Source organism: Bos mutus, chromosome 7, assembly GCF_027580195.1.
Source record: "Bos mutus isolate GX-2022 chromosome 7, NWIPB_WYAK_1.1, whole genome shotgun sequence".
Classification (NCBI taxonomy): domain Eukaryota; kingdom Metazoa; phylum Chordata; class Mammalia; order Artiodactyla; family Bovidae; genus Bos; species Bos mutus.
This window is the reverse complement of record NC_091623.1, coordinates 8,228,629-8,300,717: the sequence shown is the minus strand read 5'-3', so window position 1 is coordinate 8,300,717 and position 72,089 is coordinate 8,228,629. Positions and strand designations below refer to the sequence as shown.

Here is a 72,089-nt window from a genome sequence, read left to right as displayed (position 1 = left end):
GTTTTTACCATTGTACAAAATATTTGGTAAGTGTATACTAAATATTACTGAATGAACTGATTAACCTGGTACTTAGAGTGCTCTTTATATTTCTTAATAACGCATTTTTAACCCATGGGCTACAGAATGTCTCCCTCATCTTTGGGAAAGCTAACTAAACTGATTTCACAGTGTGATGATGTCTACAGATTTTCAACCTAGTTCAGTTAAGGTATGAGCAGGCATAAAGTTATATTCTCCCATACCCTTCAACCATAGGTCCCTATGTCTTTAAGTGACAGTGAATAGTTACCTTCCATTGTCCTGCATGCAACACTGGACCTTTTCACAAGCTAAGTTTACAAGAAAGGTTTTGGAATTGGTAGTCTGGATAGAATTAGGGCAATAGAAGGTATCACCAAAAGGTATCTTACTATTCCACTGACTCCTTGCCTTTCTCCTCTTCTCCTATCTGCTCCTCAGCTATCCTTCCAAGAAGATCTGGGAGTTCCATATTCTCTATCAGCTCCCCTCTAAAAAGTTTAAAATGTGAGCTATATATGCAATTTAACATTTTCTAGAAGCCGTGTTAAAAAAAAAAGTCTGATAAGGGGGTAAAATGATTTTAAAAATATATATTATTTAACCCAATATATCACAATGTTATTATTTCAACATTAACCAATCAGTATCAGTTCAGTCGCTCAGTCATGTCTGACTCTTTGCGACCCCATGAACCACAGCACACCAGGCCTCCCTGTTCATCACCAACTCCCAGAGTCCACCCAAACCCATATCCATTGAGTTGGTGATGCCATTCAACCACCTCATCCTCTGTTGTCCCCTTCTCCTCCTGCCCTCAATCTTTCCCAGCATCAGGGTCTTTTCCAATGAGTCAGCTCTTCGCATGAAGTGGCCAAAGTATTGGAGCTTCAGCTTCAACATCAGTCCTTTCAATGAACACCCAGGACTGATCTCCTTTAGGATGGACAGGTTGGATCTCCTTGCAGTCCAAGGGACTCTCAAGAGTCTTGTCCAACACCACAGTTCAAAAGCATCAGTTCTTCGGTGCTATAGTCCAACTCTCACATCCATACATGACCACTAGAAAAACCATAGCCTTGACTAGACGGACCTTTGTTGGCAAAGGGATGTTTCTGCTTTTTAATATGCTGTCTAGGTTGGACATAACTTTCCTTCCAAGGAGTAAGCATCTTTTAATTTCATGGCTGCAATCACCATCTGCAGTGATTTTGGACCACAAAAAAATAAAGTCTGACACTGTCTCCACTGTTTCCCCATCTATCTGCCATAAAGTGATGGGACCAGATGCCATGACCTTAGTTTTCTGAATGTTGAGCTTTAAGCCAACTTTTTCACTCTCCTCTTTCACTTTCATCAAGAGGTTCTTTACTTCTTCTTCTTCACTTTCTGCCATAAGGGTGGTGTCATCTGCATATCTGAGGTTATTGATATTTCTCCCAGAAATCTTGACTCCAGCTTGTGCTTCCTCCAGCCCAGCGTTTCTCATGACGTACTCTGCACATAAGTTAAATAAGCAGGGTGATAATATACAGCCTTGACGTACTCCTTTTCCTACTTGGAACCAGTCTGTTGTTCCATGTCCAGTTCTAACTGTTGCTTCCTGACCTGCATATAGGTTTCTCAAGAGGCAGGTCAGGTGGTCTGGTATTCCCATCTTTTTCAGAATTTTCCACAGTTTAACCAATATAAAATTTCCATATTAACCAATATAAAAGCTTAAAAAAGTATGTGGCATATTTCATACTAAGGCTTCGAAATCCTCTACACATTTAACATTTCATGGTACATCTCAATTTGCATTGGCCACATTTCAAGTGTTCAGCAGCCATGTGTGACTAGGGACTACTCTGTTAAGTAGCTGACTCAGTGTTATGCAAGTCAGTTTCTCTTCTCCAAGATCCTACTTCCAAAACTTTATGCCCAAACTTCTTGAATGATTTTTTTCTTGTGCTTAAATTTTCTCTTTAATTATATATGAATTATTTGAAAGCAAGCCTTCATCCTTATTTACTTATTCATTTAGTGTTCTATACCATGCATAATTCAGTGTATAATGTACATTTACCACTTGGCTAATATTTGCTGCGAGACATTTACCATGTGTGGTCAATCACTCAGTCATGTCCAATTCTGTAAGTCCATGGGCTGTGGCCTACCAGGCTCCTCTGTTCATGGAATTTTCCAGGCAAAAATACTGGAGTTGGTTGTCATTTCTTTCTCCAAGGGGTCTTTCTGACCCAGGGGTTGAACGCACGTCTCTTGCTTCTCTGCACTAGCAAGCAGATTCTTTACAACTGAGCCAATTTCAATCTTTTCATTGTATTGTCTAAACTTTCTTGAGATCTACTGTACATATTATCTGATCTCTCATGGTCATTATGAAACAGGTTAGCGCAACAGAAAAAGCAAATATATATCTCCAGGTCTTAGATCCACCGATGATAATCTATTGGATTTTCATCAGTAAATTAATTTCACTGTATCTACATTTCTTAATCTTGTAAAATGAAGAGAACTATTCACAAATTCTCTGCTAGAGGATTTTGTGAGCACATTTTAAAAATATACGTCAATGCATTTTCTAAGTTGCAAAGCACAGAAACAATACAACAAATATGCATTTATGATATTTTTGTTTTGGTTTCATTAAGCTAAGTTTTGGCCCTTGACTAAAGTAAAACCTTGTGCCAGTAGTTCACAATGGCTTTTAAAATCCCCTCATAGCTCGTAATTTATCGTTTTGAGTTCAGTAACTTGCAAGACCACTTGGGATTAATTTTTCTTAAGTATATTAATTTACTTGTCTACACTGAAGCTTAATTTTTCCATGTCTTACAGACTGGCAGGAGATTCTTGAAACTAGCTAAATACCTTTATAGTGTTACTAAGCATTTTAATCCTGGGTAGAAAGAAGCAAAAGGAATTTTTTTAAAAAAGAGAAAAGCACAATAAATGTACTTTTGAATAATTGGATTTATTACAAGTAGAGGAATAAGCTTTGCCAAGATTACCATTCATTGCAAATCAATATTGTCAGAGTTCTGAATTCACTTTAATATTTTGGTAAATTGATTAGCACTGTTGTCAAAATCACAATTTTTTTAAATCTCAAAGCAAAGGAAAAGTAAGGTTATGGATTGTTTTAAGATAAAGAAGCTTCTCTATATTTTCAGGTGAATAAGTAACAGAAACAGATTTTCATTTAAATACTACTGGGTTTACACGTTTTATGTTTATTTTTAAAGGAAAATAAATTTGTTTGAGAGTCATTTGGCAAATCTGAAATATGGATGCAAACATACATACACACACACACACACACACATACTAACATCCAATTTATGAACACCATTTAAACAGCACACCTGTTCAATTAGAAAGCACCACCAAAGAGGTCAGGTCACATTTCACTGCATTTGTACAATGAGTGAGCTGCTTAATCAACCCCAATGGTGTTTGTTCCAGTCTAATTGTGGTTTGTGCCAGTTATGAACAGGCTCTGGCTCTTGAGTAAAATTTTTTACCATGAGACTTTTGTACATTTTATGCAAATTACTTGCATTATCAGTACTATTTAAGATTTGATCTTAATGTATTATATTTCAAAAATTAGGTTAATGCTCTTGGGAATGATAGTTTTCTAAGCCATTCTGAAATATCAACATCATCCGTAATACTGCATTTTTATAATCAATAGTTTTTCAATTTTTGGTTTTTGCATTTGTTTATAATCTCTGTAATTTAAGAGTTTTTCTTATGCCTCCATAAATGCCTAGCTATATTTTCCACCTTCCAATTTCATTTGCATTCCTAGTTTTGGCCATCACTCCTTAGTTCAGTCTTTGGATGATATTATCTAGGTGCAAATTGGTCATAGCTTGGGTTTCTTTTTGTTTTCTCACAAATTTTTAAATATATAGATAAAAAGAGAAACTAACAAGATTCATAGTCTTTGACTTTTCTTTGATAATAGAACAATATGGTACTCCAGACTATGGCATTAGGGTCCTAAAGCCAAACTAGCAGTCAATAAATATCATGAACCATGACCAACGTGAATCTGATTACTCAGTGGTTATGGAGCTGAAACTGAAAGCCTCTGAAAAGAATCCTAAGCTTGTGACATTTACAAAGCTGTTGCTAAAGACAAAACAGGTATGAAAGGTCATGGCAGACTAAGGCTTTGGGGGCCAGGAGGAGGGGGCAATTCATCCACAGGAAGATTAAAGGATTCAAGTTTTGGGAACAAAGTTTGTAATTTTCCTGTGTACAAGACAAGATATTGTTTGTGATGCATATATCTGCCATGCATCTTAAGTCTGAAAATAAGATGAAGTGAATATAGAATAACTTGCCTTTACTTCAGTTCATTCTATCAGGTACTGTTTCCTTCATGCATTCTATCAATCACATGGTGAAAGCACATATTGGGGGAAAAAAATAGAGACAAAGACAGAGAAAATGAGGAAGTAGAGCTTGCAGAATAAACTTAAAAATGCTTATTGATAATTTCATGTAATGGATATTTGGGGGCTTCTTTGCTAGCATCTATTCCCCATTCGTCCCAGAGGTTGCTGATTGTCTTTAGAAAACAATATGATCCAAGGAAGCTGTCTTGGAATGAGGTCACTAACACAGATCAAGTCAATATGCATAGCTTAGGTCAGTTCCACATCTATTCTTTTCAGCTATTTGCACTAAAAACATTTCACTGTTCTGTATAAAATTGTCTGTGTTGTGTTTCTGCTTATATGCTGTAAACAAATGAATCCTAAATGATCTCTCAATGGAAACCTCTAACAATAGCTAAATTAGGGTTATGGGTGAATAAGCCTTTCCATTTTTGTAACTGTACTACGTAAAACGTGCCACATTCTAAAAATGTTAAGTTCTTGAAATCATCAAAGACTGACTTTAAATAAAGTTACCAATTTTTAGATTACAAAAGTCTTGACATCAATTATCACAAGCTTTTAATTAATGTCTCAAGGAAAGAATAACCATCAGCATATTAATTAACTGACATTTAAATATATTAGAATATCATAAATTTTAACATTTGTTTTAATTGAAGCCACCTATTTCCATTGTATTAATCAGCATCTGTCATAATTACGCTTTACTGACTTTCACTTTTGTGTTTTTTCAAAGTAATATACTCATCAATATTTTCACTTTCAATAGTATATACAGCCAATTTCAATTGTATATTATATACAGCCATATTTGTATATAACATACAATTTGTATTTACATATACATACGTGTACATGTGCATATGCATATATAATATACATATATATATGTATATGTAAATTAAGTACTTTATGCAATAAATGCAAAGTATCATTTACTTAATAATAAAGCATTGGTCATCACAATATAAAATTACGAAATAGGACTCAGTTTAATTGCTTTTGTAAAAAATAAATATATATGAAATCATTTCTTGTTTGTAAGAAAATTACTTAATCTTTTTGGATTCTCAATCTTTATCTACATAAAGAGTAAGGTGGACCATATTTTCTTTAGTTTGTCTCCAAATTTCAAACTGCATGAAGTAAGGAATAAAAAATCATTATTGTTCCAAAACTTTGTCACCAGAATGAATTCCTCAGGTCAAGGTAAATAATCAAAATACTTAAAAATATGATAGTTAAACATTTTTACTGGTACTAGTAGTATCTTAAGACTGTTAAATTACAATATGTTTATTTTATTAGAAATTGGTGACAATAAAATGTGTTAAGGCTATAGATATTTTTTCAGTAAGCATGTGTATTTTATCAACAGAATTTTAAGCTAAAGAAAGAGAGTTGAAAAACTATTTAAAAAAGAGTTATACTCTAAATAATAAAAGCTTACTTTGCTATTGGCCCATATGCAAAAGCTGTAGTAAAGATGATTAAAAAGGAGAAAAAGGAAACAGTATTTGCATTCATTCTGGTAATAGAATATGAAATTAAAGCATGAAGGGATTAATGTTTTAAAGCTTGACTTGCAGTGATAAAGCTAAGGTATTAGAACAGACAACATAACCGTTACAGGATAGACAAGCAAAGAAAAAGCAGCAAATGCCTTAAAGATGAGCAAGTCAACCTAGAATGGAATTACAAAATGATTAATCAATACAAATGAGAAACTGTACAAGGAAAGAGAGCTTGGTGAGACTTCTTATGGGACTCAACACTGCGGCCGCTTAAAGATAATGAAAGGAGCCGGGCAAAGCCAAAGAAATGCTTTCATTCCGTGGCAAAGTCATTTGTGAACAGTTTAAATTACCCTAATCACCTCCCCTCCAGCCGTCAGTAGGCTCTGACTCTTTAGTTATTTGAAAAAAGGAGTTTGGGGAAATGAGTTTTGTGAATCTAAGCTGCAAAATAATTATACACACACCGTTTTAGCATTTTAACAATGCAATCCCAAACATTTGTTCTCATTAGAATGCAAATCGACTCATTTAATAATCCCACAAGAGAATTCCACCACACTCAGCTTAAAAAGCGCAATGGTATTCAAAATATTATTAATAAATGCCAAGTATGGAAAAGCCAGTTTACTTTGCCAACAGCTCAGGCTAGATAAAAGAAATATACTTACATTTCCAATCTTTTTGTGTGTTGTTTTTCTGACCACATTTAGTTTAATTGAAATTTAACAGTTGAACTGGTCTGGGACAGACTTCAAAAAAGAAAAAAAATCAAGGTGACAATTCCTTCTGTCTGGCACATAAACTTTCACACTCATCACAGAGTTACAGCTTATCATGCAAACGAAAGGCATCCATTTATCCTGAGTAGTGTATAATTTCATTACTCTAAATTGTTGCTAATTGTCTTAGCCTGTGGCAGACAGGAGACAGTTTAGGATTCAGTTTGTCTTAAGTTGCAAGACTTTGGAACAAATCACCACAATGTATGAATGTGAATTTTCTTTAGCAAGAGTCTTTTTTTAAGAATAAAAACTCTTTCAGAAACACAGTTTTGACCCCAAACTTAATGATTTTTATACAGTCAGTACTGGAAATTGTGTTATACATAAGCTGCATTATGACATTAAAAAATTCTCCAGAATTATTATTCTCCAGAACTATTATTTTAAAAGAGACTTCTAGCCAACTTTTTTCAATTAAGAATATTGCTTCCACATTGAATGGACATAATTTTGGCAAAATTCAATCACCAATTCACTCATTTTTTCATTCATATTTTTATATGCAAGTCACAATCTTATTTTATTTCTGCTATTGACTATTTTTCTTTACCTAATTTAATACACTGTTTATATTTGAGCCTCCCTTTCATTGACTCTCAAGAAACTACTAAAACTATAATACTGATCGCTTTTCCTAACTCACCATGCATGCAGTAAGAAAAGAATTTAAAATTTATGTAGTGGTGGTAGTTTTGTTGCTAAGTCGGGATCAACTCTTGCAACCCCATGGACGGTAGCCCACCAGGCTCTTTTTTCCATGGGAATCTCCAGGCAAGAATACTGGAGTGGGTTGGTTGACATTTCCTTCTGCAGGGGATCTTCCTGATCTAGGAATCAAACTAGCGTCTCCTGCTTTGTAGATGGTCTTATGCATTGTAGGCAGATTATTTACTGTTGAGACACTGTGGATTTCCTCAAAATTTATACATGGGGGCAAGTAGCTAAAAAAGTGCTATCCTTCACAGGAGTAATGTCATTTAAAAAATAAAAGAGTGGATTTTCAAACATAAAGATGGATCCAGATATCTGTTGTGCTCATTCTTTGTGAGGGTGAGAGTAACAGTGTAGAGGGCATCCCTTTATTGAATCATCAAAACCAGAAATAATTAAATGACTATGTGTACAAACACACAAAAAACAGGATAAATCCTATAATTATTTCCCCAGTCAACTATAATCAAATGTAAATAGTATTCAGTTACAAACTATCAGGCAGAGAGCCAAGCCTGCTAACAAATATACATTCAGACTTTGGCAAGCATACTTGGAATGTAGAACCCACATAGTTTAAATGGTTTATTTTACATAAACAGTTACAGACCAGAAAAAGTACTCTCAAGGGCAGGTTATGAACTGAATTGTATTCTTCCAAATTCATACACTGAAGCCTCGACTCCCAGTGTAACAGTATTTTGGAAATAGGGCCCACCAAAGCTAAGTATGGAATGAGGTCATAAGGGTAGGATCTTAATCCAATATGACTGGTGCCCTTAAAGAAGAGAAAGAAATATCAGTGAAATGGCCACATGAGGTCACAGTAGAAATGTGGCCATCTGCAAACCAAGGATAGAGGCCTCAGGGAAAACCAGACCTGCTAACACTTTGATCTTGGACTTCCAGCATCCAGAACAATGGGAAAAATAAATTTACATTGCCTCAGCCACCTACTAATAGCATTTTGTTATGGCAGATCTAGCAAACCAATAGAGGGTGTCATCTCTTCTCATATCTCTTGGGCACCTTCTGTACCTTTCTCAGAATATACACATAGTTTAGCAGAAAGAATTTCTGAAAGATACACTCATGGACATGCAAAGAGAGAAGTCTTTTATTAAATATAGAGTTTATAGTTGTGTTCAAATTAGTAACTTAGGAATCAAAAGATGGAGAATTGAGAACAATTAGGAAAAATTTTATTCATCTAAAAGGCAGAGACATTATTTTGCCAACAAAGGTCCATCTAGTTAAGGCTATGGTTTTTCCAGTAGTCATGTATGGATGTGAGAGTTGGACTATAAAGAAAGCTGAGTGCCGAAGAATTGAAGCTTTTGAACTGCAGTGTTGGAGAAGACTCTTGAGAGTCCCTTGGACTGCAAGAAGATCCAACCTGTCCATCCTAAAGGAGATTAGTCTTGGGTGTTCATTGGAAGGACTCATGTTGAAGCTGAAGCTCCAATACTTTGGCCACCTAATGTGAAGAGCTGACTCATTTGAAAAGACCCTGATGCTGGGAAAGATTGAGGGCAGGAGAAGAAGGGGACAACAGAGGATGAGATGGTTGGATGGCATCACCGACTCAATGGACATGGGTTTAGGTAGATTCCAGCAGTTGGTGATGGTTAGGGAGGCCTGGTGTGCTGTGGTTCATGGGGTAGCAAAGAGTTGGACACGACTGAGCAACTGAACTGAACTGGTTTGAGGTAAAAGTCTAAAATAAATCTTCAAAAGCAGTTGTACTATAATTCCTAGGTTGAATGTGGATTAGCAGTAAAAGAATCTGCCCGCACTGCAGGAGACACACAGGAGATATGGGTCCAATCGCTGTGTCAAGAAGATACCGTGGAAAAGGAAATGGCAGCCCAGTATTCTTGCTTGGAAATCCTATGGACAGAGGATTCTGGGGGGTACAGTTTATGGGGTCTCAAAGAGTTGGGCATGACTTAGAGACTAAACAACAACAACAATATTACATTTGTTTCTTGGTTCTCAGACACGACTGAGCAACTTCACTTCTTCTGAACAACAGATATGGAGTAAGCTAAGACTAACCCCACTTAGGGAGAAGGCTAAGAATAGGGAATGAAAGAACATGCAACACATCCTTCTTTGTCAACCAATAGTAGAACATCATTGTAATGTAACCAACCTACAGCAAAAGCAAGAGCAGTGTTCTTCTAATCTAATGAAGCCAGAGGAATAAGATGGTCTCCAACAGGGATCACTAGGATAACTCTCCTCTATGGTAATTTATGGGTACCGATATTCAATCTCACTGCAAGCCACTGACAATCAGCTAGTATCTGAATATTAATATCAACCCAGCTGTTAAAACACTCAGATCCTTTTCCTCTTATTTTCTCTCCAATAGAGGATATTTAGATGAAAGTAAAAGGAAAGATGCTACCACAGTGTTTCCTGGGGGCTAGCAATTTTCAAAGTATAAGTAAATATAGATAAAGCTGATGGACAGGTACTGATTTATTTTGAGGAGCACAGTCGTTTAGAATTAAATTCTTTCTAGATGCATTTCTGTGTTACATATATACCTGAGACCCCTATTCGTTGGGAATGGAGAAAGACAATTTTCAAAGACTTTTAGAAGGGAGGATGAGAATAAGTCCTAGAAGAAAACTCTCAAAAAGCATTGAATGACAGATGGTCATAGTGAAAAAGGAAGGAATGATCAAAGGCAAACTGCCCACTGTGAATTTGCTTTGTTTGCCTGTGATTTCAAATAAAACACTCTCAGGGTTGTAAGAAAATAAAATGGTTGTTGGTAATTGGAGGATACCCTGAACTGCTGTGCCACAAAGATGAGAGCAATAAGATTGCTTTCAGAAAGCTAAACTGCACACAGCACCTCCTTGAAGTATTCTTACTAAACCCTGAACCCAACCATGTTTCTAGAGCTAACATCCATTAACAAGAAATACAAGGGAAAGAGAACACAGTAAAAAAAACACCACAAGAAAGCAAAGAGAAAAAAGCAGAACATGGAATGAATGAAATAGTGTTAACTTTGATAGATGGCCTAAAGGCACTGGGATAATCAATCTTATAAAATTATACTCCTTTTTAGAGATGTATATTGAAATATATAAGGTTTAAATATCATGATATTTGTAATTTTTTTGAAAATGTTTCAGTAAAAGTGAGAAAATATAATACATGAAGCTAATGTGATAAAATCTTGATAATTGTGAATCTGGGTAATGAGTACAGAAGAATCAATTGTTCTAGGGTTATTTCTTTAACATTTTAATTTTTTTCATAATAAAAAAGAAACACGTTAAGCTGAAAGAGTAATACAATGAATCAGTGTGAAGTTTTACAAATTCACTGGAAGAAGACTGAATAGTTTCCAGGCCAAGCAGAATTCTCTGTATGCTGATGGGATGGACTGTCAGAATAAACGAATATGGCACTCTTCTGTAAGGTCAGAGAGTTAAAAGGAGTCACAGAAGCAAATACTTATCTTTCCAATTATTAAGATAGCAGGAAATCTTCAACATTGGATTCTGAATATTTCTTGCCCCAAGGACAAGATGGTTTCTATACTGAAATAACTAAAGGACAGAGGCATCAAACTGGGTCTTATTTGATACAAAAATATTTTTTTAAATGTCCTAATTAGTTGGCAACATTTAAAAAGCTAGATTATTTCACATAAACATCCTTTGTTTTAAAAAAAAAAAATCATGTCGACTTGGTTCTATTGTCTGATGTGGTCATTCCATAAGACTAACGATCCACTGATCCTTCAGATATGGGCACGCATCCTCCAATCTCCACGAACGGGTAACGATTCAGGATAGTATCACTTCCATGTTAGGCACTATTATCCTGGCTCCTGTATGCATTCAGTTTTGTAACACCTGATGTGCCATGTTCAGTACTCTTCCGATAAGACCATTCATTACACATGGAATGAAATAACTGTCTAGGCTTTTTGCATCAAATACTACGTAACATTTGTTCGTTATGTTCCATGTTTTTGAATCCAAACTCACTAAGCAATCTAGACATTCTCATGGAGAACTGTCTGGAGGGTGTGAATGTGCAGTACATGTACATTCGTAGAGTTGAATCTCAGTTCTTTTGTTCCCTGACCTCAAACCCTTTGTGTCTAAGTTTACTAATCACTAACATGGGGTTAATAAATTTAGATGGTCATAAAGTTGTTTTAAATATTGAATAAAGCATTTACTTCAATGATTGGCATATCTTAAAAATAGTAGCTGTTGTTTCTTTTACTAGAAGTATAGTAGTAATTGTACTGGTATTTCATGGGATTTGAGTATTTTTTAGCCTATGACAGAGAGGTCTTGCGGCAAATGAGTAAAATGTTTCTAAGGTTTGATTCAACTTTCCATGCTATTTGACTGTAGAAGGAGAAGAGATTGATAAAGCAAAAATGATGTGTGTCAGTTATCAACTTATTTAGTTGCTTAGCTTAGTTCCACAACTACTCTTCTTTGCACAATTCAGTTCGATCCTGTAAACATTTCTCCCTTAGCAGCTGGCCCAATTTTTGACTAATAGTACTGGAGAGACACTGCAACATGAAGAGGCATCTCTTCTTTTAATGCACTTAACATGCTGCTTTTTTGCCCCCACAACAGATGGAGTTGAGCAGGACAGCCAAAGGCGTGCAGTCTCCAGTGAGTTGTTCCAGCGTACTGTCAGGAAGTCTCCCAGTAAGTTTCCGTGGCAGCCCAGAAGGCTGCTTCCCAGAAAACGTCAGTATCCTGGTGGGAGTCTTCATTGTTAGTGCTTCCAGCAGGTCAAAACTATCCTAGGGGCTCTAGTGTGGTTCTTTGGTTTTATCTGCTGCCAGTACTGGCCTACAGCACCTCAGGAACCATTTCTATCATCTAAAGGACCACAGTTACATCTCTTGGAACGAGGTTTGAACCTCAGCTTTGGGAGGATACAGAGCTCCTCCAGCATGATTCCTTCCTCAGCTGCTCCCTCTTAGCATTTGAGGTAATAGCTGATCCCTAATTTGCTATTCCTACATTCTTGGGACTTTAGACCTCTTAGAAAATAATACATTGTCACTGGTTAACAATTTTTATTTTTAGTAAATTTTCTCTTCATATTACTAGCTTGGTGCCTGTTACCTTACTGGACCCTAACTGACAGAGTACTTAATATTCACAGGAGTGTCTCGATAGATATATCAAGAACAATTTATACGTATATCTGTACCTATATATATAGTAATATCTCTATGTCTGTTGTTTAGATCCACCTAGCATCCCTGTTCAGTTACTCTGGTAATGTTTATTTCACATCCTTGGAGAACTAACTTCTTCCCAACATTTGTGGTCCTTGAGTAAATAAAAATCACAGTCCTTCAGTCCCATCTTCTCCTCCCAAGTCCCAGTCTTCCCTTCATGTGGTAAACATATGATGTAGACTAGATAAATCAAACTAGTTCATCTATATTGATTCATTCTGAGATGTCTTCTGATCCAATTTAGGGAAATCATAAGTAAAGTAAAGTCGCTCAGTCGTGTCCGACTCTTTGCGACCGCATGGACTGTAGCTTACAACGCTCCTCCGACCATGGGATTTTCCAGGCAAGAGTACCAGAGTGGGTTGCCATTTCCTTCTCCAGAGGATCTTCCCAACCCAGGGATCGAACCTGGGTCTCCTGCATTGTAGGCAGATGCTTTACCATCTGAGCCACCAGGGAAATCATAGTTTGGATTTATTTATTTATTTTTGGCTTAAAGGGAGAGACACATTTCTCTTTCCTCTTGGATTATCAAATCCAAAGATGTGAAATGCCTTCCTCCAGCCTCTCCAGAAGTAAAATAAGACCCAAATAGAGAGAACTAGAGGAAAGCAAAAAAGAGCAAGTGAATGTTAGACAGCTTGGGAGAAAAAAAGGAAAAGAAAAGAGCTAGACTCTAGGCCAATAGCATCATTAACAATCATGAATTTCCTGAGTCAGTTTTGACCTTAGGACTTACACTGGCATGAATCAACTTTTTGTTTTGTTTTATTTTGTATGGTATTTGTGTTGTTGCAATAAAGGAGTCAGAACCAGTCCCACTGTCAATAAATTGAGATCATATGCTATCTCAATATCATGGTGATGTTAGTTTTTCCTTGAGCCTATATTTCATGGCATGCCAACCAATGGTATTGAGAAAAAAAAAATCTGGGTATTCAATACAAAGAACTATATCCAAATGAATTTTTCATAGCCAAACATTTGTATTTCTAGGTGTTCTTTTAATTTGTTTACATTTATTGTGCAATATGAGAACCTTCTTGAAGGCATCTCTGAAAAACTAATGTCCACTTCTTGGTAGAATCCTTCCAGATAAAGGGAATTCTGGAGACCAAATAAATTATTGAAGTTAATTTTAAATACAGTTTTTTAAATAAATGAGGTCACTTTTCTCCAACTATTGTATCACTTACAATTATTCACTATTTCTACGCCCTGTGCTATATAGAAAAAGTATTATAAATAGCTTTTCAATTAAAAGTTGGATAGCTAAAGAACTCACTGAATGTCATCAAAGTTTATTCAAAAGTTATCTACTTTCTACCTACCCACATTCACCAACTTTTTATAGTTTTTCCAAAGCATTTTTAGTTAAAAAATTAAATTCTACACCATTTTTGAGTTATAATTAGTATATAATGAAATGCACAGATATAAAGCACAGAGCTTGAATCATTTTGACAAATAAATTCATCCTTGTCCTATACTCAATAAAGATAGAGGACATTTCTATAATCTCAGTTACTTAGTGCCTTTTGCAATTAATGTTTATCATACTCAGAAAATACTATTCTAAATACGAGCAGTGTAAGATATCAGTTTTCCCATATTTAAACACCACGTAATGCAATCATACTATTTAGATTCTGAATTCTTCCATTCAACATGATGTTTTGGAGATCCATCCATGTTATCACAAGCATGTATAATATTGCTAAACACTATTTGATTATATGAGTATATAACTCTTTTCTTATCCATTCTCCTATTTGTGGACATTTTTTTATGCTACAGCTGTTCACTATTAGGGATAAACCTGCCTTGAACACTTTTGTATGCAAGTTTTGGGGCATTTTAATTTCATTTATCTTGGATAAATCCTCACAAGTAAAAATTACTAGTTCATAGGAGAGAGGTAACTTTAACTACATAAGAAACATGCAAATATTAGATGAGAATTGTAGTTGCTCCATGTCCACGGAAACATTTGGCATTGGTCTTCTCAGTTTTATCCATTCTGTTAAATACGTAGCAATGTCTCATTGTAATTTTAATTTGCATTTCACTAATAAGTAAGGCTGTTGAGAGTCTTGTATGTGAATTTCCTCTTGTGCTAATTGTGTCTTCATATCTTTTGTCAAGTTTTATTTTTTATTGGGCTGTTACCTTTATTATTTTGTCATGAACTTCACTGTGTATTCTAAATATGCCTTTTGTCAGATACACGCATTGCCAATGTTTATCAGTATATAAATTGTATTTTCAGTGTCTTGTGTTTGTGAGAAAACTATTTAAATTCTGATAAATATTCATTTTAGGTTTTTTTTTAATGGCTAGTGCTTTTTGTGTACAATCTAAGAAATCTTTTTCAGTCTTAAACATGGTTTTCAAAAGAAAAGATATTTTATGTTTGGGTCTACAATATATCTCAAATTAATTATTGTTTATGGAGCAATACAGGTGTTGAAGTTACTTATGTTTCACACATCTACCTAGTTTCAGGATGGTATATTGAAAGGACTGTATTTTCCACCATTAAGCTGTTTTGGTGTCTTTCTCAAAAAACAGTTGAGCGCTATATTAGAGATTTGTTTCCAGACTTTGTATCCTACTTCATTTCATAAGCATGATAGACATCATTGTGTTTCCATAGAAAGGGTCCTGTGCCCTTACCTACTCCTTGTCTTCACCAACAAGATGGGACAAAAGCAGAAACCACAGGAAGTTTCAGGGGCATAACAGCAGAGAGAAATTGTTTTTCACTCAGCAGTTAAAAATTGGCATCAATATTTACAGTGGTGAATAGAGAGAGTGATGTGATACAGTGGAGATGGCTGTTGTAGGAGCATGTCCAGGTAAAGATAGTTTAAAGCATTTCTGTGCCTCCAGCGAAGAACATGAGTTTGAGCAATGAACATGAGTTTGAGCAAAACTCGATGGATGTAAGTTTGAGCAAGATCCAGGAGTTGGTGATGGACAGGGAAGCCTGGCATGCTGCAGTCCATGGTATCACAAAGAGTCGGACCTGACTGAGTGACTAAACTGACTGATGTGCCTCCAACAGAGCATTCAGGTGTTCCCATACTTCTCTAAGAGATCTGAGGCAGCAGCTGAGGAAAAAACCTGTAGTCCTGCAGAGTCCCCAGGATCACTAACTGGAGATTACAGTCATCACCACTGCTCATCAGACAAGGGTATAGATAGCTCAGAGGAAACAGCTTAACAGAAAATGCCCTGCAAGTACCACATACCCCTTTCAAATATTGCCATGGCAATAGATACGCCTTCTAGACCTGAGACTCAACCAGGTAGAAATGGAAAGGTAGAGCTTCCATCACGGCTGAGAAGACTCTGAATTCACTGGGTTATTCTTGAGTTCACAAAGATGATGGCATTTTCCTTTATGTTGATTTTCATTTTGCTTATAAAAAATATGTACTTGAGAGTTAAAAAAAAAGAGGAAGGAGATTCTCTTTTCTTTTAATAAAATTTACAATTTGAGAAATTCATGTTAGTTAAATAAAATTTCAATTTGTAAATCTGGCATCTTTCATATAAAAAGAGAAGTGCAGTATATAAGAAAAAAATCAATGTGGAGTCAAAATACTTTAACATAGTCTTAGTCTTGCTACTTTTTAGCTATGCACTGTCGGGAAAACATCTTTAAACTTTATTTTTTTTTTACATTGCTTTTTTTTAATATCAGAATTATTTATTAAATCTCTGGAATATACCAAGCACACTGATATGCTATTTATAATACATGTAAATTTTAATTTATAAAGCAATCCAGAGAGATAGGTATCATGTTATTTCCATTTTATGAAGAGGAACGAACATTAAACCTTTCATTGAAAGGCAAAACGGTAGTCACATTTCTGTCTCAGAAAGTTGTATGTGTCTCATTGTATGTGACAATGCATGTGAACATGTTCCACACATCAAAAAGCCAAATCCTTGCTATCTTTATTATTATTTATATTCTCAGGGTTCTTCAAATTGATTTCTATTTCTCTTTTCTGGATTCATTACTCTACAATGCCCCTTAGCAGCAACTCCAATTCATTTGCTATCCTTTATGCAAACTGTTTGACACACCTATATCCATACATATGAATACAGTTTTTCCTTCATCTGGAATTAGAGAAACTTAAGCCCATTCTGCTGGATCATGGAAAAAGCAAGAGAGTTCCAGAAAAACATCTATTTCTGCTTTATTGACTATGCCAAAGCCTTTGACTGTGTGGATCACAGTCAACTGTGGAAAATTCTGAAAGAGATGGGATTACCAGACCACCTGACCTGCCTCTTGAGAAACCTATATGCAGGTCTGGAAGCAGCAGTTAGAACTGGACATGGAACAACAGACTGGTTCCAGATGGGAAAAGGAGTACATCAAGGCTGTATATTGTCACCCTGCTTATTTAGCTTCTTTTTTTTTTAAATTTTATTTTATTTTTAAACTTTACATAATTGTATTAGTTTTGCCAAATATCAAAATGAATCTGCCACAGGTACACATGTGTTCCCCATCCTGAACCCTCCTCCCTCCTCCCTCCCCATACCATCCCTCTGAGTCGTCCCAGTGCACTAGTCCCAAGCATCCAGTATCGTGCATCAAACCTGAACTGGCATCTCGTTTCATACATGATATTTTACATGTTTCAATGCCATTCTCCAAAATCTTCCCACCCTCTCCCTCTCCCACAGAGTCCATAAGACTGTTCTATACATCAGTGTCTCTTTTGCTGTCTCGTACACCGGGTTATTGTTACCATCTTTCTAAATTCCATATATATGCATTATTATACTTCTATGCAGAGTACATCATGAGAAACGCTGGGCTGAAAGAAGCACAAGCTGGAATCAAGATTGCCGGGAGAAATCTCAATAACCTCAGATATGCAGATGACACCACCCTTATGACCGTGAAGAGGAATTAAAAAGCCTCTTGATGAAATTGAAAGAGAGAGTGAAAAAGTTGGCTTAAAGCTCAACATTCAGAAAACGAAGATCATGGCATCTGGTCCCATCACTTCATGGGAAATAGATGGGGAAACAGGGGAAACAGTGTCAGACTTTATTTTTTGGGGGGGGCTCCAAAATCATTGCAGATGGTGACTGCAGCCATGAAATTAAAAGACGCTTCCTCCTTGGAAGGAAAGTTATGACCAACCTAGATAGCATATTCAAAAGCAGAGACATTACTTTGTCAACAAAGTTTCGTCTAGTCAAGGCTATGGTTTTTCCAGTAGTCATGTATGGATGTGAGTTGGACTGTGAAGAAAACTGAACACCAAAGAATTGATGCTTTTGAACTGTGGTGTTGAGGACTCTTGAGAGTCCCTTGGACTGCAAGGAGATCCAACTACAAGGAGATCAGTCCTGGGTGTTCTTTGGAAGGACTGATGCTAAAGCTGAAACTCCAATACTTTGGCCACCTCATGCGAAGAGTTGACTCATTGGAAAAGACTGATGCTGGGAGAGATTGGGGGCAGGAGGAGAAGAGGATGACAGAGAATGAGATGGCTGGATGACATCACCGACTCGATGGACATGAGTTTGGGTGAACTCTGGGAGTTGGTGATGGACAGGGAGGCCAGGCATGCTGCAATTCATGGGGTCACAGAGTCGGACATGACTGAGCGACTGAACTGAACTGAAGCCCATTTGAACTCAGGTGGCCTCCTGTTTGAAAACACAGTTAAAAACCCACCATGTCTAGAATCTGTTCTGTTAAGACTTCTACCCATCTCCATTTGTATTTCCTGGTCTCTTTTGGCCTACGTGCATTTAGAATATACTCTATGTATGCATTTCTCTAATCATTAAAATAGAAGAGAGATGTTTTAAACATAGTTCAAACACCCTATTTTATCTTTGGACTTCAATTCTAAATATCTGTAGTGTTCCAAAAAGCTTATGCTCATATACGTATTTGTTTGGAAAGTTTCCCTTCCATTTTTAAAACACTTGATTGCTATAGTTTCTAAGCATTCAATCACAATAATACTTTTTAATTAGCTTAATGCAATACTCTGTTAATTTAAAAGCATTCATGTAATATTGAACAATAAGGTTGTATTTTTAATTAACTATAAACTCCTTGAAGTTAGAGATTATCTCTTAAATTTCTTTGTAGCACACATTTACAGAGCAGTGTTAAGATTTACTGATTGGCAAATTTGGGGTTTTAGTAAGGTGTCAATCATAATACTAGCTGAGAAGTAAAGCAAGCATATGTGCATTGTTTATTCTTTTTAATCTATGAAAAGTATGGGAGTATTCTAGTAGTATTCATTTACTGCTATTTAATTTCAATTTTTTCTGAGTATGACTGATTTGTGAAGTCTATTTTTGTTCTTTCCTTTTTGTACTACTTAAGCAATCAGACATGACAGAGTATGCAATTATTCTGAGGGGTGGGGCCATGCCCCTACTTGCATAGATTTTGTTTTACTCATGCTTTCAATTATGACAGATATGCAATTATTATACAACTATGTCTTGAAACCATCAAAATAGTCAGTTATTTATAAAAACAAGAAAGAACCTACACATATGCATTTCCAAATTAAACTGCTGAGATATTTTTATTCCAACTTAACATTTGTATTTCTAAGTAGTTATGAGCCTGCTCTTTGATAGAATAGATTTCTTAGACTATCCTACAGATAAGTATATTCATTATTGTTTTGTTCATATTTCTCATATATTTAAAAAATGTGGTTTATATTTTGTTTTTATTTAGTCACTAATTTGTGCCTATCTCTTTGCAATTCCATGGACTGCAGCATGCTAGGTTACTCTGTCCGTGGGATTTTCTAGGCCAAAATATTGGAGTGGGTTGCCATTTCCGTCTCCAAGAGATCTTTCTGACCCAGGGATAGAAACCAAGTCTCTTGCATTTGCAAATATTGGCAAGTGGATTCTTTACCACTGAGTCACCAGGGAAGCTGATATATATATATATATATATATATATATATATATATATATATAACTCATTGACTAATCAGAATCATTCTCCCTCTTGAGAGTCCCTTGGACTGCAAGGAGATCCAACCAGTCCATCCTAAAGATCAGTCCTGGGTGTTCATTGAAAAGACTGATGCTAAAGCTGAAATTCCAATACTTTGGCTACCTCATGCGAAGAGTTGACTCATTGGAAAATACTCTGATGCTGGGAGGGATTGGGGGCAGGAGGAGAAGGTGACGACAGACGATGAGATGGCTGGATGGCATCACTGACTCGATTGACACGAGTTTGAGTGAACTGTGGGAGTTGGTGATGAACAGGGAGGCCTGGCGTGCTGCGATTCATGGGGTCGCAAAGAGTCAGAACACGACTGAGTGACTGAACTGAACTGAACTCTAATTGAACTATATTCATTTTTAAAGAATAACTAATTGGATGAATATAGAAAACAAATTCAATGAATTTAACCTCAAAATGTAAAAAGCATGGATATTTTGCTGTGCATTTGGTCCCGAAATATCTGAATCTGAGTCGATAAATTGAACTTTTTGCTGAGCAAACACAAATTTAGGCTGATTCTATCTGAAGCATGCTAGACTATGAAGTAGTAAATATCTCATTCACGTGTACCTAATGATATGATAAAAATGTGGGCTCCCTACATGGCTTTACAACTAGTACACTAATGCTTTACTGCCTTTTAATTTGGTGAGCTTCATTGTTCTCTTTTCATCAATATTATAATAAAATTGAAACAAAATGGATAGCTCCATATTTCTATGGAATGCTAGTATGTTCAATTTGAACTCTTCAACATTTAATTTTAATAATTCAATCTTGAGATTATTATTCAATATCTGTTTCAATGATATGCAATGATGTATTAGAATACCATTAAAATATATAAATAGTAAGCACTTGAAAGTGATAGCTATTTTCTAATTTTTTAAAAAATTTTGGTATAGACTGACCCATAAATCTATGCTGAGAGTTTTCATGTAACATTAGACAATTCTTGATATCATGTGTATTAAAATTTTTCTGCTACATAGAATTAAAAGTAAAAATAAATGGGACCTAATCAAACTTAACAAGCTTTTGCATGGCAAAATAAATCATCAACAAAATGAAAAGACAACTTATAGAATTGGAAAAAATATTTGCAAATAATAAGAGTGACAAAAGTTTAACTTCCAAATTGTACAAATAGTACATGCAACTCAACAGCAACAACAAAAACACAACCCAAATAAAAAATCTTCTATTTAGAATATCTAAATAGACATTTCTCTAATGAAAACATAAAGATGGCCAACAGGTACACAAAAAGATGTTCCACATCACTAATTATTAGAGAAATGCAAGTCAAAACTACAATGAGGAATCACCTCACTATGGTCAGAATGGCCATGAGGGCCATGGAAAAAATGGGAACCCTCTTACACTGTTGGTGGGAATGTAAACAGTTGCACTATTATGGAGAAGAGTATGGAGGTTCTTTAAAGAAACTGAAAATAGAGTCATCATATGATCCAGCAAGTCTACTTCTGGCCATACATCCAGGAAAGACAAAGGCTCTGATTCAAAAGATACATGCATCCTGATGTTCAGAGCTGCACTATTTACAATAGCCAAGACTTGGAAGCAACCAAAGTGTCCATCCACAGATGTATAAATAAAGAAGATGTGGTACTTACACACAATGAAATGTTACTCAGTTATGTAAAATAATGAAATAATATTTGCAGAAACATGGATGGACTTAGAGATTATCATACTAAGTGAAGAAAGTCAGACAAAGACAAATATAATATGATATCATTTATATGTAGAATCTAAAAAACAGTACAAGTGAATTTATTTACAAAAGACAAACAACTTATAGACATACAAAACAAACATGGTTACTGGCAGGGGTGGGGGCAGGGAGATAAATTGGGAATATGGGACTAACAAATGCATACTCTTCTATATATAAAGTAGATAAACATAAGGATCTACTATATAACTGGTCCTTATAATAAACTATAGTGGAAAAGAGAATACAAATATATACGGATACATAGGCATAACCAAATCACTTTGCTGTACACCTGAAACTAACATAATATTGTAAATCAACTATGCTTCAACAAAAATTATTAATTCCATTACTAATTATCTGAGATCATTTTCTGACCTTATCACCTTCAGTAAAGTAGTGTGCCACCTTTCTTGTTATATCTCTTTACAGCATTTTTTATGATTCATATCCTTTTCTGAAATTATTCAAATGTATATATTATTATATATTTATAATATTCACTTGTAACAACAAATATTATAAATTACTTGTTATTTATATAGTTGTTTATGTTTGTCATTTATAATAGTCATAAGAATAGCACCAATAACAAAAATCTTTAATAGCATTTAATGGTAATTAAGATTTATTGGACACATAATAAGTCAGAAACTATCCAAGACCTTTATAGGTATTAACACATGGAATTGTCATAAGAACCCTCTGGAACTTGCAACTATTATTATCCTCATTTGATAGGTGAAGAATGAGTGACAGAAGTTTCCTGTCCCAGTTCAGTTCAGTTGCTCATTCATGTCCGACTCTTTGTGATCCCATGGACTGCCTTGATTCAATTCGCATCATATTTGTTATTTTTCCTCTTCATTGTCTTCTGCCTTAATCACGGTTCACTATATTTCTATAAGAATCACCATTTTCATAAAAGTGAAATAAGTGTTACATTCTCTCAGTCATGTCTGACTCTTTGCAGCCACATGGACTGTAGCCTACCAGGCTCCTCCATCCATGGGATTTTTTAGCCAAGAGTACTGGAGTGGGTTGCCATTTCCTTCTCCAGGGGATCTTCCCCATCCAGGGGTCACACCCAGGTCTCCCACATTGCAGGCAGATGCTTTACTGTCTGAGCCACCAGGGAAGCCCTAGTGTTACATCAAAGATGTCTAAAATCCATTTGGGGAGCATAAATATTTTAGTTTATGTGCATGCACACACACACACACACACACATATATATATATATATACTCATAGTGAATAAAATAAAAGTTATGGAATATTTCCCCAAGATATAGTCCAGTGTGTACTTTGAAAATATTCCTCTGAGTAAACCAGAATATAGAAAGCATTGTCCTCAACATTTTGGTGGCTGTTTCTATCTGCCTCTAAAATCCCTACATAATTACCTTTATTGAACTGTTTAAGCACAGAAGCATTTAAAGAGAACCCTTAAAAAAAAAAAAAGGAAAAAGAGTTGCAACATTGCTGTTCCCACTTCCTCTTGTTCCAATCTGGTTTTGGTCTCTCCAAATGCATTGAGGTGTTTTAGTCAAGTCACTGACAAACTCTGTCTCCACTTTCTTATAGCAAATGGTTACTTTCCCCTACTTTTTACTCTCTTACCTTCTCAGATCCCCTCATGCTAGTTTTCCACCTAGCTCACAAGCACCTCCATTTCAGTCTCTTCTGATTCTGTACCTCGAAGTTATACATGTGAAGTTATTGAGAAAAAATATATTTCTTCAGATAAAGCTAAGGTATATTAGTAAGCCAAATGTTTAATAAAAAGTTTTACTTATGACTAGAGATGGGTTACAGAATTTGGCTACAAGCCAAAAAATAAATAAATAAATAAAAGACTTTGTTCAACTCTTCTTGATCTGATGACATCTAACAATCCTAAAATGGACTGGAATAACATATTGTACCTTAACTATGGATATAATGTAACTTTTAATTCTGATTATGTTTTAACCTGGTTTAATGACTGTTTTGCCTCACATCTGTAATTGCAGAATAGGGTTCGTTTCCAACCATCTGAAAGTTTTTAGTTACAAATGGTTGTCCAGGCTCCTACGAGTGCCACAGCCTCCTCCAACTATTACTTGGAGCCCCTGGATATGAGGGTTAGGAGAATATGCTGCCCCAATAATTTAGGGACGATGCCCCTCAACAGCAGGAAGTAGTTATGGAATGAAAATGATGCCCCTTTTGCTTGGCAACACAATTCTCCTGAAAGAAAAGGGGGGAGTGAGAGAGTCAATTCCTAGGCAGGTTGATAAGAAGTTCAGGTTCCTTGAGGAGGAGAGGGGGTCTGGGGCTCTTGAAGAGGAGATACGTGTCTGGAATTCTCAAGGAGGAGGAAAGGACAAATGTCTTTTTCTTTTTTCTCTTTACAACCCTTCATTTTAGTAACCTAAAAGGTTTTTCTTTAAGCCTGAAACAGATGATTGCACAACAAACAACTGAGTTTAAACTCTGTACTAAGGATTATATAACAACAATGTATCCTGCTTGAGTACAGTTTCTCCTTCCTAAAAACCTGACTAATCCTGATAGTTTAGAATGTATATTATGGGAGTGCGTCTGGTAAAATCTTACTATTATTAAGTTCTAATCCTGTTATTTAAAATGTAAATTGTGGGAGTGGGTATGGTAAAATATTTGCAATCTTAAGACATTCTTTTGATTTATTGAAATAATTAATTAAAAAAGTATATAATTGCCTTGCTAAAGGTTAGCCAAGGGGACACTCTCAGTCCCCCTCCTGATGTCTATGTCAGAAACTTTCTCTGTCCCTTTTTCACTTTAATAAAGCTCTGCTACACACACACACACACACACAAAGAAAAGCAGCTCAATTCAAAGAACTACCAGTAATTTGCAATAATTTACTGCTTGTTTCTGCTCCAATTATCAAATACCTTGCTCCTGGTTGCTAGCTGTACCCTTTTATCAGACTAGTTCAATAAATGGTTTCTAAATGCACACCTATCTTTTATACTCAAACATTGGAACCTTTACTTCAAACATCAGACAATCATCTTTAAAGGCTTACGATACATTATGTACTACACAGGGATAAATTATTAAACTTATTCTCACACTCTGGATAGCAAAAAACTGAATACCCAAATATAAGTGTACATGCTGAGACAACATAAGTAAAATAAATATGCTGAACATATGTCCAAAATTTAAATATGTCCATTTAAATTATTATGAAAAATAACAATTACAAAGTGAGGGTTAGATTAAAAAAAAAAAAAATATGTTCTGGTCAAATAGGTTTAGTATATGCTGTTTACCATTTTTCTGCTTGAGAGATTCACAGTACACATTTGCATGTTAAATGTTCTGAGAATTACAAAAAAAACAAAAACAAAAAAACCTAGTTTTCTTTATTACATATTAGCAAAACTGATTTGGATATGTATTTTATCTCTACATGTGTCTATTTTTTAGATAGCCATATTTATATACATGGAACATCATTTTGTGTTATGCTACTTTGGAAAAGGTTATTCTAGAAAAATTATCTGAATAAACAAAATCAGAAGCAGTTTACATCAATGTTATCATTTTTTATTACTATAATTTTACTATTATCATCCTTTAGATCTGGGACTTTTACTTAAGTTGAAGGAGAAAGCAGAATTGCGGAATCACTTTTTAAAAATCTCTCTCTTTAGGCCCATCCAATAAGCGTTGAGTCATATCTGAATGAGAAAAGCCCAGGGAGATAAATCCTTTGGAAAAGCTCTACAGATGATTTGAATACTGATATAGTAACACTTCCTCCTCCAGTTTTGTCCTTCCCCTCAACCATTGATCTATGTAATTGTTCCAGTGTTCTGCTTCACTTTGGCTTCCCTGGTGGCTCAGACAGTAAAGTGTCTGCATGCAATTCAGGAGACCTGGGTTTGATCCCTGGGTTGGGAAGATCCCCTGGAGAAGAAAATGGCAACCCACTCCAGTACTCTTGCCTGGAAAATTCCATGGATGGAGGAGCCTGGTAGGCTACCGTCCATGGGGTCGCAAAGAGTCGGACATGACTAAGCACCTTCACTTCACTTTGCTTCACTTCACTTCATTTTGTAAAAGAACATATTAATTTTTCAAAACCAAATCTTACAAACATAAACTTTGAAATTATTCTTTAGCTTGAATTGTTCAGCACAAGAATTGTTCTTATTTCCAATTTTAGTATCATCATCTGAACTGTACAATTTTAGATAGCTATATTTATATATAAGTATTAATATATATGTTATCTAAGTTTACAGAAACATTGGTGCATTTGTTTTCAAGAGTTCTCAATGTTTCTTGAACCTCAAATATCTACTACACAGAATTTTCCCCTTCAAAAATATAAGCAGTCATTTCCCATAAAGAACACAAATCCCACCAAGGCAGTGCATCAAATATTTCACTTCTGGGCAGACATTTCCCTTATATCTATACTGGGCCCATAGATTGTGCTGCAAACTTTCTTATAGCCAGTTAAAAATTATTCAGACCTGTAGTATCCTGGTGGGCTACTATCCAGAAGGTCTGAAAACAGACTCTTAGATTTAATGACTAAGCAGTTAGCCTTAGCGACTAAACAGCAAACCACAACAAAAGTATTTCAGCTAGGTATTACAGCTTAACAAGACCCATGTGAATGTTTCCACTGGGAAAATATAAATAATCACCACATTTACACAATTATAGTTCTATTACTTACAGTAATATTCAAATATGCTGAAGCAGTAGATAGAATTCAGGTAGAATTAGATTTACCAGTGAGGTATTTTTCACATTATTGAGTGGTATGATTCACTTACAGCTAAATGGATCTGGCATTGATCATCTTGGATTGATTGTCTGTTTTGACCACATTGGCCAAGCTGCTTGTCAGACATTTAACTTCAAGCTCCAGTTGGCTTCTACTATAAATACGTGCATGCGAGGTTCATTCATCTGGCTTTAGCAACAATCCCACTTAATTTGCAAAGGATGTGTCCACTTTGTAAATTGATGCTCATTCATTTTATTTGACTTCAAATTGGCAAAATATTTCTAGCACTATTACATGGAATCCAAACTTACAAGGCTGATCAAATTTCAGATGCAGGTCACAATAAACCATAACCTTCCATTTATCCCTCAAAAATTCACTGAGGACAGAGTTCTTTTCTTGTACTCTGCCCAGTATGCAGAAGAACAGAGGGGAAGACATTTCATAAGTGTTATGAAGACATGGCTACTCCCCGCAGAAGATTTAGTCTAGTGAATCCTCCCTTTACATTCAATTTGTGTGGCATTCAGTTCTGTCTATGAATTATAAATCAACATTATTTTATAGCCATTTTACTTTAAAAAGCCAACTATCACTAAATTTATAAGCAAAAGAAGCACAAAGATTCTGGTAAATTAGACTGTTGAGTAAACATGAAAACATTTTTATGAAAGAGAAGAATTGGTACAATGCTGAAATACAACTATTTCTTTGTGGCTGGGGTGTGCATATGTAAAGAAGCCATATGCCTACTTTTTATACAGATTCATAAAACATCATCTTGTTTATAATTCCATTACTGACTTATACAACTAATGCTTGGAAGTATATCTCTGCTAGTACAATTAAAATAGTATCTATTGATTAGAAATATTTTGACACAGTAAATATGTTTTCAACTCATTAGAAGGTTAAAAAAAAATTAAGAAGTCTACCATAACACCTATGGACCTAGATTTGAATATTAGCTTTCAATCTCTACCCAGGAAACCTTGATGTGAGCACCAGTGTTTAAAAACTGCCATGTGAGCAGATAGTTCTCTAAAGCAAACTGATCCTTCAGGAAATCCAAACTGGGTTTGTTTCTATTTCCACTGAGCATTTTTCTTTCCAGAGAGAAGAGTCATATCTGCGAGTAGATTGCTGAGAAGATCTGCATGCAGTCAGCATCACGTATCTCCAAAGTCAGTAGCTTGCTTGGGGCAGAGGTGAATTATCTGGTTTATGGGGGCTCAGATAGAGGTCACTGCTTGGATTGCAGTTCTGACTTGTCTGAGGCTTGTTTTGTGTAAATGTGGAAGTAGCAGCTTCTGAATTCCTGTAGTGAAGCAAACCTTATCTTCTGTTTGAAGCTGGATTTACTCCGAGTTTCCATGATGAGATCTTATAAACAGAACTCTCCTCTTAGCAGATATAAATATGAAGAGATGTATCTTTTGACCTTCTCTGTGGAATCCTTATAGGTTTCAAAATGTGACTATTAACATGTCAAAGAATATTTGGGGTAGAGAGTGGACATGCTCATTTCTAAAATGTATAAACTGAGGTTCAAATCAGTTATTTTTCATGGAAAAAAAATAAAGCACTCAACAGCAGACAGCTTTTCTAAATAATTCAGAATTTCATTATTTGAGAAGAGGATTTACTCTTCTATATTTCTAAAACAACTAGGAAATGATTTTAGCAATGTTATTAAGGCAATAGCAAAATTGGGACTAAGGAAACATTGTTGTATCATTTTCTTGAGAATAAAATGTGCCAACTTTATTGTTCATGGGCAGTGATGGGGGGAAAAAACAAAACACTTTAGTGTCCTTGCCAATTTCAAAATGCCTAGCCTTTGTAAAGAACTAGCCATGTTTCAAATACCTCTGGAAAGGTCATCATCTTGAGGCAGGATAAGCACATATAACTGACTGTTTTTATGTCACTAAAGAGCATGTTTCAGAACATAATCCTCCAGGTTTCAAAGTTGGAAATTCATGAAGGTAGAGTATATTGCCAAAAATGCTCTTTCGAACAGGAGGTGCTTAATGAAACCATCGTGTTTCTCAGATACTGCTGCTGCTGCTGCTAAGTCACTTCAGTCGTGTCCGACTCTGCGACCCCATGGACTGCAGCCTACCAGGCTCCTCTGTCCATGGGATTTTCCAGGCAAGAGTACTGGAGTGGGGTGCCATCACGTTCTCCATCTCAGATACTAAGAGGGTTAAAAAAAATTTTTTTTTTTCATTCAGTTCAGTTCAGTTCAGTCGCTCAGTCATGTCCTCTTTGCGACCCCATGAATCTCAGCATGCCAGGCCTCCCTGTCCATCACTATCTCCCGGAGTTCACTCAAACTCACGCCCATCGAGTCAGTGATGCCATCCAGCCATCTCATCCTCTGTCGTCCCCTTTTCCTCCTGCTCCCAATCCCTCCCAGCATCAGAGTCTTTACCTATAAGTAATTCCAAATATAGCAAATAGATCATTTTCTGGCCTCAGGAGGGAGGCAGGGAAACTTAATTGTTTTACGTCTTAAATGGGGACACTGAGTCACTGATTATTTAACTTTCTCTTTAGAACCACCATTGTTACCCTGTTGCTATTAAGTGGATTTCCCTGGTGGCTCAGACGGTAAAGCATCTGCCTCCAATGTGGGAGACCTGGGTTCGATGCCCAGGTTGGGAAGATCCCCTGGTGAAGGAACTAGCAACCCACTCCAGTACTCTTGGGAGAAGGCAATGGCACCCCACACCCCACTCCAGTACTCTTGCCTGGAAAATCCCATGGACGGAGGAGCCTGGTAGGCTGCAGTCCATGGAATTCCAGGGACGGGGGAGCCTGATGGGCTGCTGTCTATGGGGTCAGGCAGAGTTGGACATGACTGAAGCAACTTAGCAGCAGCAGGAGTACTCTTGCCTGGAAAATCCCATGGACGGAGGAGCCTGGTAGGCTACAGTCCATGGGGTCACAAAGAGTTGGACACGACTGATCAACTTCACTTTCACTTTCATTATGTGAGCTGTTTGCAATAATGGAAAATCCATTTATTACTGGAGAAGGTATTCAAAGACAATACAATTATTGTCAAACTGGTGTTGGCTTACAGAACATGATTTCAAAATGTCCTTTGTTGAGATTCTCTTTCTATATAACTACTATGAAAATGATGGTAATAGACATAATAAGCTAATCATCATCAGATTTTTAGTGAGCAAGTGTGAACTCTTGGTAGATTTTAAGTAAGGAAAACTAGATTATATCACACAAATCTGAACATCAGGATATTTTAGCCATTAACCACATGTAAATATATGTTTTTAAGTTAGGGTGATTTTATCTGGATAACAAGGAGCTTTCACATAAACTTACTTTAGCTCTAGGTAAAGAATTTAGAATGTCCTTTCCTCTTTGGCCCTCTTAAAACATAGTTTATCTTTTTCCTACATTACCTCTCATTCGGAGAGGACAAAAAGTCAACATTGCTGGGAAGAATTCAAAGGTATGAGCTCTAGACTCCAGCTTTCTTGAGGGGCACTGAGGATAGCAGATAGGCTTGACCCATTTATTTATTAATTTTTTCATCAAATGACTATAGGCTGTCTGCCATGTTCCAGGGATTATTCTGAATGTTAACGGTATTCTAGTGAATAAGACAGACAGATTCCCTGCTCTAGTGGTACTTATATTCTTAAGGAGAAACAGCAAATAGGCAATCAAACTCATAATTTTAGGCAGTACAAAAAGATAAAATAAGGTAGAGGATAGAGAATTAGATGAGTATGGTAAAGGAGTTGATATTTCAGATGTAGCTTATACTGCTTCAAGAAAGTTTATTGTGAAACATTCAGGATTTTTGCAAGTAGGTTTTTAAGTCATCTGTAGCTTGAAATCAAGGAAATTGGCAATGGCTGTAATCGGAACTCCCACCCCTTCTCCGAGAGTCAATTTACCAGCATACCTTTGGAAATGATAGGTAAAGAAAGTGCTTTTCTAGAGATGACTTTTGAACAGAGACTTGAATGTATTGAAGAAGTAAGTTATGAAAAGATGATGGGGAAGAACATTCCAGGTAGGCTGGAACTCTTAAGTACAGAAGCCCTGAGATAGAAATAAATAGCTTAAAATATGGACATAGTGTGAAAAGCAAGGTAAAATGTATCCAGAGATCTAGGAGAAGTTATATAATGTAGGCCATGATAAGGAATCTATCTTTTAACTACAATAGAGATCTACAAGAGTAGGTTTTGAGTAGGGAAGGAATATAATTTGTTTTCATTATTGTAAGGATCATTCTAGCTGTTCCATGGGGATAAAAAGATGTTTGAGTTGAGATTGAAAATAGGAAGTTGAGTTTGGGTGTTATTGTGATTCTGCCTTGCAAGAGATGATGGTGGGCTCAACTAGCATCACTGTGGATGTGGTGAGAAGTAGTAATACTTAGCATATATTTTAAAGTAGAATCTGTAGAGCATAACGACAGTGTGAGGGTGAGAGAAATCAAAGATAATCTTTATTTTTGCCCAAAGCAAAAAGGCAAGTACTGATATCATTTTCTAAAATGAAAAGGTTGGGAGACAGGTTTGATAAGTTGGGGTCTAAGAATTAACATTCTATTTTGTATACAAAATGTCATATTAGGTTTAAAATAATATGAGTCTACGTATACCCCTCTAATAGAATTGTCCTATTGTTTATCATGATAGTGATCTGATGAATTGATTCAATTTATGGGAAAGCTTCCTGTCAATTGTATGGTTCTGTCTGTGATCAACTTTTACCCTGAAGCAAATATTGAAAATATTTGAAAATATTGAATTCTATAGTACTGGACGGAGAAGGCAATGGCACCCCACTCCAGTACTCTTGGCTGGAATATCCCATGGACGGAGGAGCCTGGTAGGCTGCAGTCCATGGGGTCAGGAAGAGTCGGACATGACTGAGTGACTTCACTTTCACTTTTCACTTTCATGCACTGGAGAATGAAATGGCAACCCACTCCAGTGTTCTTACCTGGAGAATCCCAGGGATGGGGGAGCCTGGTGGGCTGCCGTCTCTGGGGTCACACAGAGTCAGACACGACTGAAGCAACTTAGCAGCAGCAGCAGCATAGTACTGGAAGTAATTTCTTCTTACAATTAACATACGATGGTCCAGTATCATTCCTTTTGATTTCCTAGTTTTAGAACTTTATAAATTATGTGGTATATTCTATATCAAATATTAATTTGGAAGTTCCATTGAATTGTAGGAAAAGATCACAAAATCAATTTTTTAAATAATTAAGATATTTAAAGAGATTCATTTAGAAACTTATCTGATATAGATACATTTGTTTAAAAAAATAAAATTACTGAATATTTAAAAGTTAAAGTTTTATCTGTGTTCACAGGCAAAGATGAACTGTATGAAAAGTAACATAAAGACAGAAGTATTTAGGACCAGATTACAGATAAATTCTATAAATCTCAAAAAGGCGAGATTTTCATATAAAATGTGTAAACTTGTTTAAATAGATATACAGTTTCTGTTTCCAAATTTTATCCTTCATAAATATTGCATTCATCCAATATTATCATAAAAGATTAAATGCCTGAAAATGAAGTCAATAGTACTTACAACACTCAACTCTTATGAAGCTTAATTTCCATTTGTTATTATAGCCTTCATTATTCTCAATCATTAATTCTTTAAATGCATATCGCATGCTATGTAGTAAGTATTAAAATACATTTCAACTCAGTTTTAGAATAATGGATTAATTGTTCTAAAATCTGTATTCTATATATAGAATATGTATTTAATTTTCCTGTATTGATAACTTACTTTGTCAGCAAACATATTTTGTCAGTATTTTATACTTATTTTTGTTTCTGATTAAGAAATTGAAATGTTCCTACTAATCATTTTCAAAAAAAGAAGTGAAAAGGAAATAACAGGTTGTCTTCTTTTGCTGGGTGGCAGATTTAAGAAAAGTGAATATAGATAGAAATGGGTAACCTTCACTAAATATGAATCACCTTGGGAACAGAAGGGTCTGCTTCCTTCCATGTGAAGTTTGTCTCTGTCACTGGTTATCTACAGCTAATACTGATAAATAAACAAACTTCTCGAAATGCAAAATCCCATATTTCCTTAAAGAAGCACTCTGATTGAAGAAGGAAGGTTAAAGTATGTGATGAAAATTCACTGTACAATGATGCAAAAGGAAAACTTCAAACCTCTTCCCAAGATTAAAAAAAAAAAAAATCAAATTCAAGTTCTAACAAGTAATTGAAAAAGATCCCAGTAAACAGAAGGCATCTTTCATTTTTATCTTCTTTGACTGTTATTGGCAGAACGCTGATATGTGTGACTTTTATTGATTTAATATACACATCTAACATCTAAACTGTCTTATATTTCACACCTCTTATATGAATATAATGTGGAAACTATAGTTTGAGCTACCAGGGGAATAAGAACACTGAAAAAGATCCTGTGTGGCCACCACAGCTGTTGTAGTGGGATGAAGTTATACCTGCCATTATAGGAGATATATCAGGTAAATTAATTTCTATGGAATTGAAGCTCCCTTTCACGAACATTATCCTCAAAATTATGCTGGACTAGGGGTAGAAATTTACCTGTACTTATAATAACATGACTATAGGGCAAAAGATGATACCATGTTTAACCATGATTACAAGGCAATATTTGAAACAAAACATCTTACCATCAGTCACTCATTCTTTATCTGTAAAATGAGGATAAGAGTACACACCTTATAGAATTTTCATGAAGATTAAAAGAGAAATTACATATAGAGTTCTAAATGATAATTTGCTATTTCTTGAAATAATAGGTCAAATGATGATTTTTCTACTTTGAGTATCAAGAGACAGGTGTATATCATGGGAGGAAAGATTATTTTGTTTCAGTTGAAGGAAAATATACTATAAAGGTAAGTATATTTATTTATGTAATAGTTGAAAGTGAAAGTGGAAGCTGCTCACTTGTGTCCAACTGTTTGCGACCCCATGGATCACACAGTCCATGGAATTCTCCAGGCCAGAATACTCAAGTGGGTAACCTTTCCTTTTTCCAGGGGATCTTCCCAACCCAGGGATTGAATGTACCAGTTGCTGCTTTAAATGTTTTACAAATAACTCATAACAAACCTATGCATAAAGAAGTATTTTTTTTTTACATTGTATAGGACATAAAACTAAGGCACAGGGAATAACCTCTGTAAGAAGCAGAGCCAGCAGGCAAACCCAAGGTAGCTGATGCCCAGAACACACTGAAACCACATACTCTGCTACTCTGTCTCTTTTAAGGGTTATAAAACTTCCACTTTAACCTGACAGACTTTATCATTTGAGTATCATATGTCATGTATATATGTATGTGTGCCTTTCTATAAAAGTATTGCATCGTTCAAATTCTTTGAATAAGCCCACATTCAAAGCAAATGACTATAAAAGCATGATGATACTCTGTTTCCTTTTGAGGAGAAAACAGATATCATCAGTTATGTCATTGTTCATAATTAGGCATATTTTTCCCTACTGCTGCTAAGTCACTTCAGTTGTGTCCGACTCTGTGTGTCCTCATAGACGTCAGCCCACCAGGCTCTCTTGCCCCTGGGATTCTCCAGGCAAGAACACTGGAGTGGGTTGCCATTTCCTTCTCCAATGCATGAAAGTGAAAAAGTGAAAGTGAAGTCGCTCAGTCGTGTCCGACTCTTCGCGACCCCATGGACTGCAGCCTACCAGGCTCCTCCATCCATGGGATTTTCCAGGCAAGAGTACTGGAGTGGGGTGCCATGGCCTTCTCCGATATTTTTCCCTAAACAGAATTAAATTTGCATTTTAAAGACTCACTTTATCAAAAGTATATTTAAAATTAATCACCTCAAGCTAAACTTGGTTGGTAGTTTACTGTTCTAGATGCTGTTTTGGTGATTATTTTTTAAATAACTTGTTTCATTTTAAATAAATAAATAGAACCAACTTTTTTTGGTGGTCAGTATTAAACTTCCTGAATAGATTTAGGTTGATCCAGTATCTGAATTATTTTCTCTTACTCTGGTTTAACCTAGACTTTCTCTCTTTAATTTTATGGATTTAATGAGAATTTTAAAAAATTAAAAAAGAATATTTATGTCTCATTAAAAATCAGAAGAGGAAAAAATTTCAGCTTCTCTTTATCTTCCTATTTCCCTTCAGTCAGTCAGTTCAGTCGCTCAGTCGCGTCCAACTCTTTGCAACCCCATGGACTGCAGCATACCAGGCCTCCCTGTCCATCACCAACTCCTGGAGCTTACTCAAACTCAAGTTTATTGAGTTGGTGATGCCATCCAACCATCTCATCCTCTGTCATCCTCTTCTCTTCCTGCCTTCTATCTTGCCCAGCATCAGGGACTTTACCAATGAGTCACTTCTTTGCATCAGGTGGCCAAAGTATTGGAGCTTCAGCTTCAGCATCAGTCCTTCCAGTGAATATTCAGGACTGATTTACTTTAGGATGGACTGGTTGGATCTCCTTGTAGTCCAAGGGACTCTCAAGAGTCTCCTCCAACACCACAGTTCAAAAGCATCAATTCTTTGGCACTCAGCTTTCTTTTGAAAAAGGAAATGGCAACCCACTCCAGTATTCTTACGGAATATCCTGTGGACAGAGGAGCCTGGTGGGCTGTTGTCCATAGGGTCGTGCAGAGTCAGACACATCTGAAGCAATTTGGTATCAGCAGCAGCAGCAGCTTTCTTTATAGTCCAACTCTCACATCCATACATGACTACTGGAAAAACCATAGCTTTGATTAGATGAAACTTTGTTGGCAAAATAACGCCTCTGCTTTTTAATATGCTGTCTAGGTTGGTCATAACTTTTCTTCTAAGGAGCAAGCATCTTTTAATTTCATGGCTGCAGTCAACATCTGCAGTGATTTTGGAGCTGCCCCCCCCACCCAAATAAAGTCTGTCACTATTTCCATTGTTTCCTCATCTATTTGCCATGAGGTGATGGGAGAAGATGCTATGATCTCAGTTTTCTGAATGCTGAGTTTTAAGCAAACTTTTTCACTCTCCTCTGTCACTTTCATCAAGAGGCTCTTTAGTTCTCCTTCGCTTTCTACCATAAGCATGGTGTCATCTGCATATCTGAGGTTACTGATATTTCTCCCTGTAATCTTGATTCCATCTTGTGCTTCAAGCAGCCCAGCGTTTCTCATGCTGTACTCTGCATTTAAGTTAAATAAGCAGGGTGACAATATATAGCCTCGGTATATTCCTTTCCCAATTTGGAACCAGTCTGTTGCTCCTTGTCCAGTTCTAACTGTTGCTTTCTGACCTACATACAAATTTCTCAGGAGGCAGGTCAGGTGGTCTTGTATTCCCATCTCTAAGAATTTTCTACAGTTTTTTGTGATCCACTGTTTAGTTCTGTTTACTTCCCTTCAGTTCAGTTCAGTTCAGTTGTTCAGTCGCGTCCGACTCTTTGCGACCCCATGAATCACAGCACGCCAGGCCTCCCTGTTCATCACCAACTCCTGGAGTTCACTCAGACTCATGTCCATCGAGTCAGTGATGCCATTCAGCCATCTCATCCTCTGTCATCCCCTTCTCCTCCTGCCCCCAATCCCTCCCAGCATCAGTCTTTTCCAATGAGTCAACTCTTCGCATGAGGTGGCCAAAGTACTGGAGTTTCAGCTTTAGCATCATTCCTTCCAAAGAAATCACTTAAAAGATCTACTCCAATCATTTTACAAATTTAGAATTAAAATATTTGTAAGACAGAAGCAAAATATTAGCTGTCTGTTTTAAGTGCTTCCTTGGTACCAGATCCATAATCACATTTAAACCTTACACTGTTCTCTGTGCTTAGTATTATTATTGTTGTTATTCAGTCACTCAGTCATGTCTCACTCTTTGTGACCCCATGGACTGCAGGATGCCGGGCGTCCTAGTCCTTTACCATCTCCCAGAGTTTGCTCAAACTCAGTATTATTAGCCCTATTTTACTTTTAAGAAACCAGCACAACTAAGCCTCAGAAATACCTCTTAGCTTGCTCAAGTGCATACAGTTCCAGAGAAAGGATATAGATATGTTTGTGTCTGTAAAACCTGACTGCTTGAAAAATCCAACCTACTGCCTGCCAAAGAGTTGGTTGACACCCACCTCCTACATTGTGCTTATGAAGAGAAGGCCTCTTGAGATGTAAGCAAGGCTTCCGCTCTTTTAACTCTTGTTCCCTCATGAGTAAAAAGCCAAGATAGACTTGTGGGTATCTCTAAAACATTCAGGCTAAGAGAGTGCTATAGTCTCTTTAAGTTTGCCAATTATGATGAAAAATAGAAAGAAAAAAATAAGGAAAAATTTCAATTGTCAATCTCTCTCAGTTGCTCAGTTGTGTCCAACTCTTTGTGACCCCATGGACTGCAGCATGCCATGCTTCCCTTTCCATCACCAACTCCTGGAGATTGCTCAAACTCATGTCCACCAAGTCCGTGATGCCATTTGTCAATAAGCTGACTCAATAAAAGATACACTCCTAAATCTAGTGCCTAATTTTATGTAAAACCTATTTTCTTAATTTTATATTATTTAGAGGTTTTACATATATATATATGTATGTATTTTTTAATGGTTTTGAGGTTATATGTAGCAGTTAATTATTGCTTAAAACTAGTTTTATAAAGTTATCCACAGGAAAGCATGCATTCATATGCTCTCAATTGCATCATTTGAACTAAAATTATTTTTTTCTTCTTATTAATATTAAAGTAGAAAAATGAAATGTCCCATTTGCCATATATTGTACTCAATATGGTTTGCAGAAAATAATTTTCCACACTCTGCCAAAGAAATCTACATCTGCACAAAGATCACAACCTTAGTCATAATTAACCTATGGAAAAGAAATTAAATAGACAAGTGATAGTGGTACTGAGGAGATTAAAAGAAACATCCCCTATTGTATTTCTCAGAGAATATTAGATTAAAATTCAAATTCTTTCTAGTGACAGATTGTTATAAGAATAAGAAATGGCACAAACAATCCATTTCAGGACAAAGATTTAACAAAAATAGGAAGGTTAATTATAATTGAATATTCCCTATGGATATCTCACAAGATATGCCTCAGTCTATTTCTTATTGACAGGTGGTACTGTAAATTAAATGTGGTATTATGCATTCAAATTGGATTTCAACTACTCATCATCCATAGTGTAACATTAGAATTAGCCCTGACGATGACAGTCTAAAGATCATAATGAGAACAGGTGCCCTTTTCCATTCATATTGTGGTGGAGAAGGTCGGAGTTAGAGATTGGATTTATAATTTTGTTATAATCTTTGCTGCCTGAAAAATTAATTCTATGTATCAACTATCAAGAATAGTAATACTGTGCTGAATAGTCTCTGAATTAATGACAAAGACCACTTGTCTTCTACAAGTATTGTGCCAAAAAAAAAAAAGTGGCATTCGAAATCCTGTCATCAATCACTGTTTATATAAACATGAGGATGTTTTTGTGTTCTTCAGAGCCTCCTGAAGAAAAAAAAAAACAAAAACAGCAACATGGAGGCACTATTAAACAAGATAATCCTTAAAAAAAAAAAAAGAGTGGAAAGAGAGGAGGAGGATGGAGAAGCAATGGATGAAGGGTTTGTGTCTCTGATAATAGTTACGAGTAACTTCAATCGTGTGGATCAGTGCTTCTCATTCAGAGATAATGTGCAGAAATCTGCTGTGGAATTCTATGAAGGTATTTATATACTTGGACATGCAAATGCTCAAATCATTCCCTGTGTAATTCTGATGCATTGCTTGCCTCATGATCCTATGTATTATTTCTCAGAGCAGGAGTTGTGCATTACCTGCATTAGAAAAGGCACTGGGAGCAGTAAAAGGGGATGCTTGTTGAAAATTATGGTTCCTACTAATTCAGATTCTCTGGAAGTGAGGCCTGTGAGGTTTTATTTTTTAACACCATCTGCAGGTGAGCCTGATGATCCTCAATCATCTGTGGCATCTTGGCCACACACTCTGTGATGAGCTGCTCCCTGGCCTGATGCTTCTGCTCTTCGGCCAACTGCTATCCTTATGGAGTATAAGAATCTCTGGAGCGAGATTGGAGTATTAGTACTTGGCAACTCAGTCATTATGGCAATCTCAAAATGCAAGTAAGAGAGATTAAAGTAGGGATGTCACATGATGAGTTATTCTGGTTGTTTTGTTTGTGAAATTATTATATTATTCCATCTGTTAAAGAATATCTTTATATGACAGGACCATGGCATTTTCAAGCCACAGTCTCATCAGATATTTCATATGTTTCTGGTTAGTCATTAAGACTAACAACCAAGATTGATTTTGTTTAAAATTATTGCTAGTTACCATGTATGAAGATTGAAGAAAAACAGTTGGCACATAATGCTAGATATCTGAACACAAATATAGCACATAACAAGTGGTTTCAATAAAACAAATGTCCATTTTGTTTTAACTTGTCTCCAAACAATTGCCTAAAATTTAAACTGCAAGAAACAGTGATTATAATAGCATCTGGTAGATTTTCTATCTCAACAGAGTATTTTTTTAAATAACTGCATGTAATTATTCATGACATTTGGGATTATTGAACACAAATACAAGAAAGGGAATGAAATGTTAAGCCTTCCTGGGGATAAAAAATATTGTATATCTTTATTATAACTCCTAATTTAATTAATATATTCTTAATGCCATCTGGTGAGATTATCTTAAAAGTTAACAAAAGAGATCAATCTGACACTTAACAAATAAATCTGAAAGAGTATAATACTGGGACATTGATATTATGCAGTCAACATAACTAGAATAATGCAAAAAATAATAAAAGAAGGAAACCATCTTAGCTTTAGTGCACATTCACTATCATTTGGGGATGAAGAAGAGTAACTCTTATTACTCTCTCACTCATGACATTAGGTATAATAATAATCATGTGTGTGAGTGTTAGTCGCTCAGTTGTGTCTGATTCTTTGTGACCCCATGGACTGTGGCCCGCCAGGCTTCTCTGACCATGGAATTCTCCAGTCAAGAACACTGGAGTGGGTAGCTATTTCCTTCTTCAGGGGATCTTCCCAATCCAGAGATTGAACCCCATTCTCTTGCATTGCAGGCAGTTTCTTTACCTTCTGAGCCACCAGGAAAACCCCCAATAATAATCATATATTGAAATAAAAATGATACATGTACCTGTTCCAAATGGTAGAAGGTAGGAATGTGTAGTCAGGAACACTACAAACCTGGAATCAAATACTTAAGATCTCTATCTCTTTACCAGTTGCAGAAGTGCATAAGTTGTTTAATTTCTCTGGACTTTGGAGTTCTCGTTTGAAAGATCCATATAATGCATTTAGAAAAGTACTGGGCATATAGCACTGTCTATATCTTTATATACCACGTATAATGTCTTTAAGCATACAAACAACATGACTTAAAATTGGAAAATGCCTTCAGATTCCTTTTCTGTCATGGAGGCAAATCACTTGACTTTTCAGAAATTTGGTGCTTTTATTTGAAATATAAGATATTATTTTACAAGTTTATTATTAGGATTAATAATATTAATTATTATTAATTAATAAATAATTTAAAAAAAGTTCCATGACAGAGGAGCCTTGCAGGATACAGTCCATCGAGTCACAAAGAGTCGGACATGACTGAGCGTGGACACAAAACTACCTTTGCTAAAGTCTCCAGCAAGTTCCTGATGACTATTAGGTGTCTGATGAGTTTCTTCTTTAAGTCTCAATTTGCTATAGAATTCTAGCCATGACCAGAGGGCAAAGAATATAGATTTCAAAATCTGTAGGTAACTCTGAATTTGTTTTCATAATGAGTACAACTTGGTATGGGAAATAAAAAAGCCTCTTTTCTTAGCTTTGTAATCTGACATCTGAGATCAGCGTAGGAATTTAACCCATTTGTTTAGCTAATTCAGTCTATTTCTTTGAGTTTGTTTCAAAGGCCAGCCTAGTCTTTAAAAACTATAAGGTGCACATATTTGAATATGTCAAAAGAACTGATGTATTCTAGGATTCTGAGCAATGAATCCTATCTGGAAAAGAAGTTAGGCTGTTTTTCTGTTCTTGTGCACCTGAAGCTGTGAAGTGTTAGGACATGTTAAAGTACCACACTTAGCAACCTCAATTATTTATATTTTATACCATTCTAAACACTATTCATTTTTTAAATATTATGGAAAGTTCCACAAAGTATTATTCAAGAAAAGTGTTTTCCTCATTCGATTGATACTATATCATGAATATATATTTTTTCAACATAAAGGTAACGTGTTTGCATGCTAAATCTCTTTAGTCGTGTCTGACTCTTTGAGAGCCTATGTACTAGAGCTGCCAGGCTCCTCTGTCCAAGGGATTGTCCAGGCAAAATTACTCGAGTGGGTTGCTGTACCCTCCTCCAAATGATCTTCCTGACACAAGGGTCAAACTTAAGTCTCTTTGCATCTACTACAATGGAGGTGTGTTCTTTACCACTAGCACCACAATATAACACCAGGCAAATGAATTCAGACAATATGGTATTCTATGATTAAGAACAAGATGTCAGCATACAAATTCATCATTTAGGAAGCTTTATAAAGTAATCAATTCAGTTAAGAACAGAATAAATAAGATATAAACTTGTAAAACTGTGAAAGAAAATCAAGCCAGGTGAAAAGTATCTTTTAATTTTTTTCAAGAAAAATAAGGTTTTTGTTGAAATATTTCAAATTCATTGTTGTACATTGAATTGATTATATTCAAGAATTGTATTGACAGCCTGTAACTTTTTCTTCAACATTAACTTATTTTCCATGCCTTATAACATGCAAATGCATGTATCAATTTGCAGAGAAAGAGTAAATGTAAGTTATTTTTGCTGTTTATTCATATGTTAGATTAACTTTATCAACCCATATATTAAAATGTAATCATTTCATTGTCAGGAGCCTAAAGCTAATGTTAATTACAGTTTGAAACTTCGATTATTAATGCATCTTTACCTACTGAAGTGTGAAATAAGCAATAGTAGTTGAAATTCACCAATTAAATTAGCTTCTGAGACAAGAATTCATAAGTAGGCATTTGTTCATAATGAACAAATGCTGCAGAATTTCATGTTCTAAGCTACGCTCATGAAATATTAGACCCAAGGAGTGAGAACAATTGTTCAAAACAAAACAAAAAAACTGCAGTATATAAAATAAATACAATAGATGTGATAAGCATCCTATATTTTTTATCTTCATATTTCATATGTCACCAGAAAAAAGAATGCATAGGCTCAGTCCACAGAAGAATATAAAAGTTTTTTTGTTTTATTTTAAATTAATAGGGAAAAGAGAGAGATCTATTTTGTTCACATAGTAATGCCTTAGTCCATTCAGGATATTATAACAATACCATAGACTAGATGGCTTATTAACAACAGAAACATCTCGCTCACAGTTCTGGAGCCTGGGAAATCCAAGATGAAGGAGCCAGGAGATTCAATATCTAGTAAGCCTCTCCTTCGGAGGAGGCAATGGCACCCCACTCCGGTACTCTTGCCTGGAAAATCCCATGGACGGAGGAGCCTGGTAGGCTGCAGTCCATGGGGTCTCGAAGAGTCGGACACGACTGAGCGACTTCACTTTCACTTTCATGCATTGGAGAAGGAAATGGCAACCTTAGTGGTAGAGAATCCGCCTGCCAATGCATGAGAGGTGGATTCGATCCCTAGGTCTGGGATATGCCTGGAGAAGAAAATGGCAACCCACTCCACCACAATATTCTTGCCTGGGGAATCCCATGGAATGAGGAACACAAAAGAGTCAGACATGACTTAGCAGCCTAAACAACAACAGAGACCCAGAGGACGCCACTGACCCTTCTACTATGGAAAAACATAGTGAGAATGGCCCTGTGAGCCAGGAAGGAGAGGCTTGTGGTGGTGGTTGTTTAGACTGCTAAGTCATGTTTGACTCTTGCAACCCCATGGACTGGAGACCACTAGGCTCTTCTCTCCGTGGGATTTCCCAAACAAGAATACTGGAGTGGGTTGCCATTTCCTTCTCTGGGTGATCTTCCTGACCCAGGAATCGACCAGAGTCTCCTACTTGGCGGGTGGATTCTTTACCACTGAGCAACCTGGGAAGTCTGGGTCTCCATTATAAGGTCACTGATTGGATAAGATGGTTGGATGGCATCACCGACTCAATGGACATGGGCTTGGGTGGACTCCGGGAGTTGTTGATGGACAGGGAGGCCTAGCAAACTGCAGTCCATGGGGTCGCAAAGAGTTGGACATGACTAAGCGACTGAACTGAACTGAACTGATCTCATTCATTAATCCCATTCCTGCACTTGCAGGAGTCACTGCCTCCTATAAGAGCCAGAGCCTGGGCAGGCAGCGCTGAGGCCTGCGGGGCCCAGGGACGGGTAGGGGAGGGGGAAGCTGGCAAGCCACCGCTGAGGCTGCTGCGGCTGCAGGCTCCCCTCCCCGCTGCGCGCGAGCGCCATGCAGGTGGGGCTGGGGACGGGCGAGGCCTAGCAGCGTCAGGGCTGGCGTCACCTCTTCAAGGGGCTGGACAGTAACAGGGATGGTCGCTTGGACATCCATGAGTTGCCCCTGTGCTCGGCTAGCTGGGTGGGGGCGACCCGGACTGCAGAGCCCAACAGGGCATCTCCCCTGAGGGTGACAATGACCCAGATGGTGACCTTGACCTGGAGGAGTTTATCCTCTACTTGCAGGAACAGGAACGGCGCCTTCTACTTCTGTTCCACAGTCTGGCCCGCGATCAGGATGGTCAGATCGACGTCTCTGAGATCCAGCAGAGTTTCTGAGCCCTGGGCATTTCCATCTAGCTGGAGCAGGCAGAGAAAATCCTGCACAGCATAGACGCATGATAGTACCATGACCACTGACTGGCAGGAGTGGCGTGACCACGTCTTGTTGCATTCGCTGGAGAACATGGAAGACGTGCTGTATTTCTGGAAGCATTTCACGGTCCTGGGTATTGGCAAGTGCCTGACCATCCTGAATGAGTTTTCAGAGCTGGAGAAGCTGACTGGCATGTGGTGGAAGCAGCTGGTGGTGGGGGCGGTGGCGAGTGCCATGTTCAGGAGAGGGACAGCCCCTCTAGACTGACTCAAGGTCTTCATGAAGATCCACGCCTCCAAGACCAAATGGCTGAACATCCTGGGGGGCCTCCAGAGCGATCCAAGAGCGGGGCGTGTGTTCCCTGTGGCATGGTGACAGGATTAACGTGCTCAAGACTGCACCTGAGTCGTTCATGGCCTATGAGCAGATCAAGCGGACCATTCAGGGGCAACAGGAGACACTTCAGGTGCAGGAGCACTTTGTGGCTGGCTCTCTGGCTGGCGCCACATCCCAAACCATCATCTACCCCCATGGAGATGCTGAAGACTTGGCTGATCCTTCACTGGACGGGCCATTATAAGAGGCTGCTGGACTGTGTGCAGCAGATCCTGGAGCCAGAAGGGCCCGGCGCCTTCCACTATGGCTACCTGCCCAACATTCTGGGCATCATCCCTTACGCGGGCATCGACCTGGCCATCTACGAGAAGACCGGCCTTTGATCCCTGGATCAGGAAGATCCCTTGGAGAAGGAAATGGCAACCCACTCCAATATTCTTGCCTGGAGAATTCCACGGACAGAGGAGCCTGTCAGGCTACAGTCCATGGGGTCGCAAAGAGTTGGGACACTACTGAACGACTGACACACACACAATTCTTTTCATGAGGACTCTGTCTTCCTGATCTAATAACTTCCCAAAGCTTCCACTCCTATTACCTTCATATTAAGGATTAGGATTTAAAATACAAATTTTGGCCAGAAAGATTCAGCTTATAGTATACAATATACTCAGTATCATCTTATACTTTGGCAATAACTTATTGTCTCAATTTTTTTTTAATTTAAATATATATTAATGTAAGAATTGCATCATTCATCTGACTCTTTATATGATTTTTCAGATAAAGCCTTGCTTCCTACTTGCTCAGTCAGTTCACTTGTTCAGTCTTGTCTGACTCTTTGCCACCCCACGGACTGCAGCATGCCAGGCTTCCCTGTCTGTCACCAACTCCCTGAGCTTTCTCAAACTCATGTCCATTCAGTCGGTGATGCCATCCAACCATCTCATCCTCTGTCATTCCCTTCTCTTCTTGCCTTCAATCTTTCCCAGCATCAGGGTCTTTTCCAATGAGTCCAGAATCAGGTGGCCAAAGTATTGGAGTTTCAGCTTCAGCATCAGTCCTTCCAATGAATATTCATTACTATTTTCTTTAGGATGGACTGGTTGGATCTCCTTGCAGTCCAAGGGACTGTCAAGAGTCTTCTCCAACACCACAGTTCAAAAGCATCAATTCTTCCACGCTCAGCTTTCTCATGGTCCATCTCTCACATCCATACATGACTACTGGTAAAACCATAGCTTTGACTAGATGGACCTGTGTTGGCAAAGTAATATGTCTGCTTTTTAATATGCTGTCTAGGTTGGTCATAGCTTTTCTTCCAAGCTAATTGGTTATTTATGCTTCTCTGGTGCCACATGCATAACAAATAGTTTAATTCTTATGAAGGATGATTCTAATATTTATTACAAGTTTATTACTATACATTATAGCACAATAACCCTTAGAGTGCTCTTTGTACATACGTATAGTTTGTATAATTATTTTGTAGGTAAGGAATCAGGACCACAGAAAGATTAATTAACTGATCGAAGATGCCATGATTTGGAAGGACCACTCCAAACTCTATAAAATGTTTTCTAAGATTTTGTTCCTAATGAAATTTTAAACACAGAACATGATAGAGATTGATGGACTCCTATGTACAACTACCAAGATTTCACACTTTCATAATTTTCTAATGCTTTTTAATGAATGAGAGTATTACAAATGAAGTTAAAGTCCTCTTTGAACTACTCCATAATCGTATTACCCTAGGATTAACTTCTATGAATAATTTGTTGTTTATAATCCTGATGCCATAATTTTATAATTTATCAAGAAATGCTTATATATTTTTCTGTTCTAAAACTTGATGTAAATATTATCATGCTCTACTACAGTAGCATTGGAAAACTTTCTTTGTCATTTCATTTTTTTCTGTATTTAGATATATTTAATACATATTTTTAGCTTATTTTCTCTGCATTCTCAGTTAATATATCATGGACTATAGTTGAGCAGCTCTTACTAGAAAGCTTCTATGTATGTACTTATGCATATTTTTTACTTGATTTCTGAAGTTATATTTTATCAGAGATTCTTGTCCCTCAGTTCTGGAAAATTCTCTGCTCTAAGATTTATGTCTATGTATGTATGCATTTTATCTACACATATCTATTCTGATTACTTTGAGTTTCTTTGAAATACCTTATGGTTCATAGTTTGGACTTTTTATACCTTTGCACCTTTCTTCTATTCTGTTTGCAATTTAAGAATAAAAAATATTCCAAAGAGTAAAATCTATAATTTTACCATATATATCTCTTAACTTCTACTTTCTGTCTTGGCCCAAAACAGATGCTGAAAGGGTCAGGATACTCTTGCCATATTTTTAGTATTTTGGTGAGTTACTAGCAATTCATTTAAAGAAGAAATAAATGCTGAAAAACCTTTCCAAATCAATCATGTATTCTGACAAAATTTCAGATATAGTCATACACACACACTGATACATATATGTGTGTGTGTGTAAATATATGTGTATATATATATATGTCATTTCTGTATGTTTAGACTATTGACATATATTGAAATATACAAAAATTATGAGATATGCATGTAAGAATATATAAACATATATTTATATATTTGGAGAGAAAGAGAAAATGGTATATAGCTACACATCATACATATATATGACAGTGGAAATAAAAATTAACTACTTGATTTCTACAGATTTTTTCTCAACAACAGAAGTACCATTGTTCAAGAATACATCTTTAATAAGTATATTTATTATAAGGATATGGCATTATGGATATATTAGTCTGAATAGCTATAAAAGACAAGCAGACTAATAAACTATTTTCTGTGAGAATGAAACTTTGGGACTTAACAGTGAAGTATATTCTGTTAAAAATATTAATAAGTATATATCAGTAGATAGCAAGTAATAGAAAAAAATGGCTGACAATAATTTCAGTGAGAAAAGGACTAATACCATTATGTTGTATCTATATGTTCCTTATTACTGGCATTTTTTTTTCCAGTCTCATTTTATTCAATTGAGCTGGGGCATGTAAGATGAGTAGATGTCAATCTAGATTGCACAAATTATTTCAAGGTTTCCAATCTTTAAATATACATTGGTGATGTTAAAAAATCAGTTCAGTTAATTTGCTCAGTCGTGTTCGACTCTCTGTAACCCCATGGACTGCAGCACACCAGGCTTCCCAGTATATCACCAACTTCCAGAACTTGCTCATACTCATGTCCATCGAGTTGATGATACCATCCAATCATCTCATTCTCTGTTGTCTCCTTTTCCTCCTGCCTTCAATCTTTCCAAGCATCAGGGTCTTTTCTAATGACTCAGTTCTTCCCATGGGTGGCCAAAGTACTGGAGCTTCAGCTTCAGCATCAGTCCTTCCAATGAAAATTCAGAACTGATTTCCTCTGTTGGTTTGAACTCCTTGCAGTCCAAGGGACTCTTGAGATTCTTCTTCAACACTGCAGTTCAAAAGCACCAATTATTTGGCACTCAGTTTTCTTTATGGTCCAACTCTCACATACATACTGACTACTGGAAAAACTGTAGCTTTGACTAGACGGAACTCTGTTGCCAAAGGAATGTCTCCCCCCCTCCTTTTTTTAATTGGAGGCTAATTACTTTACAAATTGTGGTGGTTTTTGCCACACATTCACATGAATCAGCCATGTGTGTACATGTGTTCCCCATCCTGAACCCCACTTCCACCTCCCTCCCCATCCCATCTCTCAGAGTCATCCCAGTGCACCAGCCCTGAGCACCCTGTCTCATGCATGGAACCTGGACTGGAGATTTGTTTCACATATGATAATATACATGTTTCAATGCTATTCTTTCAAATCATCCCACCCTCACCTTCTCCCACAGAGTCCAAAAGTCTGTTCTTTACGTCTGTGTCTCTTTTGCTGTCTTGCATATAGGGTCATCATTACCATCTTTTTAAATTCCATATATATGTGTTAATATACTGTATTGGTGTTTTTCTTTCTGACTTACTTCGCTCTGTATAATAAGGTCCAGTATCATCCACCTCATTAGAACTGATTCAAATGCATTCTTAACATGCTGTCTAGGTTGGTCATAGCTTTCCTTCCAAGGAGCAAGCATCTTTTAATTTCATGGCTGCAGTCACCATCTGCAGCCATGAAATAAATGAATAAAATAAAGTCACTGTTTCCATTGTTTCCCCATCTATTTGCCATGAAGTGATGGAACTGGATGCATGATCTTCGTTGTTTGAATGATGAGCTTTAAGTCAGCTTTTTCACTCTCCTATTTTACTTTCATCAAGAGGCTCTTTAGTTCCTCTTCACTTTCTGCCAGAAGGGTGGTGTCATCTGCATATCTGAAGTTATTGACATTTCTCCCAGCAATCTTGATTCCAGCTTGTGCTTCATTCAGCCTGGAATTTTGCAAATGTACAGTGCATATAAGTTAAATAAGCAGGGTGACAATATACAGCCTTGACATACTCTTTTCTCAATTTGGAACCAGTCCGTTATTCCATGTCCAGTTCTGTTGCTTCTTGACCTGCGTACAGATTTCACAGGAGGTAGATAAGGTGGTCTCATATTCCCAACTCTTTCAGAATTTTCCATAGTTTGTTGTGATTCACACAGTCAAAGAATAATTAAATCAATTTGAAAAGGCATGCATTAAAAAGAACCAAATCCTATCTATATAATGGTATATTATTTGGCAATGAAAAGAAATGAAGTATTGAAACATGTTATACAATTGAATAATCTTAAAACTTTATTCTACATGAAAAAAGCCAGTCACAAAAAACCATAGCTTGTATTATTTCATTATGTGAAGTGTCCAGACTAGTATCATCTATAGAGACAGATAGTAGAGTAGCTGTGGCCTAGGACTTGGGCTGCTGGAGGCAAATGGAACATGAATTAATGGGTACTAAGGGATTAGTTTTGAGGGTGATAAAAATGTTCTAAATTTTGTTGTGGTTAAAGTTAAGTCTGTGAATATACTAAAAATAATTTATTTTTACAATTTAAATGGGTGAATTGTATGGTATGTGAATTATATTTCACTAAACTGACACAAAGACTGACTCATTGGAAAAGACCCTGATGCTGGGAAAGATTGAAGGCGGGAGAAGGGGACGACAGAGGAAGAGATGGTTGGATGGCATCACCGACTCTACAGAAATGAGTTTCAGCAGGCTCAGGGGGTTGGTGATGGACAGGGAAGCCTGGTGTGCTTCAGTTCATGGGGTCATAAAGAGTCAGACACAACTGAGCAACTGAACTGAACTGAAAGCTGGCCAAGAAAAAAATAAAAAACCTTTTGGGTTTAACATATGCAAATATGAAATATTATAGCATGAAAAAAAAGTGTGCTAAGAACTTAAGGAAGTGGTTAAACTAAATTACAGTGTGACTTTCACAAGAGTTTCAAATTCACCGCATTGAAAGTCACAATAGAAGTCCTCCCACTCCACTAAGAGATGAAAATAATGACAATAGGACGATAATTATATAGGGATCCAGGATTCCTCATTTTACTAAAGACAAGTGTATCCTGAAGAACCACCTTAAATGAATTAAAATAGATTGTTTATGGTTTACCTCCTATATACCCTTAGAACTCCTACGTGCCCTTAGATTAGATCTGGTACAGAGTGCCTGAAGAACTATGGACTGAGGTTCATAACATTGTACAGGAGGTGGTGACCAAAACCACCCCTAAGAAAAATAAATGCAAGAAGGCAACGTGGTTGTTTGAGAAGGCTTTGCAAATAGCTGAGGAAAGAAGAAAAGTGAAGGCAAGGGAGAAAAGGAAAGATACACTCAACTGAATGCAGGGTTCCAGAGAAGAGCAAAGAGAGATAAAAAGACGTTCTTAACTAAACAATGTGAATAAATAGAGGAAAACAATAGAATGGGAAAGATTAAAGATCTTTTCAAGAAAACTGGAAATATCAAGAGGAAATTTTATGCAAGGATAAGTATGATAACAGAAAGAGTAAAGACCTAAAAGAAGAATAGATTAAGAAGAGGTGGCAAAAAATACACAGAAGAACTATACAAAAAAATATCTTAATGACCCAGATAACCACAATGGTGTGGTCATTCACCTTGAGGTGGATATCCTAGAGTATGAAGTCAAGAGGGTCTTAGGAAGCATTACTGTGAACAAAACTAGAGGAGGTGTAGGAATTCTAGCTGAGCCATTTAAAATCCTAAAAGATGATGCTTCCAATACATCAGCAAAATGCAGCAGTGGCCACAGGTCTTGGAAATGGTCAATTTTCATTTCAATCCCAAAGGGCAATATCAAAGAATGTTCAAACTATCATACATTTGGACTCATTTCATGTGCTAGTAAGATTATGTTCAAAATCCTTCAAGCTAGACCTTCAGTACTACATAAACTGAGAATTTCCAGATGTACAATCTGGCTTTAGAAAAGACAGAGGAACCAGAGATCAAACTGCCAACATTTGTTATATCATGGAGAAAACAAAAGGGAGTTCCAGAAAACATCTACTTCTGCTTCATTTACTACACTAAAGCCTTTGACTGTGTGGATCACAAAAAACTGGAAAATTCTTAAACATATGGGACTTCCAGATCACCTTACCTGTCTCCTGAGAAACCTATAGGCAGTTCAAGAAGCAATAGTTAGAACCAGATATGGAACAACAGAATGATTCAAAATTGGGAAAGGAGTATGACAAGGTTGTATATTATCACCCTGCTTATTTAACTAGTATGTAGAGTACATCATAAGAAGTGCCAGGCTGAATCAATCATAAACTGGCATTAAGACTGCTGGCAGAAATATCAAAAATATCAGATATACAGATGATAGGACTCCAATGGCAGAAATTGAAAAGGAACTAAAGATCCTGTTGAAGTGTGAAGGAGGAGAGTGAAAAAGCTGGCTTAAAACTCAACATTCAGAAAACTAAGATCATGGCATCTGATTCCATCTCTTCATGGCAAATAGAAGGGGAAATGTGGAAGCAGTGACAGATTTTAGTTTCTTGGGCCCCTAAAATCACTGCAGATGGTGACTGCAGCCATGAAAATAAAAGACACTTGCTTCTTGGAAGGAAAGCTATGACAAACCTAGACATCATTTTGCTGACAAATGTCCTTATTGCCATAGCTGTGGTTTGTCCAGTAGTCATATACAGATGTGAGAGTTGGACCATAAAGAAGACTGAGTGCTGAAGAACTGATGCTTTTGAGCTAGAGAAGACTGAAACTCCCTTGGACGATAAGGAGATCAAATCAATCAATCATTAAGGAAATCAACACTTAATGTTCATTGGAAGAACCGATGCTGAAGTTGAAGTTTCAATACTTTGGCCACCTGATGAAAACAGCCAACTCATTACAAAAGACTGTGATGGTGGGAAAGATTGAAGGCAAAAGGCAGAACAGGGCAGCAGAAGATGAGATGGTTAGATACCATCACCAATTCAAAGGACGTGAGTTTGAATAAACTCCAGGAGACAATGGAGGACAGAGGAACCTGGCATGCTGCAGTCCTTGGAGTCACAAGGAGTCAGACATGACTTAGTGACTGAACAACAATGCCCTTAGAACGTGAGACAAGGGAAAAAGAGCAAAGGTGTAAGAATCAATCTTAAAACAGTTCTAATTATTCATTAAAAATTGATAGGACCAGTAGCCACTTGTTTTAAGTGAAACACTTTTAACAGTGCAACAATATCTAATGGCTTCAGTACTGCAATATTTTAAGAGCTGCAATATTTACAACAACTCCTATTTGATGTTAATAAAATCTGTCATTGATATGGGAAGAAGAAGAAAAAAAATAAATTCTTGACACAGAATAGTGGCCAAGTATAGATTTTAAGTTTCTGCAAAACAAGAGTGCTGGAATTTAGTCCAAAGCCCTTGGGCTATCTTGGCAATGAGTTCACCTTCTGGAACAGAGAATACCTCCGATTGCCTAATAAATGGGGCTCTCACTGACCATGAGATAGTTTACTCTGCCAGAAGCAAAATGTTGCAGAACTTCTGCCACCTCTGCATTTCTTAAAAAAAAAAAAAAAAAAAAATGAAAACTAAAAAAAAAAAAAAAATTAGGAATCCTACTTAGCTTAGAGTTAAGTCAGGGGGAGATTTCCACTATGGTCTCATGGTGGACAATCTGAAGACCAAGCAATTTTGGTAATTGTTTACTATCATCAACAATTTTTTCTAGAAAGCAAACCATGTTTTATTTATCTTTAAGCACCCTATATAGTGACACTTTGTGTCTGCATACCCTCCTTTTTCTTGATAAGAGAATGTTAATTTTCCAAGTATCTGCCCTCAAGTGCTCACCACAGATATAATCACCTTCCATGTCTTTAAATCTAAATTATTTAATTTAATCCATTTCCCTAAATGTTTGATTTAAGCAAGGACAATAAGCATTTCTTACCTGTAACAAATAGAAGGTGTTTGCTGGGAGTCTTTTGAAAAACATTTTATCACTTTAAAGTTAAAATTTTGTATATGGGAGAAACTATATATGTGTATATATATATATATATATCATGATTAAATTTGAAAGTCAGATAAATAAAAAACATATAGTGCAACTATATACAAAATATTGCATGGGGCATATATAAATTTTTAAAAAATTAATTGTTTCTCTGAAATTTAAATTGAACAGGATGTCCTATATTATAACTCTCAACCCTAAATGTTTTGCTTTTTTCTTTTATTTCCTATAATGGTGTTACAGTGCCTGGTTTCAGAAAAATCATATTCACTTTTGTTTAAAGATTAATTTAATTCTTAATTCTGAATCTGAAGCTTTCAAACTTGAGTTAGAACAGATAAAATGTAGCAGAGAGTTCTTCATATAGGGGAGCAAAATTTGTCACCCCAAAACGTTTCTTTGGCATGAGTATTATTTCAAGCTGAAAACAGTCAAGGCCCAAAATACTTAGGAAGAAACTTCGACTTTCACCATAACTTCCTCAAGAATGTAGATAGAAAATCTGTTCTATGAAAGGAGCTATTACCATCAGATCAGATCAGATCAGTTGCTCAGTTGTGTCCGACTCTTTTCGACCCCATGAATCGCAGCAGGCCAGGCCTCCCTGTCCATCACCAACTCCTGGAGTTCACTGAGAATCACGTCCATCGAGTCAGTGATGCCATCCAGCCATCTCATCCTCTGTCGTCCCCTTCTCCTCCTGCCCCCAGTCCCTCCCAGCATCAGAGTCTTTTCCAATGAGTCACCTCTTCACATGAGGTGGCCAAAGTACTGGAGTTTCAGCTTTAGCATCATTCCCTCCAAAGAAATCCCAGGGCTGATCTCCTTCAGAATGGACTGGTTGGATCTCCTTGCAGTCCAAGGGACTCTCAAGAGTCTTCTCCAACACCACAGTTCAAAAGCATCAATTCTTTGGCGTTCAACCTTCTTCACAGTCCAACTCTCACATCCATACATGACCACAGGAAAAACCATAGCCTTGACTAGACAAACCTTTGTTGGCAAAGTAATGTCTCTGCTTTTGAATATGCTATCTAGGTTGGTCATAACCTTCCTTCCAAGGAGTAAGCGTCTTTTAATTTCATGGGTAACTATAATATAAACCAGCATGTAGACTAGACAAGCCTAGCAAAGTCTGTGTTAAAACTTCTTTCTTTGTCTCATTACTTCTGTATGACCCAACAACCATTTATTTATGCCAATTACCTTCCTCCCATTGGAGGTCCCAAACCACTACTCCCAATATTCTTTTCATCTTTAGCTGAAGATGGCATTTAAGGTGATGGTTTCAGCCATTTTGCTGAGTTATAAGTTTTCCTGAGCGTTTTCCATATATACATATTATTACACTTTTGTTTGATTTTTGTCCTGTTAATCTGTCTCATACCAATTTAATTTTTAGACTAGTCAGAAGAAACTAAAAGATTAGAGGAAAAATTCTTCCTCCCTGACACTGGGAAGGGGTAAACTCTTAAAAAGAGGTACATAAATAGTATACTTATTTCTCTTTGTATCTGTGGCCTTGAGGCAATATAAAATAAAAAATGAAATCTTCAGATTGTTTTGTTGTTGTTACATAAAACCCTACAGGCTGCGGAAGTCAAGCAATATTCCAGTTTAAACCTAACACAGGAAGAGAATATGGTAGCCAGGTCCATGAGAATCTGAAAATTAGTCAGCTTCTTTGTGCTCACTTTCCTCATCTATAAAATGAAACATTGATGATATCAGCATTATAGACTGTTATGAGATTAATTAAGATAAAAATTATAACAGGCTTAAGACAGTTATTGAAACATAAGAAGCTCACAGCTGTTGTACTGATACTCTTTTGTAGCTGTTTTAATTATTTTAATTAGTATTATTACTATGTTATGTCTGTATCAAGTTTGTTGGTATAATAGCTGTGACTGACTGAGACTAAAATCTAAAAGCTCGGATTTTTTTTTTTTTTAACAAAAGTGTTGAGTTCTATGAAAACAAGAAAAAGTGATTATGCAGATATTGGACTCTACAAAGTTATAGCTCCTTAAAGAGCTTTCTAACAATATAGAAATTTTGAAAATTTTCTAGCCTTTACAAATTTATTGCTAATTCTCCTTTTTGTTAGTCTTCCATGTGAACAAAAATATCACAATTGCAAAAAGTAACTCCAAAAATTTCAGGGTTCCAAAAAATACCAAGGAGAGATAAGAAAGCCTTCCTAAGTAATTAATGCAAAGAAATAGAGGAAAACAATAGAATGGGAAAGATTAGAAATCTCTTCAAGAAAATTAGAGACACCCAAGGGAACATTTCATGCAAAGATGGGCACAATAAGGACAGAAACAGTATGGACTTAACAGAAGCAGAAGATATTAGAAAGAAGTGGCAAGAATGCACAGAAGAACTATGCAAAAAAGATCTTAAAGATGCAGATAACAATGATGGTGTGATCATTCACCTAGAGCCAGACATCCTGGAGTAAAAATCAGTGGGCCTTAGGAAGCATCACTACTGAACAAAGCCAGTGGAGGTGATGGAATTCCAACTAAGCTATTTGAAATTCTAAAAGATGATGCTGTGAAAGTACTGCACTCAATATGTCAGCTAATTTGGAAAACTCACAGGACTGGAAAAGGTTAGTTTTGATTCCAATCCCACAGAAAAGCAATGCCAAAAAATGCTCAAACTACCACACAAAGGCACGCATCTCACACACTAGCAAAGTAATGCTCAAAATTCTCCAAACTATGCTTTAATGGTACATGAACCGAGAACTTTGAGTTGATATTCAATTCAACTTGTACAGATGTTCAAGTTGAATTTAGAAAAGGCAGAGGAGCCAGAGGTCTAATTGCCAACATCTCTTGAGTCATAGAAAAAGCAAGATAATTCCAGAAAAAGATCTACTTCTGCTTCATTGACTATCCTAAAAGTTTTGACTGTGTGCATCACAACAAACTGTGGGAAATACTTAAAGAGATGGGAATACCAGGCCACCTTACCTGCTTCCTGAGAAATCTGTGTGCAGGTCAAGAAGCAACAGTTAGAACTGGACATGGAACAACAAATGAGTATGTCAAGGCTGCATATTGTCACCCTGCTTATTTAACTTCTTCTATGCACAGTACATCATGTGAAATGCCAGGCTGGAAGAAGCACAAGCTGGAATCAAGATTGCCAGAGAAATATCAGTAATCTCAGATACACAGATGACACCACCCTTATGGCAGAAAGCAGGTAGTAACTAAAGAGCCTCTTGATGAAAGTGAAAGAGAAGAGTGAAAAAGCTGGCTTAAAACTCAACATTTAGAAAACTAAGACCATGGCATCCGGTTCCATCACTTCATAGCGAATAGATGGGGAAACAATGGAAACCATGACAGACTTTATTTTCTTGGGCTCCAAAATTACTGCAGATGGTGACTGCGGCCATGAAATTAAAAGACACTGTTCCTTAGAGGAAAACCTACACAGCATATTAAAAAGCAGAGACATTCCTTTGCCAACAAATGTCTGTCTAGTCAAATCTATGGTTTTTCCAGTGGTAATGCATGGATGTGAGAGTTGAACCATAAAGAAAGCTGAGAGCCACAGGGTTGATGCTTTTGAACCATGGTGTTACAGAAGACTCCTGAGGGTCCCTTGGACTGCAAGGATTTCAAACAAGTAAAGGAAATCAGTTCTGAATTTTCATTGGAAGAACTGATGCTGAAGGTGAAGCTCCAATACTTTGGCCACCTGATGCAAAGAACTGTGTCATTAGGAAAGACCCCAATGCTGGGAAAATTTGAAGGCAGGAGCAGAAGGGGATGGCAGCAGGGTTGGATGTCATCACCGACTTGATGGACATGAGTTTGAGCAAGCTCTGGGACTTGGTGATGGACAGGGTAGCCTGGCGTGCTGCAGTCCATGGGGTCACAGAGTTGGACACAACTGACCAACTGAACTGATCTGAACTGAGTCAATATTGTGCTGTTTTCTGCCATACATCAACATGAATCAGTCATAGGTATATGCATGTTCCCTCTATCTTTAATCTCCCTCCTATCATCACCCCATCCTAAACCCCTCTAGCTTTCACAGAGCACCAGGTTTGTGCTCCCTGTATCATATTTTTTTTTAAAGTAGGTTAAGCTGTACTTTGCCAATTCGTAGTAGCTTTAATCTAACACTTTTCCTCTGAATGTTAAAAAACTGTGTATTTATCAAGCTGTTGCTGTAGTTAGTGACAAATTCTATGAAATTCTGTACCTCACAAGCATACATGTACATGCACAGAAAATTACTGCCTTGCCTCATTTTCACACCCACCCAAAATTGGAAGAAATATCTACTAATGATTCTCTCTCTTTTTTTGAATCCATTTGAAACAAACAAATAAAAACTCACAAGGAGAGCACTTTTAAACTATTCTAGTTTCCTGAGGGTCCTAAATTTAATTTTTCATACAACTTATATTTATTAAGCAATCTTAAGAGTCATATTTGAAGTTTTTCATATCTCTTATACTGTAAGGAACAGTAAGGTAAAAACAGGTTAACTTCCCGGCATAACTTACTAGCAACGGAAGAGCTTCTTATAAATTTACTGGTAAATCTAAAAAAAGATGGGGTATATTTTAGAAACTGGTTGATGAAAATCACTGAGCGTCTACATAAGTATTTATCTTTCCCTTTCCTTGAATCAGATACATCCATATAATTTACATGCTTTTTCCTACCTTCGATAACAGATAATAAATGTTAAGTGGGACCTTAGCATATATTAAGCACTTGGATCCTGTTCAGACAGCTTCCTCACTCTTCCTGAGCATCTTTGTAAACTAGGGAAACAGGATACATCACAGATCAATTCAATCAATCAACTTTAATCATAACAGAAGAATTAAGCTGCTTTTCAGGCATGATGCAATAGAGAAAATTGCTTGGAGCTTTTTTTTAAGCCACCAGAGATCCCACAAGGGCTGTCATTTTGCTTCTGCATCTGCTCTCTATTCCAAAAGTCTGCATTTTCTTGAGAAATATACAAGAAAGGTTGAAGCAGTTGGAATCTGGGGGCATAATGAATGCACTTTATGTCATTTTAAACACACACAGGATCACTGACAAGAAATAAAAACAGAAAGTCAAAATCTTTGCTGAAAGAGAGAGAGAGACCCAGAAGGACTTTTCCGTCCATTATTTGTTGCTTTGGGTTATGTCAGTTTATTTTATGGCTGCACTAATTTTAAATGCATTTTCCTCCCTTGTGAGATGCACTCTTTCAACTTTCCTGGAGGCAAGCTTGAGGGTTTGATTGATGGTCAGATGTGTGCACACATATATGTGTGTGTGCACACATCTGACCATAAAACATACAGTAATTCAGCATTTACTTTTGGAAGGCATGTTCTCTGTTTTATTCCTTACTCATGGGATCAGACCGTTCTTGCTATATAAAACTACTTAATTATTTTTCTGGAACACACACACACACACACATGCACACGTACACACACATACACACACAGAAGGAACATCCAAACAACCTTCAGCAATAGAGTTTTATTTTTTTTTCTAAAGGAAATACTTCAAATAATTATTAATGGACCTAAGAAAATAAAAATATTTGCTTTTTTAAACACTTGGATAGGAATGCTGCTGCTGCTGCTGCTGCTGCTAAGTCACTTCAGTCGTGTCCAACTCTGTGCAACCCCATAGACGGCAGCCCACCAGGCTCCGCCATCCCTGGGATTCTCCAAGCAAGAACACTGGAGTGGGTTGCCATTTCCTTCTCCAATGCATGAAGGTGAAAAGTGAAAGTGAAGTCGCTCAGTCGTGTCTGACCCTTCTCGACCCCATGGACTTCAGCCTACTAGCCTCTTCCGTCCACGGGATTTTTCCAGGCAAGAGTACTGGAGTGGGGTGCCGTTGCCTTCTCCTGGATAGGAATATTTCAAGTCAAAAACAACTGCAAAATAAACTACCCTTTAAACAAATAAAACAAAATGCTATAAAGTTTTTTCACCTCTTATGAATTCCAATAACCTATTTAATGAACATAAGAACATTTTCAATTTAAATAATATAAAAGCAAAATAAATTGCCGTGTCACCCTCACATTACATAGTCAAAAAAATGAAAAAGGCAACTAGAATTTCACTTAAACAATAATTTTCCCTCTAATTATAAATTATTTTCAGCTAAAATATCTGACCTGACAATAAAATAGAATAATTAAAAATACTTTCTATTTTTTTTAAATATAAAATACAAAATATAAAAGTCAGGGTACTAGCTAATATGCTAATGGTAGAGAATTTCTGACAAATCAACTTAGCAAAATGCAAATAATTCACACAACACCAAGGAATTCAACCAGGAGCAAGGATGAATTATGAGTTAAAAAAAAAAAAACAGAAAAATCAACTTTGCCAATTACTTTTAAGATAAAAATTCATTGTTAAAAATTTTGACAATTCCCACATCTTTGTATTTTTCTACTCCAAGGTTAGAGGCAAAAAATACTCCCTCTTGCTGACAGGCATTGCTGCCTAATCAACATTTACTGTACTTCTAATTACAGCACAATTTTCTAGAGTAAGCATCTCTTACTTCTCTCTACAGCCCATTGTGGACCAGCAGGAATTGGTGCCACTTCCAGTTTCATAGCCTGACACTACTGATACTTTCGAATGGATGATTCTTTATTTTGAGCTAGGGGTCTGTTTTGCGTGTTGTAGGATATTTTGCAGCATCTCTGAAATCTACTAACCAGAAATCAATCAAAAACATTTCCCCTATTTTAATAACTAGAATCATCCCTGATGTTATTGTTGTGAAGTCGCTAAGTCCTGCTTGACTTTTTTGCAACCCCATGTTCTATAGCCCAGCAGCAGGCTCCTCTGTCCATAGCATTCTCCAGGTAAGAATACTGGAGTGGGTTGCTATGCCCTTCTCCAGGGGATCTTTCCAAACCAGGGACTGAACCTATGTTTCCTGCATTGGCTGGTAGATTCTTTAACACTGAGCCACCAGGGAAGCCCTATATATGTCCCTGCTGCTGCTGCTGCTGTCACTTCAGTCATGTCCGACTGTGTGTGACCCCATGGACTGAAGCCTACCAGGCTCCTCCATCCATGGGATTTTCCAGGCAAGAGTACTGGAGTGGGGTGCCATTGCCTTCTCCAATATATGTCCCTAGAGATTGTCAAAACTATACTTTCCACTACTCCACCCTTAGAACCAACTCACAGTGTCATGGTTTTGCATGTGGGCTTATTTGGGACAAATCAGGACTTCCAAGAAAGGGAAGTGTATTTTATCACTTCCTATATCAGGGCTTCCAAGAAAGCAGTGTATTTTAGTCTACCAGATTCAAGCTTTGAGTTGGTTGTTGACAAACTTGGAGGAAGTCTCAGTCCTAGAACGCAACCAAAATGGTCAGCAAAACAAAACAAAGTAAAAAAAAAAAAAAAACAATACTGAATAGTGGAAAATCCTGGATCTCTGAAAACATTTGCAGATCTGGGTATAGCCAGCATTAGCCAATGAACCAAAAACCCTTCTTTTTGTTTTTTTTTGCTTAGGCCATGTTTGAGGCAGTTTCTGACTTGATTAATGGACCTAGTGTGAAAATAAATTACTTCATTCAGAAAGCTTTTCAATTTTCCAACAATAAATGCAATATACACTTTGAATACCTCAAATATGTAGTTTTATGTGTATACTATACACAGGAAAGGGCTTCCCAGATGGCACTAGTGGTAAAGAATCCACCTGTAAGGTAGGCGATGCAAGAGATGCAGCTTCCATCCCTGAGTTGGGAAGATCCCCTGCAGGAGGAAATGGCAACTCACTCCAGTATCCATGCCTGGGAAATCCCATGGACAGAGAAGCCTGGTGAGCTACAGCCCATGGGATTGCAAAGAATCACATACAACTGAGTACACACACACCATACACAGGAAAACATATACCTTATTTTATGATGTTTACATCTGATGACTGAAGTCGAATAATATGAAGTTCTCAACTTTTTCTCTGGCAGTCATTGCAAAGTATGTCTATTTCCAATAAATATGCTGCTATACGTATGCTGGTTACATAAATGGGTAATGGATATATAATGGTCTAAAGATCATCATGCCCTTATGCATGACATTTTTTTCCTGTGTAGAGTCTGATCAACTTCAGTCAACATTTCAGAACTTCAAATTGGCCTTTTGAAAAGATATGCAAATAAGATTTTCTGCACAATTACTGAATCAAAATCACAGTTAACCAATATTTCTGTCCTGTCATTAAATAGGTTTACACAATTAAAATAAGAATCAGAGAGGAAGGATGGAAGACAATTCATGTGGGATCCCTGCAATCATTCTTCACATGTTAATAATTAAATGAAATGGCATAAATCCCACTGAAGTCTCATAAGTGATAATGAAAATAGAAATTATTTTATAGGATTTGCTCAATTTGGTGCTCTTTCATCTTACTCGAGGTAAGAAAGATTCAAGACTTATGACATCTAAATAGAAAATACATCTTTCCATAGAGTATGAATCTACTCTTTCTGACCAAGAGTTTTGCCCCCACCCCCATAGCTAGAAGAGTCTTTATAACCTCAAAAAATTACCTGGCAGAAAATAATTAAAATAATAAATTATGTCAAAATACATGCTTTAGTTATTAAATATTAAATGCAATAAAAGACAAACAAAAATTTTAAGGCAAATTGACAAAGGAAAACAGGTGCCCAGAACACAGAGGAATATTCTCAAATAGTTATTATATTCCAGTTGATTATTTGAATCACATCAATAATATTATATGTGGCACAGGTGGTCCCTGATTTGTTAATCTGTTGTACCTAATAAAATAATTTAGAGAGAAGACAAAATGTTCTCTATCAATATTGTTTTTGCTATTAAAATCAATGTGTATATATTTCCTGTTAGTTGGAGGACTAGCACACTAAGTGATAGTTTTCTTGTTTCTTAATGTTGAGAATCCAGATGTTTTCTTCTTAAAAACACAAAGAAGAAAAGATTCCATTAATGTTTTTCTATCAGAACTGCTTGTTATCATGCTTTACCTAGCCTACCTTATTTAATGTAGCCATCAATTCCAAAAAAGAAAAGCATAATAATGTGGTTTTCCTCTAGGTTCTTAGAGAATTATTACCTTTAAAGTAAAATGCTTGCTATTAGGTGTGAAGGCTGTTTTAATCACTGGAGCCTTTACATATTATAGAAATATGCAAGACCTTTTTCACTTTTTCTTACTCCATATTGCTGAAAAACTTCAAGAGACTGTTACCCTTACAATTTCATGAGGGAGAAAATACCAAGAGAATTTTTTGAGCTCATTTGAAGTCTGAGAAGGCTATTGTACCCATTTTTAAAACCTGATCAAAATTCAGTCTGCTGTTTGTTACTAAATTATGTATCTCTGAAGCATAAATGTGTTGGCTTTAGAAAGTTACAAATTAGTATATTTCCATATGACTTGGGAAAATGTAATTTTAACCAATTTTGTTTGGGGTGAAAAAATATTGTTTCCATTATTTTATAACACAAGGGAGCTGTCAGCCCACATGGTCATCCAATTTCTGTGGCAGAGAGAGCTCCCTTGCATCTCAAATGGTTAGCAATAAAGCTTACACTTTTCACATTAACGCTACCGATAACCTATACAAAGGTTTGCTTTATACACTTTATTTTGCAAAAGAAAATGTGGCAAGTCTAACAGAAGAATTTGGTATCTCCTTGAGTAGATATTCCATTTCTCACTCCATTATCTTTAATTCAAAAGTGTGAAACAGTATTTGAAATTGTCCTGAAACTTATTATTTTTAATCCTTTTCAGATATGCTGATTTTATTGTATTCTAGGGGAGTTTAGTTGCACTAGCTTCTCCTTCTGCCATCTCCAGTGTTACTGGGCTGTCATTCTTTGTTCTGTCAGTAGAAGCAGATGTTACTATTTCTAAAAATGTCAATTTGAAGACTAAATCATCAGTCCTACACAATATTGATAAAAACTCATTAAATATAACTTTTCACTTTGACTATTAGAAAAGATACATGAGATGTACTAAGAAAACAAAAAAGAGTAGGAAATCAGTGAAAGGACAAAAATCCATGGGAAAATTAAAATAGAGGGAAAAGTATGCAGGAAGGTAAGGAAACAGGTAAAGAATGAATATAAATAGCAAAAGTAAATACATGCATCATGAATCCTATGACATCAGTTAGTGAGTAGAACTTGAAAGGCATTTTTTAATATATATGTACACACATGTGTGTATATATTTGTATATATATGTGTGTACACATGTGCATATATACATGTGCATATACATATATACAACTATATATATATATGTATATATGTACACACACATATATAGTTCTTATTTAGTCGCTAAATTGTATCTGACTCTTTGCAACCCCCATGGGCTGTAGCCTGCCAGGCCCCTCTGTCCATGGGATTCTCTAAGCAAGCATACTGGACTGGGTTGTCATTTCCTTCTCCACGGAATCTTTCCAACCCAAGGATCACACCCATGTCTCCTGCATTGGCAGGTAGATTCTTTACCACTGAGCCACCTGAAAAGTCTACATACATATTATGTCTTTGTTCAAGTTCAATGAGTTGAAAATTATGAATTCAATTCCAAGTTAAAGATATAAAACCTGGTAATATCTGTATGATGACAAAAGATAAAATAATATTTACCTATGGCTTTTGGTTTCAGTAAGGGATACTCTTATCTACCAGGGGACATTTTTGGTTTTCACAACTAAAATGTGTGTGTGTGTGTGTGTGTGGGTGGAGTGATGCTACTGACATTCAGTGGGTAGAGGTCAGGGATGCTACTAATCATCTACAATGCATAGAACAGTCTGCATGACAAAGAATTATCTGACTCCGTCGAGTCAGTGATGCCATCCAGCTATCTCATCCTCTGTCGTCCCCTTCTCCTCCTGCCCCCAATCCCTCCCAGCACCAGAGTCTTTTCCAATGAGTCAACTCTTCGCATGAGGTGGCCAAAGTACTGGAGTTTCAGCTTTAGCATCATTCCTTCCAAAGAAATCCCAGGGCTGATCTTCAGAATGGACTGGTTGGATCTCCTTGCAGTCCAAGGGACTCTCACGAGTCTTCTCCAACACCACAGTTCAAAAGCATCAATTCTTCTGTGCTCAGCCTTCTTCACAGTCCAACTCTCACATCCATACATGACCACAGAAAAACCATCGCCTTGACTAGATGGACCTTTCTTGGCAAAGTAATGTCTCTGCTTTTGAATATGCTATCTAGGTTGGTCATAACTTTCCTTCTAAGGAGTAAGCGTCTTTTAATTTCATGGCTGCAGTCACCATCTGCCATGATTTTGGAGCCCCAAAAAGTAAAGTCTAACACTGTTTCCACTGTTTCCCCATCTATTTCCCATGAAGTGATGGGACCAGAGGCCATGATCTTAGTTTTCTGAATGTTGAGCTTTAAGCCAACTTTTTCACTCTCCTCTTTCACTTTCATCAAGAGGCTTTTGAGTTCCTCTTCACTTTCTGCCAAAGGGTGGTGTCATCTGCATATCTGAGTTTATTGATATTTCTCCCAGCAATCTTGATTCCAGCTTGTGCTTCTTCCAGTCCAGCGTTTCTCATGATGTACTCTGCATAGAAGTTAAATAAGCAGGGTGACAATATACAGCCTTGACGTACTCCTTTTCCTATTTGGAATCAGTCTGTTGTTCCATGTCCAGTTCTAACTGTTGCTTCCTGACCTGCATACAAATTTCTCAAGAGGCCGATCAAGTGGTCTGGTATTCCCATCTCTTTCAGAATTTTCCACAGTTTATTGTGATCCACACAGTCAAAGGCTTTGGCATAGTCAATAAAGCAGAACTCCGGGAGTTGGTGATGGACAGGGAGGCCTGGTGTGCTGCAATTCATGGGGTCGCAGAGTCAGACACGACTGAGCGACTGAACTGAACTGAATGTCAACAGTGCTGAGGCAGAGAAACTCTGACCTATGAAATCAATACATTCTTTACGAATGGTAAAGTGAATTAATTTTCTGGTTGATGTTTGATTTCAAAGCACTTTATCTTGCCCAAATGCCCATTTGAATCTCAAGTCAGGGAAAAAACATACAAACAAACCACCCATGGCCTTTGCACTGACTGATGCAAATCACAGTTTAACATGAATTATTGTGAGGGTTCATAGCTCAGTTGGTAAAGAATCTGCCTGCAATGCAGGAGACCCAGTTGGATTCCTAGGTTGGGAAAATCCACTGTAGAAGGGATAGGCTACCCATTCCTTTATTCTTAGGGTTACCTTGTGGCTCAGCTGGTAAAGAATCCACCTGCAATGTAGGAGACCTGGGTTTGATCCCTGGGTTAGGAAGATCCCCTGGCAAAGGGAAAGGCTACCCATTCCAGTATTCTGGCCTGGAGAATTCCATGGGCTGTATAGTCCAAGGGGTTGCAAAGAGTCAGACACAACTGAGCGACTTTCACTTCTACTCAATAAGCAATCACTGATCATTGGTTAGTAGAGATACAATCAGAGTTCTGTGTGCCTCTAATCTCAAATTCAAGTTAATTTGATCAACTGCATCCCAGAGATGATTAAGTATCTTTTTAAGTGGAAAGACCGCAAAAGGACAAGTGGCGTTTCCAAAGGTCCCTGATCTAGATATTCCAATATGATCAATAAAATATTTAACATCATTTTAAGTGTAACATGAAGATTATAATTTCTATAGAATGTGGAGTTTTGAGTTTTTCAGTCAAAATATTATATAATTGTTAAGCATCTTACAACTAGTAATCCAAAATATATATGTATTTTCACAAGGACTTGGAAGAGAAAAAAAATCTAGAGAAAAAAAGAGGGGGATGAATCAATAGAGGTACTTCTTGGACACAAGGATATAATTTTCCATGGTTTAAAATTTTTTGAAGATAATACCTAAACCTTTAAAAGCTATGTTTGTTCTTTACCTTGTTAAAGGTTTCCATACAATTGCAGCATGTACAAAGAATGGGAGACAGAAATCTTGGTCCATAATGACAGGGCATATTTGGCTATTTTTGTTAGCCCTAACTTAGCCTTCCTAGAAATGAGTTGCTACAATAAAATAATTTAAAGCTATAGTCAAAATCTCTTCTAGACCTACGTCTTTTTTAAAAGGCTCAGAAAATATAACTTCAAATTACTATCTTCAAAACATTTAAATTTGTTACCAAATGTATGATATTCAAACATATAATTCTTAGCTTGTCTCTGATTTTGCTGCCGTGTAAGCAAGTCCATGACAGTTTTGACGAATTTAAGCTTTCACCTGGCATTCTGCAAAAGAACTTTTAAGGATCACAGGACGTATGCAGGTTTTGTCATGAATAGTGCCAATGCCGTGTTATTTTGTGCTGATGGTCCGCACACAGTGGCTGCTTTGAGTCAAGCCTGTAGCTCACTTGGGTATCATCTCCATGGTAACTTGTTTACAAGGGCTGAAATACAAGCTGAAAATTCAAGGTTAGCTTTTTCTTTGTTGCTGTTTTGATGTTTTTGGCAGTCGAAATAATGTGGGTATAAGACTTGATTTAAACAGCTTCATGGCAGGCTGAGTCAAAACAAAACTCTATACAAAATGTGCTTTCTTCATCTCCATTAAAAAGGAGAGAATTTAAAATGATTAATCAGAACCATCAGCTCTATCTCCCTTTCATATTCCAAAACAACAGTCCTCCTGACACATTTTGGAATCCCATTTTGGGAAACAGGTTTAAGGCTTCATAGTTTTTGAAGCAATAATTTTGTGTGTGTGCATATGTTCTGTCTTAGATGAAGAATTTAGTTTATTTTAAACCATCACTATGTTGGGGAAGGGGTGGGATATGAAGAGTTTTAGAACCTATGCTAAAGCATTTCACCCTCCAAGTGGATCAGCCCTTCAAATTATAAAAATTGACTGCATTTTCAATATTATGAAAAACAGTTACTATGCACAATTACTCTTTCCAAAAAATAATTATAAAATGACTCTAAATGTAACATTAGTTTAATGGAATGCTTATTGTGATTATGGAAAACTTAAATTGCTTAAAAAGAACTGCTATTTTTTGAAGGCAAGTTATAACCCAGAGTGATCTTAAATCTATACAGTATTTGTGACTCTGAATGAATTTTCACTAAATAGTAGCACAGAAAAATACTGCTATATATCTTATCTTCTCTTTATAATGCTTTATGAATTTCATAAGCATTTAAAGAATTCAGTATAAACCCCCTAAAACAAATCAAGATCCCTACTGCTTTTCTTTCATTAAAATCTCCATCATGTACAATATAACTGATATGGAAATACAATAATATGCCAATTAGCATAAAGGTGTTGTTTAAGAAAAAAGCAAAGACAACTTTAAGACAGTTAAATTTGGAGTCAGCGTTATTTTAGTTTATGAAACTGATAACACTCCTTTGGACCCAGATCCTCCTCTTCCCTGCTCCTTTCCATACTCTTGACATATATAGATATAGATGTATAAAGAAACATTATCTACTATAATCATTCATTCAACTCCTTGGTCTCACTAATCATGTCATCACAGTATCTGATATAGGATGACAGACAATACTATTTATTGAATAAATATCTGATTTTGTCATCAGTCAGTCAGTTCAATCGCTCAGTCATGTCTGACTCTTTGTGACCCCATGGACTGCAGCACGCCAGGCTTCCCTGTCCATCACCAAATTCTGGAGCTTGCTCAAACTCATGTCCATTGAGTCAGTGATGCCATTCAACCATCTCATCCTCTGTCATCCCCTTTTCCTCCTGCCTTCAACCTCTCCCAGCATCAAGGTCTTTTCTAATGAGTCAGTTCTTCGCATCAGGTGGTCAAAGTAAAGGAGTTTCAGCTTCAACATCAGTCCTTCCAATGAATATTCAGGACTGATTTCCTTTAGGGTTGACTGGTTTGATCTCCTTGCAGTCCAAGGGACTCTCAAGAGTCTACTCTAACACCATAGTTCAAAAGCATCAATTCTTTGGCACTTAGCTTTCTTTATAGTCCAACTCTCACATCCATACATGACTACTGTAAAAACCATAGCTCTGATGGACCTCTTTACTTTACTTAGCAAAGTAAGGTTTCTGCTTTTTAATATGCTTTCTAGGTCGGTCATAGCTTTTCTTCCAAGGAGCAGGTGTCTTTTGTCATAGTCAGTATGATTTCTAAGGCTTTGTTAGTAATGTTGACTTTTCTACCACAATATCCCCATTGATTTTGTTTTTGTTTTCCCAATGTAGATTTGTGGAACATTCTATTTTTCTTTAATATTACATGGGAGAAAGAACAGATAGTCATTTGCCCAACACACTCTAAAGCATGTTTTAGATTCAGATCTTCCTACACCTAAACCCTTCCCTCACATGAGAACACTTTTTATTTTCCACACAAACTGCACTTAAACGTCTCTGTGATTTTTCCCCTAAATAGAGCCAAGGGACAGTGATTCCTCTGCATTTCATTTGGATGTAGCTTTGTTCATTGTTTGAGACTGACATCCACACACTGCTATATTTAAAATAGATTATCAACAAGGACTTACTCTGGGCTTCCCTGGTGGCTCAGCTGGTAAAGAATCCACCTACAACGTGGGAGACCTGTGTTTGATTCCTGGGTTGGGAAGATCCCCTGGAGAAGGGAACAGCTACCCACTCCAGTATTCTGGCCTGGAGAATCCATGGACTTACTGTATAGCACAGGGAACTCTGCTCAATAACTATTTCCTAAAAACCTACTGGAAAAAGAATTTGGAAAAGAAGAGATACATGGACATGCTTTTAAAAATGTCTGTAGTAAAGATAGTAGGAATGCTAGTGAATGTTAATGTCACAGTACTTGGAGGGATTTAGTTTAACTTAAAATATTCACTTCACTTGATTAAATTTTACCTTGATTAAACTATTTTTTTTTCAGTTCTGTTCTTAATGATGTTGAGGAAAAAAATTTTTTTCTACCACATTCTTTCTTTTGCACAACTTAATATTAGGACAGTTTTCCCATGCACTATCCATTCTTTTTATTTTCTTACAATTCAACCATTAAACATACAAATATTACTATTAGAAAACATTGTAAATCAAGTGTCTAATTACCAAATAACTTATGTAAGGTATCTTTTAAGCAAGACTGAAGTAAGCTAAAGATGTGCATGTCTGTGTCTGTACTCTTTGCAACCCCATGGACCATATAGCCCATCAGGCTCCTCTGTCCATGGAATTCTACAGGTAAGAATACTGGAGTGGGTAACCATTCCCTTCTCCAGGGGATATTGCTGACCCAGGGATTCAACCCAGGTCTCCCACATTGCAGGCAGATTCTTTATCATCTGAGTCACCAGGGAAGTTAAATGAAAAAAAGAAGGGGAGGGGTGGTTATACATTTACTTCTCACATGGCTACAACCAGAGACCTATAAATTCCTAAAGAGTAGCATATAGGTGATTTTGACCCATAGATTATGGGTTTAGTTTTGAAATAAACAGCAAAGGAAGATATTTTGATTTTTTTTTTCCTTCATGAACTCCTCAGGCAGATGATATTGTAAAAATGGGAGCATCAGTTTTTAATAATTCTTTATTTAGGGTTTCCTAGCTGCCTATGGCATCCCACTCCAGTACTCTTGCCTGGAAAATCCTATGGATGGAGGAGCCTGGTAGGCTGTAGTCCATGGGGTCGCTAAGAGTCGGATACGACTGAGCGACTTCACTTTCACTTTCCACTTTCATGCATTGGAGAAGGAAATGGCAACCCACTCCAGTGTTCTTGCCTGGAGAATCCCAGGGACGGGAGCCTGGTTGGCTGCAGTCCATGGGGTCGCACAGAGCCAGACACGACTGACGCGACTTACCAGCAGCAGCTGCCTACAAGGTTCTAAGATTTGATAGAATAAACATAAGAATTCTCTCTTCTTTTTGTTAGAATCAATAAATAAATTTTGATAAGAAATGAAGATTCAAATGTAACTTTGTAGCCTCAGAAAATAATATTAAGTTGGTTAGACAGATCTCTTATGACATTTAAGTGACAGAAATTACTTTTAAAAAGGCAGTCTCTGAAGAGAAGGATTATGGTAATTCAGTAAATCGAATTCACACTAATGATCAGATCAGATCAGATCAGATCAGTCGCTCAGTCGTGTCTGACTCTTTGCGACCCCATGAATCGCAGCACGCCAGGCCTCCCTGTCCATCACCAACTCCCGGAGTTCACTGAGACTCATGTCCATCGAGTCAGTGATGTCATCCAGCCATCTCATCCTCTGTCATCCCCTTCTCTTCCTGCCCCCAATCCCTCCCAGCATCAGAGTCTTTTCCAATTAATCATATGCTTTAAGACAGATAACTAGCAACTGGTAATTTAAAAAATCCCTTTAGCTGGCCCTCCAAAGTGAGTGGTAAGATATACTACATAATACAACATAGTGATAAAGAATCAATACAAAATAGTATACAAAATATGGACTAAATTGTATGATGTACTAAAAGCACAACAGGCTTTCAAAGTAGAGAATTATTAACAAAGGGCCAGTCAAAAAATCTTTCCTGGAAAATAGAACTTCTAATTTTAACTTGAATTTTCACGTTCTGAATGGGTAAAATTTTATATTCATGTAAAGATAAAAATGAGTACAGAGTTCATGGAGATGGAAGAGTAATTTTTTGTGGAAGAGAAAAGAAAATATTCTGATGAGGGCAGAAATGTCTGTTAGGCAGACATAGCTAAAATAGTTCAGAACTATCTGGGCTCAGATAGTTCTAATCATATAAAACTAGACAGATAATTTTAGATCTAAATCAGAAAGTAATTCATGTTTTTGGAAGGATTAAATTTGTAGAAATTTTTTAGAAGAAAAGAACATTGAAAGAATATTTGCATGGCATATTGAAATAAATTAGTTAAGTCAAGAAGTATATTTTAAAAGACAACTGAAGGGATACTGTTTTGTTTAGTCTGGTATCAATAAAAATAAAACAACCAGAATTTGTTGTCCTGCTAATTACAAAGCTGTGTGTTGTCACCCTGCTTATTTAATTTATATGCAGAGTACATCATGAGAAATATTGGCCTGGATGAATCACAGGCTGGAAGCAAGATAGCTGGGAGAAATATCAACAACTTCAGATATGCTGATGATATGACCCTAATAGCAGAAAGTGAAGAGGAGCTAGAGACTCTTGATGAGATGAAAGTAGAGAATGAAAAAACTGACTTGAATCTCAACATTCAAGAAGCTAAGATTACAGCATACAGTCCTATGACTTCATTGCAAACAGAAGGGGAAATGTGGAAGCAGTGACAGATTTTACTTTCTTGGGCTCCAAAATCACTATGGATGGTGACTGCAGCCATGAAATTAAAGGATGTTTGCTCCTTGGAGGAAAGCAATGACAAACCTAGACAAGTGTATTAAAAATCAGAGACATTGCTTTGCTGACAAGGTCCATATAGTCAAAGCTATGTTTTTTTTCCAGTAGTCACATATGGATGTGAGAATTGGACCATAAAGAAGACTGAGTGCCAAAGAATTGATGCTTTTGGATTGTGGTGCTGGAGAAGACTCTTTAGCATCCCTTGGACTGCAAGGAGATCAAACCAACCAATTCTAAAGGAAATCGACCCTGAATATTCATTGAAAAGACTGTTGCTGAAGCTCCACTTCTTTGGCCCACCTGATGCGAAGAGCTGACTCATCGAAAAAGACCCTGATTCTGGGAAAGATTGAAGGTAAAGAATGAGGGGGTGGCAGAGGATAAAATGGTTAGTTAACATCACTGACTCAATGGACATGAATTTGAGCAGACTCCAGGAGATAGTGGAGGACAGGGCAGTCTTACATGTTTCACTCTATAGAGTCACAAAGAGCCTGACAGGACTTAGTGGCTTAACAACAACAACAACAACTAATTATATGCAGTGAATAAGAGGAATTTGTCAACATTTCAAATTACAAGCTTAACAACAAAGAGAATGGGAGAAATAGAATATTTAATATATGTAAAAGTAGTCTTGAACATCTTCTGTTACACCTGTGAGACAATCTGTTTTATGTGTTCATTCCCTAGTTTTATAGCAAACTCTTGCTTTTAGATCATGTTTCAAAGACCAATGAAGTACTCTTAATTTCACTTAAGTTACACCAATACTCCTGAATTCCTTTAAAGTCTATCTATTATGTGCCATTTATTGATTTTCTTTGCTCAAGAAATCATACTTTAAATATACAAATATAGTTTCAGGATAAATTCATTTACATAATTATTTTTGTGACATTAGTATAGGTTAAATTCTCAATGCTAGACACAATGGTTTACATGCTGATTTAATAAACTAAAGGAGTGAAGGTATAAGAAAGATATTTAGATCAACCTAATTTTCTGTCCTACCACTAACATACTTTAAGAAGAAATGCAAAGTGCTTCAATAAATCACAGATTCTTTACTAGCATTAGGAACATTTCTAACATTTGACTCCCCCCAGATAAGTTGTCTAGTTATTTTAGACTCTCTTTTCATGATAATACTTAAGTAATATACACATTTGAGTTCTAAGAAATGCTGCCCACACATCAAGGCATGAATTCATAGGGCATTAAAATATTTCACTCTGTAGGCAAATGTTTTGATTAGGAAAACACAGAAGTCTATATAAATTCTCCAGTATATGATTTACATCTAGTTTAAAAATACTTTAAGAATTTATTAGCTCTACAAAAAATTCAATGAGTTAGAAATGAAAAGAAAAATGCCTCAGCTTTGCAATCCAATGCAGATCCTACAAATCACTGAATGTGCAGTTCATAGAGAATACAATACAGAATATTTCTGCCCTTGAAGACAGGGCAGAACCACAGGCCAGCACAGACAATAAGGAAATCAAACTAAGTGCTTTGTATGATTGTAACCATCTTTAAATGCACTTGAATAAAGATCAAGTTTAAAATTTTATACTTGCAATACTACAGAGGCTAATTCTCTGCAAATCAGTAATAAGGAAACTGATATAAGGAAATATGTATTCTGGCAAAAGTTAGTATAGT

The 72,089-nt window shown here is 36.7% G+C and overlaps 1 non-coding gene and 1 pseudogene across 1 annotated transcript; one reads left to right on the top strand and one right to left on the bottom strand.

Moving 5' to 3' along the window:
- Window positions 1-13,087: 13,087 nt before the first annotated feature.
- Window positions 13,088-13,159, bottom strand: TRNAC-ACA (transfer RNA cysteine (anticodon ACA)). The gene has a single exon. It is a non-coding gene; the product is annotated as a tRNA-Cys (tRNA).
- Window positions 13,160-42,784: 29,625 nt separating this feature from the next.
- On the top strand, window positions 42,785-43,866 carry LOC102282500 (mitochondrial adenyl nucleotide antiporter SLC25A23 pseudogene; annotated as a pseudogene).
- The last annotated feature ends 28,223 nt before the right edge of the window (window positions 43,867-72,089 follow it).